This window comes from Triticum urartu, chromosome 2A (assembly GCF_056163025.1).
Source record: "Triticum urartu cultivar PI428250 chromosome 2A, HENAU_Tu73, whole genome shotgun sequence".
NCBI classification, from domain to species: domain Eukaryota; kingdom Viridiplantae; phylum Streptophyta; class Magnoliopsida; order Poales; family Poaceae; genus Triticum; species Triticum urartu.
The window spans coordinates 462,284,422-462,356,510 of record NC_141874.1 but is presented as its reverse complement, the minus strand read 5'-3'; the positions used below and the strand labels follow the sequence as shown (position 1 = coordinate 462,356,510).

The following is a 72,089-nucleotide window of genomic DNA, read 5'->3' as shown; positions in this document are numbered from 1 at the left end:
AGCTTCGGAACTCCTGCGAGGGCGTGCACGAGGTGCAGTCTATCGAGTACTTCACCGCCGGGTGCAGAGAAGGCACCCTCCTCAAGCACAAGCTCCTTTGCGACGAGCCAGAAACCCTCGACGAGCTGCTGATCATAGCAGACAAGTATTCCACGGCCGACTCCTCCATGAAGGCGGAGATTCAAGTTAGTGCGACTGGCAAAGTGGCCCCTCGGGCTCCTAGAACTCTGGCTGGAGATGCCAGTCAGCGACAGCAGCCAAGCGACCACAAGCGCAAGGCCCCGCAGCCGGCTTCTAGTAGCCGGCAGGTGGCGACAGTCAAAGACCAGCAGCCGGATGGGCAGCCTCCACCCAAGCGATAGAAAGGCGGCAAGCCCAACTGGTTGCCGGCTTTCTCATACGAGCAGACTCTGAATGGTCCTTGCAAGTTCCACAGCGGCGCGAAGCTGTCGAACCACATCACCCGGAAGTGCCACTGGCTCACCAAGATCGCCAAAGGAGACGTCCTCCTACCTCCCCCGCCTGCTGGGCAGCAGCCTCCGCCTTCGCCCCAGCAGTCGGCTGTCAGGCCAGTCAGCGCAGTACAAGACGAGTAGCCCGAAGAGCACGGAGCCTACGTGGTATTTACCAGCGTGGCTGATGATCGACGCGGCAGGCGACTGCAGCAGCAAGAGGTGAATGCAGTAGCATCAGACACACCAGAATTCATGCACTGGTCCGAGAATCCTATCAGCTGGAGCAGAGCTGATCACCCAGAGGTGATGCCGAGTCCGGACTCTTATGGCTTGGTCTTGGATGCCACCTTTGCCACGGATAGACGAGCTGCTCGTTTCTCAGGAGTTCTGATAGACGGGGGGCAACAGCATCAACATCGTGTACAAGGACACCATGGAGAAGTTGGGAATCAAGCAAAGACAGCTTCAAAACAGCCGGACTGTGTTCCACGGCATTGTTCCTGGCCTTTCCTGCTCACCAATCGGCAAGATCCTGATTGATGTCCTCTTTGGAGACAAAGATCACTTCCGCTAAGAGTCAGTTTGGTTTGAGGTGGTGGATCTTGAGAGCCCATACCATGCATTACTTGGCCGACCCGCCCTGGCCAAGTTCATGGCGGTCCCCCACTACGCCTACCTCAAGATGAAGATGCCTAGTTCCAAGGGGATTCTGACCATAGCCGGCAACTACCGGAAGTCGTCTGCCTGTGCGGCTGAAAGTAGTCGGTTGGCCGAGTCCCTGGTGATCGCGACCGAGAAGCGGCTCCTTGACCGGGTTGTGGCGATGGCCGGCAAGCAGCTAGAGGTGTCGCCTAACCCCAAGGAGTCGGAGGCTGAGGGTTCGTTCAAGCCGGCCAAAGAGACAAAGAAGATACCCTTGGATCCGGAGCACCCAGAGAGGTACGCTGTCGTAGGCGCAAACCTCGACAGCAAATAGGAAGGCAAGCTCGTCGATTTCCTCCATGAGAATCGGGACATCTTTGCATGGTCCCCCAAAGACATGCCAGGTGTACCGACGGAATTCGCCGAGCATAAGTTACATGTCCGATCTGATGCGAAGCCAGTCAGGTAGCCCTTGCGCCGCCTATCAGAAGAAAAGAGAAGAGTTGTCGGAGAAGAGATAGCCCGACTCCTAGTAGTCGGCTTCATTATGGAAGTATTCTTTCTAGAGTGGCTAGCCAACCCGGTCCTGGTATTGAAGAAGAACAAGCAGTGGCGAATGTGTATTGACTACACAAGCCTCAACAAGGCTTGCCCCAAGGACCCGTTTGCTTTGCCGAGAATTGTTCAGGTGATAGACTCCACAGCCGGATGCGAGCTGTTGAGCTTCTTGGATGCATATTCAGGATATCACCAGATCAAGCTGAACCCGGCTGACAGACTGAAGACCGCCTTCATCACACCGTTTGGAGCCTTCTGGTACCTAACCATGACGTTCGGCTTGAGGAATGCCGGCGCCACCTTTCAGTGTTGCATGCAGAAGTGCCTCCTCAAGAAACTCGGAAGAAACGCCCACGTTTACGTGGACGATGTAGTGGTGAAGACGGAGAAGCATGGAACACTGCTGGAAGACCTCAAGGAGACCTTTGAGAACCTGCGCCGATTCCAAATCAAGCTCAACCCTGAGAAGTGCGTCTTCGGAGTACCAGCCGGCCAACTCCTTGGCTTCCTGGTCTCTGAACGCGGCATAGAGTGCAACCCTGTAAAGATCAAGGCCATTGAGAGGATGGAGGTACCCAGCCGACTGCTGGATGTGCAAAAGTTCACTGGCTGCTTGGCGTCCATCAGCCGATTCATCAGTCGACTGGGCGAGAAAGCTCTCCCCTTATACCAGCTCATGAAGAAGACCACTTTTTCGAGTGGAACCACAAGGCGGACGAAGCCTTTCTCCAGTTGAAGAAGATGTTGACTACTCCACCCGTTCTGGAGGCTCCAACTCCTAAGGAGCCTATGCTCCTGTACATCGCCGCCACCAGCCGGGTAGTCAGCACAGTCATTGTAGTGGAACGCAAGGAGGAAGGCAAGGCACTACCTGTCCAGAGACCGGTATATTACCTGAGCGAAGTGCTGTCGACCTCCAATCAGAACTATCCCCACTACCAGAAGATGTGCTATGGTGTGCACTTTGCCGCCAAGAAATTGAAGCCTTACTTTCAAGAGCATCCAATCACTGTGGTCTGCACGGCCCCACTTGCCAAGATCATCGGAAGCCGAGATGCTTCTGGCCGAGTGGCCAAATGGGCCATAGAGTTGGCTCCCTACACCATCTACTACCAGCCCCGCACCGCCATCAAGTCACAAGCACTGGCCGACTTCCTCGTCGACCGGGCCGAGACCTAGTACCTACCACCAACGCCCGACTCCACCCATTGGCGGATGCATTTCGACGGCTCCAAGATGCGCACCGGCTTGGGAGCCGGCGTTGTCCTCACTTCTCCTAAAGGCGACAAGCTCAAATACGCACTGCAAATCCACTTCGCCGCCTCCAACAACGTCGCCAAATATGAGGCGCTCATTCACGGGCTCCGGCTTGCCAAAGAACTTGGCATTCATCGGATCCTGTGTTATGGCGACTCCGACTTAGTGGTCCAGCAGTCGTCTAGCGACTGGGACGCCAAAGATTCAAACATGGCGAGTTACCGTTTTCTTGTGCAGCAACTCAGTGGATATTTCGAGGGGTGCGAGTTCCTCCATGTGCCAAGAAACGACAACGACCAGGCAGATGCCCTGGCACGAATCGGCTCTACCCGCCAAGCAATACCATCCGGCGTCGCCCTTCAGCGCCTCCTCAAGCCGTCTGTCAAGCCTTCACCAGAATCAGACTCCATCTTTGTGCCGGCTCCTCCCGAAGAAGTCGGATCCGACTCCAGAGCTCCGGCAGACGGTACGAGGATTTTGGCAGATGGCTCCAAAGCCGCCACAGTCGAAGCCGGCCCAGGGACTGCAGAACCCGGCCCGGGGACTGCGGCAGCCAGTCCGAAGACTCCAGAACTCGGCCCGAGGGCTGCACCAGTCGGCCCGGGGACTTCATTAATCCAGCAAGCGGTTGCTGTCTCCAGCCCGCCGCCTCCCAGCCCAGCCGCCCTCGTCCAAGTCGCAGTTCTGGCAATCGAAGAAATAGCAGCACCCTCATGGGCCCAGCCCATCCTCAAATACCTGGTGAGTAAAGAGCTGCTGACTGATGAGATCTTAGCTCGGCAAGTACAACGCCAAGCGGCGGCCTACACCATAGTCAACAAAGAGCTGGTCAGGCGCAGGGTCACCGGTGTCTACCAGCGCTGCGTAGAGCCAGAGCAAGGCCAGGCAATTCTCAAAGACATCCATCAAGGCGAGTGTGGCCACCATGCGGCTTCAAGACCACTCTCGCCAAAGCCTTCCGACACGGTTTCTTCTGGCCAACGGCCTTAGAAGAGGCCAAGGAATTGGTTCAAAAATGCAAAGGGTGCCAGAAGTTCCGCTCCAAGCCGCATCAGCCGGCTTCTGCACTCAAGACCATCCCCATTGCCTGGCCCTTCACAGTTTGGGGCCTAGACATGGTGGGACCATTCAAGACGGCACGAGGTGGCCTAACTCACTTACTTGTCGCGGTGGACAAGTTCACCAAGTGGATAGAAGCGAAGCCAATCAAGAAGCTAAATGGTCCGACTGCCGTGACTTTCATCTCCGACATCACAATTTGGTACGGCGTACCACACAGCATCATCACCGACAACGGCACGAATTTTGCCAAAGGCGCCTTGGCCCGTTTCTACGCGACACAAGGCATCCGACTGGACCTAGCGTCCGTCGCCCATCCACAGTCAAACGGCCAGGTGGAGCGAGCAAACGGACTCATCCTGTCCGCGATCAAGCCCCGACTGGTCGAGCCTCTGAAGCGCTCGGCTGGCTGCTGGCTCGATGAGTTGCCAGCCGTCCTCTGGAGTCTGCACACGACTCCAAACAAGTCAACCGGCTGCACGCCTTTCTTCCTCATCTACGGTGCTGAAGTCGTCATCCCAACGGACATGGAGTTCGATTCCCCGCGAGTCACCATGTACACCAAGGAAGAAGCAGAAGAAGCACGTCAAGACGACATCGATCTACTGGAAGAGGGCCGGCTGTTGGCACTCAGCCGGTCCAGCATCTACTAGCAGAGCCTGCGCAGATACTACAACAGGAAGGTCAGGCCGAGATCTTTCCAAGAGGGCGACCTTTGTGCTCCGACTGATCCAGCGAACAGCCGGCCAGCACAAGCTGCCAGCGCCTTGGGAAGGCCCCTTCATCATCAGCAAAGTGCTGGGCAACGACTCCTACTACCTGATCGACACTCAGAAGCCCCGAGCATGCAAGAGGGACGACTCCGGCAAAGAGACAGAGCGGCCATGGAATGCAAATCTCCTCCGAAAATTTTACAGTTAAAAGCAGTATGTACCACGCTACCTTTTGTATTAAAAGTACCAAGACTTCGGGGCCCCCCGAGAAGAGCTCGGGAACTGCCCTCTTTTATCTATATGATAAGAATTATGTCTTCGAGTATATTACTCTTTGTTATGCCGCTTGGCACCGGGTTCGACTAGTCGGCCCGGGGACTTGCCGCCCTGCGCTATGAAATGCTTCCTGCAGCCGGACAAGTAGTGTGTGGCGCCTAAGCCATCTCCTGTCAGAAGTCGCAGCTCGCAGAGCGACTGTGTGGTGGGCAGGAGTAAGGAAGAATGGGCGTTCACATGAAAAATGGCTAAGGACTGAAAGCATAAATATAAATTAAAGCCGGCTTCTAGCCTTTTTTCGCAAACCGACTCTTGAACAGTTGGCTTGCCGCCTTCTATCCGACTTGCTAAACAACTCTAAAACGGCTAAGTACCTGCCTTCCCAAAGTGACCAAGAATTTGATCCAGCAGCAGTCCGTAGAGCGGCTGTCCGACTGACAAAGACGGCAACTGAGGGAAGGCAGCAAAGGAAAAAGCCAAAAGAGCAATGAGCAAGAAAAGATAGAAGTCGGATGAATATTTACATAACAAAGGCCCTTGGCCGAATCTTCGAGCAGAATTTCAAAATACACCCCGCGGGTGGAATTGTGCGAATTAACAAGTTCTTCAAAGACTACTAAAACAGGTAAAACAAAGATAAGGTGGCAGCCTAGGAGGCGGCAGACGGGTTCGGAGGATCGGAGGAGACGGCGGTGTTGGATGTTGGGGCGGCCGGTTGGGCGGTCTCGGCTTGATCACCTCCGGCGGTAGTCGGCTCGGGCGGGCACAGCTCGTTGCTGGAGGCGCGGTCGAGCTGAGGCTGGTCGTCCGCTCCGTCTTCCGGTGCCTCCGTCTCGCTTCCGTCCTCCGCCTCGTCTTCCTCCTCGACACTGGAGCCGATCACCTCAGCCGAGTCCTCGCCGTAGTCTGGGTTCATCCCAAACCACTTCGGCGGTACCTCCCCGCCGTCTTCAGCCCGCTCGGGGACAAAGATGTTGGTGTCGGTGTACTCGGCGATCGCCACCGCACGCTTGACAAGGGCGTCTTCCGCGGCTGCCAGCTCCGGCTGGGCCTCTGACCGGAGTGTGTCCAGTCGGTCTAGGTCCAGCCCCGGATACCACGCCTTGACGAATTCCAAGGCTCGGCGCGCTCCAGCCCGGGCCGAGGAACCCTTCCAGGCCTCAAGACGGCCAGCCGCGACCTCCAGCCAGTCCGCAGTCCAACTGGGGATGCGCGAAGCCTGCATGTCTGGCCACAAGGCAGCTATCGTTTGGGCGCCGACACGTTGAAACCCGCGCAGCATCCGATGGGCCGGCCGCAGACAAGCCCCAATGCTTAGAATATGCTCGTCAAGGGTTCGGGGGGCATCAGCGGCGATCTCCGCGCCATCCGCCATCCGCCCTTCGCTCCTTGCGATCAGCCTCGATAGCTTGAATGGCGGCCTGCGAGTGGCCGGGGAAGAAGTCTGCCAAGACGGAAAGAATGAAGAACAAGTCAAAAAACCAGGAGTCAGCTCGACCTATAGTCGGCGGCTCGAAGAAGAAAAGCAAAGAAGCTCACCGTCGACGAGGTCCTCGATCTCGTGGAAGCCGGAGGCCAGCATTGCCTCCTTGTCAGTCCAGGAGGAGCGCTCGCTCGCGAACTCAGCCAGGAGGGCGGCCTCCTCCTCTTCCGCCTCCTTCTGCGTCTTCTTAAGCAGCTCCTTCTGCTCTGCCAATTGTGCGGCCAGCAGATCGCGCTCAGCGGCGAGCTTGCTGCACGCCTCCCCCTTGGCGCGCAACGCGGTGTTGGCTTCGCTCAGCTGCTGTTGAAGAGTGGAGTTGGCATCTGAAGAGAAAGAAGAAGGAGGGCGTTAAGTCATCAAGAAAGAAGGTCGCCGGGGAGATCCGGCCCGAGTGCTCAGCAGTCGGCCCGAATCTCGGGGACTACAGCCCGCGGGTGCGCCAGCGCGCCCCCGCAAAGAAGAAAAAGGACTCACTCCGGCTCTCCGACAAGTCGGCGGTCCGCTTGCCCAGCTCTTCAACGTTGCAGTTGAAGGCGGTGACACGGAGGTTGTGATAGTCCTGCGACAAGTATTTCAAACAAAAGTTAGTACCCGGAACTCACCAATTGGAGTTCCGGGCCGCCTGCTCAGGAGCCGGCCCGAAACTCGGGGACTACACCCAGTGGGTGCGCTGGCGCGCCCCCATAGAGAGGAACAAGAAAACAAAGACAAAGGAGAAAGCATACCCGGATGGCTGCCCGCGACGCCAGGTGCGCCTTGGTGCAGTTTTGGATAGCGTCGCTCTCAGCTCGCGGCTTTGTTTGGACATCTAGAAGCGCCTGGTTCAGCGGGCCCGTGCCGCCTCCTCGCACCCACCCAATGGGCGCGACGCTCGTCACTTCGGCGTCTGGGATCGTCGAGCTAGCGGTGCCGGTCTCCAAGGGGCGTGGCGCCGAAGTCGCCTTCTCAAGACGGCGGCGCGTTGGCGAGCCGACTTGAAGGAGTAGCCTTGCCACGACCTTGTCTTCAGTCGGCGGCAAGGGCGAGTCCGCCGGCTATTTGCCTTGCACGCTCCTAGACAGCGGCGGGGGTGGCGGTGGCGGCACGACCGCGTCCGGCATGGAGGCGTCGCCGCCGCCCCTCTCCACGATCGGGAACTCACCGCCGGCTTCCCCTGACTGCCCCGTGAACTCCGAGGGCGGCGGCGCAGAGTTCAGAGGGGTGACGGACACCGCCGACCGCCGGTGCGCGACTTACTTAGCCTGCCGCCTTGCCGCGACGGCGGCCTCGGCCTCCTCCAGCTTTTTCAGGGTGGAGGCCTCCGCCTTCTCGGCCTCCGCTTTCTCCAGACGGGCAGCCTCTTCCTCCTCGCGCTTCTCCTACGCGTTCCGCTCCGTCGCCTCCTGGAGGTCGGCGGCGGGGTCAATCCGCCGAGTAGCGGCAGACGTCTCCGCCGACCCCATAACGGAGGCGGCGGCAACCCTCTCAAGAGTGAGGGGAGCTCTGAAGTGAGGGAAGCATATGAAAGACTCAGAAGAGATCAACAAAGAGAAAATAAAGATGAGGGACGGAGGCGCTTACGCAGAGACCAGCAGCGGCTTCTTCACTTCCTTGCGAAAGCGGTTGGCCTTCGCGGCCGCCTCTTCCCGCTTGGTCGCGGTGGCTGCTGCCTTAAATTTCTTCGACCGGCCACCAAGTGTACTCGGCCCGGCCCGGCGCTTCTTCGCGCCGCCTTGAGCGTCCAAGGCGGCGGAGGAACTCGCGCTTGGCTGGCCAACCTTTGGCTGATGACGCGGGGCGACTTCTCCCTCGGCATCGTCGTCAGGCCAGTCGGCGAAAGTGGTCGTAGGCCTGGAGCCGCCTGCTTCTCCTCCTCCTCCCTCGGCATCGGCCTCCATGGCCGCCGCCCCCAAGTCAGGATCGTCAATGTCGCTCTCCGCCCGATCGGGGACAAACTGAAGAGCCGGACCAGTGGTGCCGGCCGAAGGAGGGACAAGAGGGTTCTGATTCAAAACAAAAACGGTCAGACTGGACAAGTCGGACTCGGCAAAAAAAGAAACAGAAGAAGAAGGAAGACGACTTATAATAGGCGGGGGGTTGGCGCGTGAGTACAGCTCCTTGCCGAACCGCCAATCCACCGAGAGACCGCAGTTCGTGATGTAGTTCACCGTGTCCGCCACCTCCGCGTGAGGCATGTCCTTGGAGCATATCCGACTCGGGTCCCGATGACCGCTCATCTGGCAGATCAGGTGAGGTCGGCCTTGGAGTGGGAGGACTCGGCGCACCACGAAGGCAGCCAGCAAGTCGGCCCCGGATCAAGCCCTCCGACTGCGTCAGCACTCGGAGTTGCGCGACGGCGGTGGCACCAGCAGGAGACAACGTCCTGGCTCGGTGTGACCAGCTGGGGAGCCTTCCAGCCGGCGCGCCGGCTTCGTAAGCCGGCAGGTTGACCCAGTCGCCTTCTGGGGCGACGTTCTTCACATAAAAATAGGACCGCTGCCACATCTTCACCGACTTAATCAGTGCGATGGTGGGAAACGGATTGTCGGCCACTGATCTCCGCATCGCGATAAACGCACCGCACTGGGCCGGCATGCCGGCGACGTGTGTGCCGAGCTTGGACTGGAAGAACTCACTCCAGAGCTCGATGGTGGGGAGAACGCCGAGAAAGCCTTCGCATAGGGTGGCGAAGGCAGCCAGCAGCACCACCGTGTTCGGAGTAAGGTGGTGCGGCTGGAGCCCGTGGAACTCCAAGAAGGAGCGGAAGAAGCCGCTCGCCGGCAGTTCCAGGCCGCGCATAAGGTGCGAGCAGAATATGACCCGCTCGCCCTCCTCCGGCGCCGGCGATATTTCCCCCTCCGGCGCGAGGCAGACCCGCACTAAGCCCCTGTCGGGCAGCCTCCATGTCATGTCTTGCGAAGGATCTCGACGTCGTCATCATCGACCTCGGAGCCGTCCCACACTCCGGAGCGCACAACAGGAGGCACGGCGGCGGAGGAAGAGCTCATCGCTGCGGGCGCGGCGTGGTTCAGAGCAGCAGCGGCGAGAGGAAGAAGAAGCAAGAAGGAGCGAAAGGGAGTAGGGAAGATGGGCGCGCGTGCGTCGCCGCCCCCTCCTCCCACCTACTTGTAGGATCATGGGCTGAGAGGCCGAGGGGGCAGTCGTGGGATTAACTACGCCCAGGACCCCACGACCCCCACGATTTACCACACGAAGTTACTGCGTGCAATAACCGCGCGGGAACCCCAACCGTCCGCACGGCCACAACAGATCCGTTCACATGCCGAGGCGCGGTAGTGGCAGGCCCCGCCTGTAGGCCTATCCCGTCGCACGTGTGGGTGGGCAGACTAGCTCAGCCACGTGGCGCCTCGCGACGGGTCCACAACGGGCGGCAACCCGGAGGCTTATCAGGCACGCCGCCTGGACTCCGCCATGATGTTCAAACTTTTTTAGGGGCAAGTCGGCCTTAAGCAAGTCCGGCTCCAACTAGTCGGCTTGATGGAAGACGGCTAGCGAGGCCCAGATCCAACCGCCGGAAATAAGAAACTGTTGAGGCTCCTCGACATATCGCCCTCGGTGCCTCACTAGCTTCGGGGACTACTGTCGGAGTAATAGACCACAGGTAGGCTAACCCAGGCCCAGAACCTTTCAAGACATCGGGGCAGGCTGCACCCCTCAAGACCCCAGGACGAAGAGCCGCCTTCTGAGAGTCGGCTGCGAGGCATCCAACTGCCCACTTGCTGCCGAGTCACAAGGACGACATCAGGATGAGCCGACTCCTAACTGGCGACTTCCAGAGAAGCCGGCCATGGGGAGTCGGCCCGCGACGCCAACAACCCCCATGCCCTCATAAAGAGGGACGGGACGGGGAGTGGCCACAGTAAGGTCCACTCCCACCCTTTTCCAAGGGCAGGTGTGGCCACAATACGCCGTACCCGCGGAGATCTCCGCCCGGTGCGACACTGTTGCCATGCCGGCCCTGACGTCAGCCCCAGTGGGCGGAGTCCTGTGCCCACGACGGCTTGCCGGTACGGCCCAGGGACAACGGGTCCCACCAGTCGGCGGGCGTACGGAAGACGGCGAGAGCGCCACCAGTCGGCCCAGTTGGGAGTCGGCCCCCAGGAGTCGGCCGGCCCCTCCCACGGGCCCCACGCGCCATTAACCAGACGTGACAGGGAGTGGCCACAGTGATCGCCCGCCAGACGGCGGAGCTGTCGCCATGACCCCATGACCGAGCCCGCGTCATTAGAGGTACGACTACAGTAATCTACAGCCGGCAAGACCCGCCCGCGGCGGACGCGGCCTGTCGGCTCCGTACCGAGCTAGTCGGCGGGCCCCAGGAGTCGGCGGATTAGACGGCGGCTAGAGAGACTGACGGCTGGGCCCGCGTCCAACCGGATTACCATTGTACCCCTGGGGGTAGGCCTATATAAACCCTCAGGGCACCCATGCAAAGGGGTGGAATCCATTAGCACTAGACCAGATCATATAGGAAGGAGAGAACTAGCCTTGCCTTCTCCTACCTCCAGGAAACAGCTCAAGGAGCAACCGTGTACACACTTTGCCATAGTGATCATGCGGAGACCCCCGTAGAGCATCAGTAGGGGTATTATCTCCACGGAGAGCCTCGAAGCTGGGTAAGATTCGCCGGCGTGCATGCCTTCGCCTTATCCCGTTTCCAGGCACCGGCGACGTTCTACTCGCCCCCACCATGATAAGCCATCCTTTGGCATATGTCGCACCCAACCCCCGACATTGTTTGAGCATTGCACGTGGTTGATTGTGTTCCGTTTGCTTGTTGTTCTTGTTTGGGTAGAGCCGGAAGACGAGTTCGTGAACGAGGAGCCCGTTGAGTTCGCCTACGAGGATCAAGGCAACTCTGACAACTTTGCAGGCAAGATGACCATACCCTCGAAATCACTTCTATCTTTGCTTGCTAGATGCTCACTCTTTTGCTATGCCTATGCTACGATACCTACCACTTGCTTATCATGCCTCCCATATTTCCATGTCAAACCTCTAACCCACCATGTCCTAGCAAACCGTTGTTTGGCTATGTTACCGCTTTGCTCAGCCCCTCTTATAGCGTTGCTAGTTGCAGGTGAAGATCGGAGATCGTTCCTTGTTGGAACATTGTTTATTGTTGGGATATCACAATATTATCTTGTTTATCTTAACGCACCTATATACTTGGTAAAGGGTGGAAGGCTCGGCCTTATGCCTGGTGTTTTGTTCCACTCTTGCCGCCCTAGTTTCCGCCATATCGGTGTTATGTTCCCGGATTTTGCATTCCTTACACGGTTGGGTTATAATGGGAACCCCTTGACAGTTCGCCTAGAATAAAACTCCTCCAGCAATGCCCAACCTTGGTTTTACCATTTGCCACCTAGCCTCTTTTTCCCTTGGGTTTCCGGAGCCCAAGGGTCATCTTTATTTAAACCCCCCTGGGCCAGTGCTCCTCTGAGTGTTGGTCCGACTGAGCTGCCTGCGGGGCCACCTCGAGGAAACTTGAGGGTTGGTTTTACTCGTAGCTAGTCTCATCTGAGTGTGCCCTGAGAACGAGATATGTGCATCTCCTATCGGGATTTGTCGGCACATTCGGGCGGTGTTCCTGGACTTGTTTTACCATTATCAAGGATGTCTTGTAACCGGGATGCCGAGTCTAATCGGATTGTCTTGGGAGAAGGAATATCCTTCGTTGACCATGAGAGCTTGTGATGGGCTAAGTTGGGACTCCCCTGCAGGGATTTGAACTTTCGAAAGTCGTGCCCGCGGTTATGGGCGGATGGGAATTTGTTAATGTCCGGTTGTAGATAACATGAAACTTAACTTAATTAAAATGAATCAACCGTGTGTGTTACCGTGATGGTCTCTTCTCGGCGGAGTCCGGGAAGTGAACACGGTGTTGGAGTAATGCTTGACGTAGGTTGTTCTAGGATCACTTCTTGATCGTAGTTGTTCGTCTGTGCTTTGCCTCCTCTTCTCGCTCTCTTTTGCATATGTTAGCCACCATATATGCTAGTCGCTTGGTGCAGCTCCACATCATACCTTACTTTACCTATAAGCTTAAATAGTCTTGATCGTGAGGGTGTGAGATTGCTGAGTCCCCATGACTCATAGTTTACTTCCAAAACCAGATGCAGGGACCGATGATACCGCTCCAGACGATGCGCTTGAGTTCAAGTGGGAGTTCGATGAAGACTCTCGTCGTTACTACGTGTCTTTCCCAGATGATCAGTAGTGGTGCCCAGTTGGGGCGATCGGGGACTTTGTCGCATGTGGGGGTTGATCTTTATTTTGGTACCATAGTCGGACCATGAGTGCATTGGATGATTATAATGTTATTCATGTATTTGTGTGACGTGGCGAGTATAAGCCAACTATGTATCTTTTCCCCTTTTATTTATTTACATGGGTTGTTGTGAAGATTACCTTACTTGCGACATTGCTTTCAATGCGATTATGCCTCTAAGTCGTGCTTCAACACGTAGGAGATATAGTCGCATCGAGGGCGTACAAAGCCGCTTCTCTTCCAGGGGGATTGTCAGCGACTGTACAGCTACTACTTCGACAAGGCATGATTCGGTACAGGGCGAACCGGCAAGTAGCTACCAGGCCAGGCCCAAGGGGAGCAAGAAGCATCCGGCTCGGTCATTTGGGCCGGAATGGGTCCTAGACAGGTGTATAAGTAAACCCGTGTAACGTTGTAATAGTGGCTTGGACGAAATGGCTTCGGTCAATGGATAGGATAGCGAGTGGCTGGTGTGCGTCGTGTTCCTCTCGTTCTTCCGCTTCCTCATAAATTTGAATATGAATTCTGATCTGTAAGCCACTGAGATGTTATAGATCGAGAGAGATAAGCGGTGGTTACAGTCCCGCTGCTGCAGAGGGGTGCAGCCACATTGGTGAAGGAGAAGAGAGAGAGGCGGGGTCAATGGAACGAACGTCGGGGGCAGGGAGGGGACAGTGGTGCTTTGATTTAGATGTTTGGAGAAGGGAAGAGAGAGAGGAACGCGGCGCCATAGGCTAGAGCAAGAAGGGCACGTTGGGTGAGAAGAGGAAGGAGAGCAGCGCTGATGGGTGGGAGCAGAGAAAAGGAGGAAGGAAGGAAGGAGAGCAGCAGCAGAGGAATGGCGATGTCTACAGGGACTTTGGTGTGGATTTGCTTTTTTTTAATGACTGCACCGACCAGAAGCCGCTAGAGGTTGCCATGCGTGCTAGCACCCATATAATTACTTGCTATCCCATAAAACATAAGATATATTTATTTACTTTTGCAATCTAATGAAGAGCCGTATCGGTCCAAAAAACGGTTTGAACGTCTGTTTAAAGTGTAGACAAACGTGAGATATAATTACTTGTTGTTGTTTTGTTATTATGGCATCTTCAAGAAAGACCCGCAAAACACTAATATATGTTCGACTAAACATATTTATTTACTTTCGCAATTTAATGAGGACTCATTTCAGTCTGCGAAACCGGAGGTCTGATTTCCAGCAAAGTATAGAAAAACGTGGGGATATGTATCAAAGTCTGGATATACAGTTGACCAACCAAAACCTTCTGTGTGGTCCTCCTCTCTTTTCTCTCTCTTCACATGCATGATCTCCCTATCCAACTAGACACCATACAACAAATAGCCCATCACATGCATTTTCCCCACCTACTTTTTCTCCACCCAACTGGATACTTTGTGCTTAGCATTATATGTTTCTCCCGGCATTATGACCGCGCACCACGGCCGGACACAAAAACGGACATACACCGAAGATATTTGCGGGCCGATGTTGGAGATGCCCTTATTGTAAATAGTTTAATGTTCAAGCCTACCATATCTTATGAATACAATCATCAAATATAATAAGTAAAAGTGAGTGAAATAATAAATATTTCTTATGAAGAGTAGAGAGAATGTGACAACGGTGCATGTTAAAATTTACCCTTTTTAGACAATCCACTCGAGTTTTACTTGTGATGGGCAGCATAGAAAAACTTGCTTTTTTGGTGATGATGGCCAAGTTCAAATAGTGCAAAAGAAAAGGAACGGAATATAATCCTGCAAATCAAATAACCAACATTTTAAAAAAAAATCCACCGTCTTTCATCCAAAAAAATCATTTGTAAATCTTTTGAAAAATTTTAAGAAAAACTTTTGGATTAGTTATTAAACTCTCGAATAGTATATAACAATTTCACCGTTTGTACATCCTGCTAAAACCAGTTACGCCATTTCTCTTTCACCCGATGATAGTACTAAGCTCAAGGAGGCGCCATCAAAGGACATCCCTGCCACTTTCTCAACTTTATACTACATGGTATGGACACCAACAATTATATTTTTAATTGCAGACACAGAGTATGTGTGGGTTTTTTAAGATAAGGAGTGTTTCAAATTGTTCTTGCTTTAAAAAATTCATGCTTTTAAATATGTTTATGCTTTAAAAAAAGCTCAAAATTCCCAAAAAAATCCATCTTTTTAAAAAATTATTTAAAATTGATCAAAAAAATTTAAAATTCTCTTTCAGAAAAACATGTGTTCAAAAAATGTTCATTTTCAAAACATGTTTCAACTCTAATAAAGAACTTCAAAATTGTTTAATTATTTTAAAAGAATTTTTTTTGTTTTTTCAAAAATTGTAATACAAAACCGTTTACTAGACTGTTTCATGCACCACTACTCTTCCATCAGATGAAGGATGTTAGGGTGGCTTCTTTACATCCACACTTCATACTTTGAGAAGCGATAACAATATAAACTTTTTACTAATGTTTATCAGAACTGTATATCGGAAATGGCACGCACTATCATACAGAGCAGGTTTTACTATATTTTTCATCCGTTGCGACGTACGGACATTTATACTACTCCCTCCATTCCTAAATACTTGTTTTTTTGCATTTCAACAAGTGACTACATACGAGCAAAATAAGTGAATCTATACTCTAAAATATGTTTACATACATCCGTATGTAGTAGTCATTTGAAATGTCTACAAAGACATATATTTAGAAACGGAGGGAGTAGTCTTTTTTTAATACAAAATTTATGTTTAAACTTTCGCTCAAAATATAAGGGAGCCTGGTAAATGCGAACAGAGGAAGTAGTGGCGACTAGCGAGTGATTTCGATCGGCATTCACCTGTTAGTTACACCTGCTGCGTCGGCGTCGGTGCACGGTGCACCGGATATGTCCTCCACCGCTCATTCTTTTGTTTTTCGGCGGCCCGGACCCACGGGAGCTCCTTCTGGTTCCTTCCATCCACGCCCACGGCAACGCGACGCAACGCACGCAAAGGTTTCCTCGACTAGAACGGAACGTATCCTTTTCCCCACCCGATGCACAAGAGAGTACGCCTCTACCTAGCCAATGTCGTGTGGGCCCCAAGACGTTCAGGACAACCTTCGGCCCACATGTCACGGGCATATCAAGCGGCATCGGAAGCTGAGCTGGCGGCCACCCACTCCCCCCACTCTGCGAGCAAAGCTGGAGAGGCACACATTAATGCGTGACCTCCCCCGTCTCCGCCGCACTGCACACACACATCCCGGAGAGTTCCCAGAAAAAATTCCAGAGGCTCGCTCAAGATTTGGGGTTTTTAGACAGAACAGATCAGAGAGAGGAGAGGGGAGATGGCGGACTGGGGCCCGGTGATCGTCGCGACGGTGCTGTTCGTGCTGCTGACGCCGGGGCTGCTGTGCACGCTGCCGGGGCGCGGGCGGGTGGCGGAGTTCGGCAGCATGCACACCAGCGGCCTCTCCATCCTCATCCACGCCGTCCTCTACTTCGCGCTCGTCACCATCTTCCTCATCGCCGTCGGCGTCCACGTCTACACCGGCTAGCCGGGCGCGCCCGCCCGCCGCCAGCATCGATCGGTTCGAGCTCCTCCGCTGGATTTAGTTTAAGATCTGTCTGTCTGCAGAGCTATCAGCGATGGTTGTGGGGTCTTGTAATCCGATTTGGTGGTACGGTTTTAAACTTTGGTTTCATTGTAACCGGTGTTAAAGATCGATGCTGCGTACGGCGTGTTGCGTTATTATACTCGTATATATAGGCTCGATTGAAAATTCGAGTACGGTTCGATTGGTCGTTTGTTTTGCCTTCGAGTTGTTCAGGCGTTGGTTGAGGTTCCGATTACACTTCAAAGAAGAATATATAAAAAAATTGCCTCAGCGGTTAGTACCTCGTCTGGGTGGTGTAGTTGGTTATCACGTTAGTCTCACACACTAAAGGTCCCCAGTTCGAACCTGGGCTCAGACAATTTTTTTTTCCAATTTTAATTTTTGAAACAGGCCTTGCTTGATTTGCATAGGATTTTCTGTAGGATTTAGATCCTCTGGAAATTTTCCTGCGGTGTCTGTTTGATTTACAGGACGCAGGCATAAGTTCCTGTGGTTTTCCTATACTACAATCAAATAGCAGTTGTGTGAGAATTCCTCTGTTTTGCTATCCGTTGAATTTCGCTGGACAAGGCATTCTATTCCTCTAGTTTTCCTGTTCCTACACTTTACCTATCCTGTAAAACAAATGAGGCCTTAGTTTTTCTTTAAGAGAAAGCCTCTCGATATTTTATTTCTCAGCCAATAAAATTAAATGAGTCTCATAGGAGTAGCTTACCAAAGATCTCAATCTCTCCATTTCATTCATTGATTAGCTCATGAGAGTTGGACGTGATTGTTACACGAGTGCAACCCAACTTCTCGACGAGCTCCAGTCCTTAGCAAAGCAAACGCCTCCGCCGAGGTAGCGTTAAAGACAAAATTAAAGCGACATGCCATACGGATGAGGATTTGTGGTTCTCGGGTGCCACACACCCCTATATGGAAAATAGCACTAAAAATATATTAGAAAAATTCAAAATTTTCTGAAGGATATGAAACTTGGGTGACCCCCTATATGGAAAATAGCACTAAAATTATATTAGAAAAATTCAGAATTTTTCTGAAGGATATGAAACTTGGATGACCGTTGTACACATTATAAAACATCTCAAACATAATTAAAATTACATTGAAATTTTGCGACCACCGATCGACCACTATTGCAGCCAAAGCGTCATTGTCGCCGCTCCCTTACCGAAGCCAACTTGACTTTGTCGATTACAATCAAAAAGTCTTTATGCACATGCCCATGAGGACCGGCATCCTAGAGCCATAATTGTCGTCGTTGAACCCTTACATAGATTTGAAGCATTTGACATCAAATCTCGTCAAATAACGAGAAACATTTACCTTATCGCCTCAACGAGACGACAGGGATCTACGTTGGAGTTTCATCGACTACATCCAGACAGACGAGACAGATGAACTCGAAGAGGATCAGAGCCCGGAAGACAGGGGTGAAGCCAGGATTTGAGCATATAGGGGGCCTGGCCAGGTCCAGTGACGAAGATAGGATTTGGATATGGAGGCCAAACCAAGTTGGATTTTTTTATAATAATATGCCAATTAGACATTATATAAGTATGATTGTATTCAACTATATGATTGCCATTAAGATAAAAAATAACAACAATTTTAACAGAACATAACTTAGCTGTTAATTTGCCTTCAATGTAGATTAAGATACAATGCCAAAGCAAAGTGGTCCGCCATTAATCATTATGGTTTTTGGCGGGGGTTTTCTTTACATAATAGTTGAACGCAAGTTTTAGAATACACATCACATATCACACAATCAAAAGAGCTAAAATCTGATCTAAAATTTACAAGCTAAGAACTGAAAGAGATAATAATGTAATTGATAGTGCTATGGGAAACCTTGGTATTTCGTTGGCCAGATGAAGGATTGAGAAATGCAGCAAGGATAGACTATATAATTTCGACATCAGAAAAATTGCATCACCAATAGGAACTAGTGCAAGATAATTTGCATCACGATCATGATAATTTCTAGGACATGTACAGGACATAATAGGAATTTTATGTCACAAATCACACAACCAAAACAACAAAAATCCAATGTATCAATTATATAGGATATGTATTCAACCTCCTGTTTAGCAGCGGTGGAATATATGTGTACGTATTAGATGTTATTATTTCTTAATAATCAATTGGTGGTAACTCCATCTCCATTGTTTATTGCACACTAGGTGTCCAGGCTCGCTCAATCGTTGGGGGGGGGGGGGGGGGGGTGGCGCTGCTCACCCCCTTGTCTTTGTCACTGCCGAAAGACAAACTCGAAGAAGAAGCGTCGTTATCTGCCTCGAGCGCCGCACCTGCAAGGACTAAAAAACTCTAACCTCAACTGCTAACCAAAGCGGAGGGGAGCGGAAGGTTGAGGGGAGACGAATCCATGAGCTCGCTGATGAAGTCTAAGGAAAAGATTTGCCCTAACCGCCTTGGGTTATGGGAGGAAACCAATGAGGACATACATATTCTAGTGTAAGCATGATGGATGTTTGTGCCCAGGTGATATGTCGAAAACCGTCAAGTATAAAGCTTTGTTTTACCTTAAAAATGTATTTACGAGAAATATGTAAGAATTTATTTGAGTTTTTGGCTAGCTAGCCAAGCCAACGCTAAACCGCCAAGTTATGAAAGTTTTTCTTTACCTTAAGAAGATACTTACAAGAAATATGTAAGCATTTCTTCAAGTTTATGCCTTGCTGGCCAGGCCAACGCCGAGGGTGTCTGCAAATCCATGGTGGCTGGCGGGTGGGCCTTTGTGTTGTGTTATTATGGGCCTGCAGGTGCTGGCCTAGCTGTGGTAAGGGTTGCGGGTAGGGCCTATCCGTTAGGCACCATAGTCCTGTGCGTTTAGGTTGTCTGAATATCCTGAATTCTACAGTGTAAGATGGCTACTTCACTATTTTGTATCATTTGGCTATGTATTTTGGTGTGGTTTGTGCTTTATCTATAAGGCGGAGTTAGGATCTGTTTCGAGAGAGTATGTGTTAGGCACCACCACCTAGTTCACACTAGCCTAATACTCACAGCGCTTTATATAACTATCAAATTCTAACAAACAATTTTTCAGAAAAAATAGAAATAAGGAAAGAAAATACATACTGGATTTTTTTTCAAGTCCACATCAATTCGTCAGATGGTGGACGAAGAGCTTATGTTCCGGGTCAGCCCATCTCAACCATTATTTTACCTTCAGTTGCATTTTTTCCTGTTTTGTTTCTCTTGTTTGTCTCTTTGTCCAAGTTTTGATTTATTCCAGGTTTCCCTTTTGGGTAATAAATTTTATTTAAGTAAACTTTTTTTAATATACAGTGGAAATTTTTCTAGAACATGGTGAATGTTTTTTAATACACGATGAACATTTTCAGACTCACGATGAATAATTATGGTGAACACTTTTTAAACACACGTTGAACATTTTTAAAACAAAAAACACTTTTTAAATACACAACACACACTTTAGAATACATGCTGAATATTTTTTAAATAGCTGATGAACATTTTTTTAATATTGATAAACATTTCTTAAATATATGATGACCATATTTTGCAAATACACAATGAACATTTTTATATGTGCGTATATAATTTTTAATTTTTTAATAAGATGCTTTAACCTGTTAATCAAAATATTTGTCTTTCAAATAGAAAAAAATGAGGCGTTAATGGCCGTCCTGTCATGGGCATTTTCTTTCTTATCTGATGCGCTTGACGTAGGCCTCTTATACATATCCATTAGCCATACCATCTAGTGAAGCTAATCTACACGATAATAGTGAGAAAAAGAAAAGAAAATATGCACATGATAGACACACAATTAATCTTTTGTAAAAATATATGACTATTCTCGCGCATTAATGCAACCCGTCCAAGCCAATCTAATAGTTGTCGGAAACAACTATAACGGGCGCAACAGAGCGCGCCATACTATCTAGTGAAGCTAACCTACTAGGGCTTGTTGAAAGTCCTTGGCCTTCAAGCATGCAACCACAATTATGACATTTAGAAGGACTATAAAATGGCCAAAACCCTCATGAAGGACTCAAGAATTCTGAATTGTCATTCTCAAAACCATAGTTTGGTAGATCCGAGTTAGTCATGGTACTCCCTTCGAGTCATCTCCCCCTCTATTGTTATTCACAAGGCCCTACTCGATTGTAAGATTGATGTTGATCTAATTGGTCGACATGAATATATCATACATAAAAAACAGAAGACATACTCCCATTTATGTGATAATGTTAATATAAGTTTTTACCATGTTACAAGGAAAGATAGTGTAACACCCTCGATGCGACTATAGCTCCCACGTGTCGAGGCACGACTTAGAGACATAATCGCATTGAAGGCATATGTCGCAAGTTAGGCAATCTTCACAACATCTCAAGTAATATAAATAATAAAGGGGAGATAACATAGTTGGCTTACACTCGTCACGTCAATCAAGGTACATAAATAACATTACATCATCCAAACATTCATGGCCCGTCTACGGCGCCAAAATAAAAGATAACCCAACATGCGACACGGTCCCGATCACCCCCAACTGGACACCACTACTGATCATCAGGAAAGGAAACATAGTATAATTGAGAGTCCTCGTCGAACTCCCACTTGAGCTCAAGCGCGTCACCTGAAGCGGAATCATCAGGCCCTGCATCTGGTTTAATAGTAATATGTGAGCCACAGGGACTCAGCAATCTCGCACCCTCGCGATCAAGACTATTTAAGCTTATAGGTAAGGCAAGGTAAATATATGGGGCTGCAGCAAGCGACTAGCATATATGGTGGCTATCCTGTTCGCAAAAGAGAGCGAGAAGAGGAGGCAAAGCGCGAACGAATAACTAGAGAGCAACCTGCGCAAATATTACTCCAACACCGTGTCCACTTTCCGGACTCCGCCGAGAAGAGGCCATCACGGTAACTCACACTGTTGATTCATTTTAATTAAGTTAAGGTTCAAGTTATCTACAACCGGACATTAACAAATTCCCATCTGCCCATAACCGCGGGCACGGCTTTCAAAAATTCAAATCCCTGCAGGGGAGTCCCAACTTAGCCCATGACCAGCTCTCACGGTCAACGAAGGAATAGACCTCCTCCCGAGACGTTCCGATCAGACTCGGTATCTCGGTTCTTCAAGACACTTCGACAGGTTAAAACAAATCCAGCAACACCGCACGAATGTGCCGACAAATCCCGATAGGAGCTGCACATATCTTGTTCTCAGGGCACACTCAGATTGTCTAAACTTCCCGTAGGCCAGCCCAGAGTTGCCCCTGGTAACCACCGGCGGCTGACGGGTTGGACCAACACTCAGAGGAGCACTGGCCCAGGAGGGTTTAAAATAAGATGACCCTCGGGCTCCGGAAACCCAAGGGAAAAAGGAGGCTAGGTGGCAAATGGTAAAACCAAGGTTGGGCATTGCTGGAAAAGCTTTAATCAAGGCGAACTATCAAGGGGTTTCCATTATAACCCAACCGCATAAGGAACGCAAAATTCGGGAACATAACACCGATATGACGGAAACTAGGGCGGCAAGAGTGGAACAAAACACTAGGCGAGAGGCCGAGCCTTCCACCCTTTACCAAGTATATAGATGCATTAAGATAACATGGCAATATAATGATATCTCAACAAGTAAATAATGTTCCAACAAGGAACGGTCTCCAATCTTCACCCGCAACTAACAACGCTATAAGAGGGGCTGAGCAAAGTGGTAACATGGCCAATCAATGGTTTGCTAGGACATGGTGGGTTAGAGGTTTGACATGGAAATTTGGGAGGCTTGAAAGCAAGTGGTAGGCATCGTAGCATTGGCATAGTAAAAGAGCGAGCATCTAGCAAAGCAAAGATAGTAGTGATTTCGAGGGTATGATCATCTTGCCTGCAAAGTTGTCAGAGTTGACTGGATCCTCGAAAGCAAACTCAATGGGCTCCTCGTTAGCGAACTCGTCACCCGGCTCTATCCAAACAAGACAAACAAGCAAACGGAACACAATCAACCACGTGCAAAGTTCAAACAATATGATGCAAGAATGGTATGCTATGCGGGATGCGATGCGGGATGCATATGCAAGATTTGACAAGGAATGCATGAACCTGGCCTCAACATAGAAATCCAAGTGTGCCACTGGAACGATGAGATGAAATCGCTTGAAAACGATATAAAGAACGCCGGAATCAGAGTTATGGTTTGGAAATGGCAAGCGATTCAAATATGGCCACGTTCTGCGATTTACAGCAAGTAGCCATCTAAATGCAACAAGATAAACATGCTATAGCACCCAAACATGACAACCAAATACATGACAGGGATGCATTCAAGATGCTTAACAAAAGTCTAGCACTAAGCTATGGCCAATTCATCCATTAACAGGTTCAAACAAGCATGGCAAAAAAGCATTTGGTAAACAGATTTCAGACTTAGTGAAATTAACACTTGTCTGGAATTTCAGATCAGATAGCACTCCTCGGAGCATGAAAACTATATGCTACAGGACCTGAACATGGAAAGTAAAGCATGGCATGGAGCTACTCAAAGATCTTAACAAAAGTCCCTTAGTGACCTTGAGCCAAAAGGGATTAGAAAATACATTTGCAAGCATGTGAACATGGCAAAAACATAATCAGTTCTCAGACTTAGTGAAAACTGGAGCATGCTGAAAACAGATATCAAGTAGGCATGTTTACGAGCTCGATGCACTCACTACGGAGCAAGTCGTGAAAAGTTAAGCATACATCCATCAAGAATACACAAAATGCAAACTATACATGGCAAGAACAATAGCATAGCATCCACGGATCAACTACAACATCCTCGGCAAAATCGCTAACAAGTAGACAATCTTCCCAGATTCACGAAATAGTAAAAGTAAAGCTCGATTGACTCAAGCTAGGGTGCTCCATAATTGCAAACAAAGACATGGATGGATAGAGCACTACAAGATTAACAAAACATCCTTATTGATCATCCTCAAAAGAGGCACGGATCACTAGGAAACAACATGAACATATGGCCATATGAGATAAACAGCTCAAGGACTTAGTGGAAATGCTAAGTCCCTGAAATCAGCATTACCAAGTGCCTCACTTTGCAAGCTCGTGCTAGTCACCACACACATCACAAAAATACATGGGTTACACCTATGGAAAGATGGAAAAACCCTTAACAAAACATACGTAGAGCTCATGGGCATATCATGCACACAATAATCATGGCAAAAATGACAAATATCTAAATGGAGTAGCAGATCTGACAATTATCTCAAGTAGCACTCTTCTAACAGCATTTCGGACATCAAGATGAACTCAAATAAAAATGATGCAATGGAATGAAATGATGTGCTCTCTGAGGCGAACAATTTGATATGCTATATGCCCAAAACAGAGCTACAGATGCAAAGTTACGACGCGATGAACAAGGGCATATGAACTAGGGTTTCGGGAGAAAGTCAACCGAGTTTTGGATCTGGATCTGGATCTGGCCGGCGCGGATCCTGAGGTTCGTCGGAGTTACTGTTCACCGGAGGAGCTCGTGGCGGCCGGAGCTCGTGGACGTCGCCGGACTTGGCGGATCCGGCTAGAGGAGGACGGGGGTGGCACCGGCGAGGCGATGGCGGGCGGTGGCCGGACCGGGTGTGGCGGCGCGCGGGTGAGTCACCGGCGACGAGGCAATTCCCGCGCGAGGTGCCGCGGCGGCACCGACCGGCGAGGCGGCTCGGCCGCGGGGAAGAAGGCGGCGGGGCTCCCAGGCGCGGGCGCAGGGCGGCTCGGGCCGCGGGGGCCTGCCCCGGGCCGCGCGGGCCGGTGCGGTAGGAGACGGCGGCGGCGAACGGCGGCGTGCCACGTGGCGGCGGGGAGGCAGATCGGACGTGTCCGGCCGGCGGAATTTTTGTCCGGTCGCGAGGAGAGGGAGAGAGTTAGGGTTTCACCCGTGAATTTCGGAGGGGGTTCTATATATAGGCATAGAGGGAGCTAGGAGTGTCCAAATGAGGTGCGGTTTTCGGCCACGCGATCATGATCGAACGCACTATATGATGGAGAGGGTTTAGGTGGGTTTTTGGGCCAACTTGGAGGGGTGTTGGGCTGCAACACACACGAGGCCTTTTCGGTCGCTCGGTTAACTGTTGGAGCATCAAACGAAGTCCAAATGGTACGAAACTTGACAGGCAGTCTACCGGTAGTAAACCAAGACCGCTTGGCAAGTCTCGGTCCAATCCGGAAATGTTTAATCCCCACACACGAAAGAAAGGTAGAAATGGCCACCGGAGGAGAACGAAGCGCCGGAATGCAAAACGGATAACGGGGAAAATGCTCGAATGCATGAGATGAAAACGTATGCAAATGCAATGCACATGCTAACATGATATGAGATGCATGACAACGATAACAACACACGGAGGCAAAGACCCAAACCCGAGAAAATAAAATAACTTAACGCCGGAAACAGCAAGAGTTGGAATACATATTGAGAAAGTCATATCCGGGATGTTACAGATAGCTAAGTTTCTATTTTGTTTATTTGGGAATTTGATAAGATTATAATCTTGAATGCCAAATAGAATAACAAAATCTATCAATTTTGACACATTTTTCATTGCAAGGCGAAAAGACACAACTTTATTGAATGCATATCACTTATAGAATAATACCCCCTCCGTTTCAAAATATATGGTGTATTAGTTTTTTTTAAAAAGTCAAACATGTTCATGTTTGACCAAGTTTCTTGAAAAATATATCAATATCTACAAAACCAAATTTATATCGTTTGACCAGTCATGAAAAGTATTTTCATAACTTGCATGTAAATTTATACATATTATATTCTAGAATGGAGGGAGTATTACGGTAGACGAACGTTACTATGATTGGCCTATCTTATAGGCTCGACGCGCTGAATAACCATCCCAAAAGTAGCACCATATTTGTGAACCGAGTGTAGTTTAAATTGTATTGTTTCATGTGTTCCAATCACTAGACGATGACTCACGCAATTTTGCGGGAAACATGATAAACAGATGCATAATAGGTGCTAAAAACTAAAACTGCTCCAGAAAACAATTTAGAATTGCTGTCGGTTTATATTTAAAAAAATCATATGAAGCATTTGACAAAATGATCTATAAAAATATAAACTATTGAATTAAAGTAAACAGGGGCCTATTTAAACGAAAATGTGTACATGATCTACATATATTTGCTCTAAGCGTTCAATGTATATACCATTTATGCCCACACAAAAATTAGTAAAAAATGGGTAGATTAATGCATAAATTGTAACTTATGACCACATTCATGAATTGATGATGTGGCATGGTACCATGAAGAGGTGAAATGAGTACTTATGACTGTTTGACACGAAAAATAATAACAAACAACGATGGTTATCGTGTTATTATCTCTCTACGCGCCAGAGGAAATAAATATTGCGGGTGTGCCAGTGTACTAAGTACACAAATAAAATTAAGGAAACTTGTATTTTATTAATCTCTCATCGGAGAAACAAATTACATGATCCCTTTACATAAGCGCTCAATGGCCTGCTAGCTCGGCTAATATGACTTCCGCGATTGTGAGGTTCTAGTTCACGGGGCCTCGGGAGGCTCCCGATTAATTACGTCCGCGAGCCGGAGCCGCGAACCACCTCCGGTTAAGTTGTTGCAATGGTCGTCGTCTTCAAGTCTCGTCTTCTCCAAGTGCTTGGTGTAGACGATGGTGATGATGCGGTGGAATGGAAGAGTGGAGCGGTACGTCCGTCGCTCCGGCGATGCTTAGCCACATCCCACCGACTTGTTGATGTCCGATGATGAAGATGTCTGGCTTCGTCAGCTCAGACAGATGGGCGGCCTTCGCCTCGTCGGTGCCCGGCCTGGTGGTGTCCGCCTCGTCGGTGTCGGACATGGTATGTCTTGCCTTCGCCTCGTCGGTGCCCGGCAAGATATGGGTAGCTTCATCGGAAGAAGACATGTCGGTGAAGTGGCTTCGCCTCGTCGGAGCTTGGACGGGGTTTGGGGAGTGTGTTGATGTAGAAGTCGGAGTGGACTCAAGTGTCGCCACATGGCGGCGTTGCTTGAAGATGACGACAATGCGAGCTCGTCGATATAGACATCAGACCGTCACAGCTACAGGGGCGGCCTCCACTTGGTATAGAAGAATGACAATATGTCAGTGTAGACGGCGTCGTCGCTTAGACGCAAAGTCGAAGAAGATGGCCACGACATATGGATGACCGGTGGTGCTGATGTAGACGACATCCTCGTCAGATGTACAGCTGCTGAAGTTGGCGATGCCCTGTCGACGTAGCCGGGTGGCGTGTCGAGGCAGTCAGTGCCCTCGCCGGGAGAGAAGTTGATGAAGATGGCGAAGTCAGGTTGATGTAGAAGCCTTCCTCGTCGAGCCCGGGATTGGTGATGACAACATTGGCGAGGTTGATGAATATGAAGACGGTGAGCAGCTCCTCCTCCGTCTTCTTCGTTCGCACACAGGGCGCTGATTATCCATCCATCTCGATTGTGATTCGGATGCACTGAAATGAGAAAGATAGGAAAAGAGAAAGATAAAATGATGCGTGTACGCATGCCCTTTAAAGAAGATAGATGATGTGATTTTATTCTTCCCTCGCTAAGGTAGATGATGGTACCGCCTTGGACGACGACCTCCTCACTCCGGCTTGTACACCACTGCTGATGTTCGTCGTTGTCTTCGCGGTCTTCGTGGGCGCGTACCAGGTCGCCGCCGTCTTGAGCCTTGTTGTGGCGCGTACTACGTCGCTGCCGCGAGTGTCTCATCGACCATATGGAGATGGCATCCAAGCTTCTTCTTCCTGTCTACGTGAATATCACCGCCTAGTTCTTGGGTGCCATGTATCACTGCCCTTAACTTGGAATGGGGAAGACCGCGCCAGGCTATAGGTTGGCAGCTTCGATGTCGTGGTGGTGCCGTAGATGGTGTTGGACCAAACGCCGATAGGATGGAGATGGCACCGAGCCGGATACCGCCGGCCTCTCCGATGTCGCCGCCGAGGTGGAGTTGGCGCCATGCTACTCGCCGGCGGCCTTGCCGCCGTTGTGGTGGTGTAGATGGTGTTGGGCCGGATGCCGCCCACCTCTCCGATGTCGCCGCTGAGGTGGAGTTGCCGCCGTGATACTCTCCGGCAGCCTCGCGCGCTGTCATGGTGGTGTAGATCGCTCCGGGCCGCACGCCGGCATGGTGAAGATGGCACCGGGCTGTAAGCCAGCAGCTTCGATGTCATTGTGGTGGTATAGATGGCTCCGGGCCGCACGCCGGCATGGTGGAGGTGGCGCCGGGCTGTAAGCCCGCAGCTTCGTCGCTGTCGCGGTGTCGTAGATAGCGCCGGACCACGCGCCGGCGCGGTGGAGATGACTCCGGGCTGCAGGTCGGCAGCTCCGTCGTTGTTGTGGTGGTATAGATGGCTCCGGGCCGCACGCCGGCATGGTAAAGATGGCGCCGGGCATGCGGGTCGGCAGCTCCGACATTGTCGTGGTGGTGCAGATAGCGTCGGGCCGGATGTCGTCGCCGAGGTGGTGTTGGTGGCTCGCCGTGCTCGGCGTGGGCGCCGGTGCGTCGTCCCGTCCTTGACGCCGTCACCACGGGCGCGTATCCTCTTGGCTGGGTGGCCTCCCCTCTGAAATGAGAAATGCAAAGAGAAAAGGCATAGTGTGATGATTGCCATTGTTGAAGACGGATGTATTTGTTGTTGCAGCGTGTGGCAGCCCATATGAAGACTTCGTCGCACTCGCCGGCGGAGGTTCGTCGTCGTCGCGGACGCCGGCGCATCATCTGCGGCCTAGGAGTGCACCGAGACCGAGCGCATGGTCTGTTGGCACGGTACTAGCAGCCTCCGACGGCGCGTGTGGTCGCTGCCTCTCTGTCCGCCTCCCCCTGGACCTGGGATGAGAGATGAAATGGGAGACGAAACAATGAGAAGATTAAATACATAAGCATGCCGTTGACAAAGAAGGATGTCCGTGTTGATTGTTGATGTAGGGTGTGGTATTCCAAGGCTCCGTCGGGCTCGCCGGCAGACACAAGAAGACCGGTGCATCATCTGCGGCCTACGAGTATACCGAGGCGGCGCGCATGGTCCGTCGCCGGGGTGCCGCGGCCTCCGTCGGCGCGTGTAGTCGCTGCCACCAGATGGGCGCGTCTCCTCTGGGTTCCTCCCCCTCAAGCTGCGTACGCGCATGAGTATATATAGGCAAAGGTGTGGGAATGGATAACTATGACCTTGCGCGAGCTCTACGTAAACCAGCTGCATGCGCGGACGGTGCGGCCTCCTCGTTGCTGAGCGGGAGCTCCTGGTCTTGTGGAGAGATGAGCGGATAAGTACGCTTCCGTGAGATTAGCTTGTACTGGTGTGGAGGTCAAGCTCCCAACCGGGCTGGTGTGTTGGATCAGGTGCGTGTACATCATGCGCAAACAAGTCTTACGTTGCATGGGACGTAAACATGGTCCGGTTGATTCATCTGGCCTTTGTTTAATATATGCTCCATGCATGCATACGCACAGTGCAATACGGAGTCATGCATGCACATATAACTGTGATTAATTAACCAGACTGATTAGGCCACATGGATGCATGATACCCTCATCATGGCATGTGCGTAAGCTGTGTTCATGCATAGCTCTTGTATTCTCACGCACATCCATTTGCTTGTTAACTGAAGCTCACTAGACCACGTACGTGTAGGCATAATTAAATTATGCTCCACCGATCTCAATGAACCCTTTTAATGAGAAAATCAATATCTTGGTCATTGCTATACACATGTAGGTGCACACGTATTAATGTCATATTTCATAATTGACAATCCCGAAATGGCGACAAAATCGCGTCGAACAATGACTACATGCATGACCTTGACAATGTGGCATGGTTGCTTGAGGAGCAAAAATAGGTAGTGGGTTACAATTATTTAGAATAGAAAATTTCATCCAAGTTGAAGTCCTAAATTTAGCATGAGTGTTTGCATAATCCTGGATTTATTTCAGGATTCTCGACGACGTTCGCTCAGTGGAGACCTCGTTCCCTTTCACTACAAGTCGCTTTGTGGTAACTTTGTCAATCTTAAGATTTGTCTGCTTAGTCTTTCGAATATGTCATGATAATAGGATATGCGTATATGCATTCATAAAAATGAATGTTCATGTGTTTCCACGACCGTCTGCATTTGTACCATGTTTCTTAAAAGAAAATACTCCCTCCGTTCCATAATCATCGTCATGGTTTTAGTTTAAATGAAACAGAGAAAGTAACACATATTTCATGCAGCAAATTTATAATCTAACTGATTCTTAATGTACATCTCAACAAAAAGTTAAAGAGTAGACATATTTCCTTTTTGCGTATTCATGTTCGCCAAGAGACGATACGAAACAACTTCATTTGTAGACTAAAATGTGTAAGTCAATGACAACACAGATGCCAACTTTAGTGAAGCCAGATTTTCCGTCTTCAATTTTAGGTTTAGGTCAAAAGAAACTTTTCGACGATGTGTGTTCAGTGAAAAAAACATTTTCGTCGACTAGGAAGATGTTTGTGATGACTTTATCAATAATCCTACATTTGTGCGAAAAAATAAATAAGTATTTGCATCAGTACATACTATGTTAAAAGAAAATTGTTCGTGGGCTGCTCTAGTTGACCTTGTTGGAGGATTCAGGCCAACTCCACCGCGCGACCCCTTCCTGTCCGGCCCCATCCATTTGGGATAAATGGAACAAACCAGACGATCCAGCACGCGATGGCCTGGACCCATCTGATTCGTTTTGTGTCCGGACCGATCCATTTCGAGCGCAAATATGCGTCGGGTTTGGGTCGTGGTGGACAACAAACAGACGCGATGCTCGTCCGCGTTGGGGCCGCGTGGCAGGCGGCCACCTACCTCCCACCCGCCAATATCAATGCGCACGCATGGCCGGCCCCACCTGTCATCCGCCCAGGCGCACGGTCGCCGTCCTTCTTAAATGGGGAGGCCGTGGACCGGTCATCGTCCACACTTCCCACTCCAGCCCACTGCCTTCTCGAAACCCGACACCCCAAGCCCTAGCCTCTTCCCGTTCTCGAGCTCGCCGGCCGGCCGCCTCGCAGCCATGGGGTTCTGGAACCACGACCGCAATGGGAAGCACGACCGCAAGGCCGGCTCCTCCTCGGGACTCCGTCGCGGCTCCGTGAAAGAGGAGGCCGCTCCGCCGCCGCGTCGGGCCCTCGCGCCTGCCCCATTCACCGTCGCCCTTAGGGCCGCCGGCGAGCGCGACCGACAGTACCTGGCCGTGGACGTATGCTGGCGTTATTGGGAGATGCGGACGCCGGTCCCGTGGAGCGACGTCCACCTTCCCAACAACTGGCACCTCTCCGCCGACCGGGTCCCGATCCCGCTGGTCCTGTTGAGCGGCCGTGCGCGCCGCGATGAGATCGCGCGCCGACGCCGCCTCCTCCCCGACGATCTCTACTACCACGATAGGTACGCCTCCGACTCCGTACTCTAGGACACGTGGCTCCAGGATGAGCACGACGTGCGGCGCGCTTCCTACTTCGCCGGCACGACGTCGGGGCCGCGGCGGCCACATCAGGAGGTGCGTGGGCGTACGCGGGTGTGCGGCCTCACGCTCACGCCGTCGCCGTCCCCATCTTCGTCGCCACCTCCACCTCCTCGTATGACAGCGAAGGAGGAGGCCCGGCTCATGCAACGTGTCATGGAGGACTCCACGAACACGCACGATGAGCGCCAATGGCCGGGCCTCAAGGAGACGATGGCCCTCTTTGCGGCCGGCGACGTCGCCATCCTCGAGCTGGAGATGGCGAGGGCAGAGGAGATGGTGAAGGAGGAGCCGGTGGCCGCGTTCCACCCGACCCTGGTTGGGCAGCACTGGAGTTGGTCGTGCTCGGCTTCGGAGATGGCCGACGCCGTGGGGGTCGCGAACTGGTGCCCCATGCCACCGCGGTCACTGGAGCGGGACGCGTCGCCACAGAAGGAGGTGGTGAAGGCACCTCCCGCCTTCGAGCCCGCCCCGTCTACCACACACCGCCGGCTCACCTCTGGACGCCGCCGGACTACGTCGACCTCGCCAGCGACGAGACGACACCGCCGGCCACTGAAGTCGGCGACGGCGACGGCATCAACGAGCACGACAGGAGCGCGCGGGCGGCGGCCGTTTTTATTTTGTTTTTATGTTAATTATGGCAATGTGAACCGTGAAGCTGGACTGTTTTGTGGCCGTGAACCTAAACTCATGTTTTATGTTTTTTTATTTGCGTTTATTTATTTTTTAGGCATTTTATACAAGTTTTTCTGTTTTTTTAATCACGTTCATCCCTAACATGATTTAAGGTGCGGGCACATGTTAGATGTATCCACGACCCAACGGATAGAAATGAATATGGACGAACACATTGCCGCCTTAAATGAGGGAAATCCGGCTAAATCAAACGTCCAAACCGTTTGGGCGTGGTTCGGCTGACGGGGGCCGTGCACGTCGCGCGTGTCACCGGCCGTTCAGCTGATGGGGCACCTGGCGGCTGCTGCGGAAGCCTTTGAGACACGTGCCGGGGAAATGGACAGACACTCTCTCTCCCTGTCTCTCGTCCGGCCCCAATCCTCCTCGGCTCCCACGACGGACGGACACAAACGCGGGCGCCGCCCGACGCGCACAGGAGAGTGCCGGCGATCGGAGAAGGAGATCTGAATCAAGGTATGCGCAAGTTTCTTCTTTGCATCGTGCTGCTGCTATGCGTTACCGGTAGGTTTCAAATCTTGGTCCATACAAGCAAAAACCATGTTTACCATCGAAATAATGTGCAGAATACATTCAGGTGGTTCATTCAAGCAAACCTTGCACAAATTATTCATTACCCCTTCCTTAGCTGAACCAACTGTGCGCCTAACCCAATCCCCCTGCACTCTTGGCGTGTCTCCAGAAGCTGTTTCACCTCCTCGATCATTGGCCCCAGCATCGGCACGTCACGCTCCTTGTTCTGAAGCTTGCTGACGATATCTTTGCAATCCATCTCAATATGCAGTCTAGTAGCAGTCACTTCGTCAGCTATGATCTTTGCTGGCTCCATAGACTAAGGAAAGAAGAGGCATGCCCCTCCCAGGAAGGCACCCTCGTGATTTCTGAACACCACTCCCATGCCACCCTTCTTTCCCATCTTGGTCGTTGCTCCCATTTCTGCATTGGTACAGGCTTCACAATCTTGCTCTTGCGGCCAGGAACCGACTGTCATTCCTCCATCACCTTCACCACTGATCGAGCAGTATCTGACGCCTCTTCGATCCTCCTTCCATCCCGTGCGCTGTATCTTACCGACCATAGCCCCATAGAGGCCCTGAACCATGGTAGCTCGTTCGCCGTCAGAGGCATTCGCCAACCACGACAGCAGCCATCTAGAAAGATCACCCTGGGAGCTAACTGAAACCGGTGGAGAACTCCCAATTCCGAGCGCATTACCTTCCAGAATTTTGCTGAATGATGACAGTCCCAAAACCGATGATATTTTGTTTCTTCTCGACCACAAGCAACACAGAAGACTCCAGCCTTAATTCTTCGCCTGTGAACTTCTGAGCCGACCGCCAGCCCATTTCGGATCCATCTCAATGTGTGTGTTTTAACTTTTCCCGGAGCTACAGTGTCCCACAAACTCAGCCAGCCCTTGTGATTATTTCGGCAGATCCCTGCATTGTATGAATAAATAGAGGAGATGTTGACACTAAAAAAACATGTTTACCATCTATAATCCTCAATTTCTCCCTCACTCAGTAACCCCGTCATAAAAAATCTAGTGTTTTTTTTTGCAGGGATAGTGAAATACTCCCTCTGATTCTAAATATAAGTCTTTTTAGAGATTCCAATGTAGACTACATATGGAGCAAAATGAGTGAATCTACACTAAAACGCGTCTATATACATCCTATGTAGTCCGCATAGGAATTTCTAAAAAGACTTATATTTAGGAAAGGAGGGAGTATCTTCTTGACGCATAATAACTTGAGTTTACCAGAGTTGTGCACTATAACAAAGGGTACATTACTGCATTAGTAGAACACAAATCATGGATTCGTTTCAGTGAAGATACATATCATCATACTCATGGATGATAACTTGAATTTGGTGGAGCTAGGCACAAATGCACACTTTTTGTGAAGTTAGCTTATGCTAGTACAACCGAACCCAGGAAGAACACCAAATTCTTAATCAAGCCCTAAACGCAATGGGGTGAAAAACTGTGCACCTGTGTAGCAATTATGATAGCCAACTCAACATGTTTGCGGCAAATTCTGGAGAATCTGTTGGTGGTTCACATGCAACGTCATTCCAACTATGAAACTCATGAGCCGGCCGAAAATGTCCCTGTCACGGCATGTTGAGGTCAATTGGCGTTTGGTGCCTGCGCGGGCAACCAACGTTGCAGCCAATGCCGATGCCGAGGCTGAGCGTCAAATCCACCTCCCTGCTGCTTTGCTGGCTTCTAGTTACATACCTTCCTCCCTCCTGCTTCTGTTTACATGCAAGGGATCAACTCGGCGGTGAAACTGAGTGTTATGATTAATTGCAATGGATCAATCCACTTGCCTGCTCCTGCCTCGAGACCATCTCCATCAAATCCCTCTCCTCAACCGTTGCTTTCCCCTGCAAGCATGCATCAGGAACGTCATGAGCGAGCCTGACAGCAAGATGGACTTTACAGAGTCAGTGTTTCTTTTTTGCAGGAAGGTACAGAGTTAGTTGTTCCATCTTTGTGTGTGTGTGTGGCTTTGGCAGACCAATAGAACAGCAGATCCGGTGCCTCCGGTCTTTTTTCGTTTTTCTTTGGGCTTGTTGAGCTGTGCCCTCGGCAAAACCTTGTACTTCTTGCTTCTTGGTTGTGTGTGTGTGTGTGGCGGACTCGTGTGTGGTACTCGTTGCTTGTGGCGGTTTGCTTTATTTATAAAGCGGGGCGAAAGCCTTTTTCGGTAATAGAACAGCAGGCCCTGAACACATCTCGCATGAATATAAGGCGCGCATGCAGAAATATCTTGATGTCGCATACACTGGATAAATGCATCTCCCTGATTCAGTTTTATCCATTACGCACAGCTGAAATCTGGTACTCCCTTCCCCGCAAAAATAAAAATGAAAATCTGGTACTCCCTTCCCCACAAAAATAAAAATGAAAATCTGGTACTCCCTCCGATCCATATTAGTTGTACTAAAGCAGTGACAATTAATATGGATCGGAGGGAGTAGATACTAGCCAATGTGGCTGTTGGTTTATACAGTGTGAATTGGATGATTTTTTTTAAAAGGAGGCAAAAGGCTTGCCTCTGGATGATTCTTTCATAGAGCTGGATGGAGACATGTGCTGGATGTGGTAAACCTCGTAAGTACTAAAATTTAAAAAAAAATCATATTGGTATATTGAGACTCACCTTCTCCTGTAGTGTGGCGATCCTATACGCTTCCAACTGATTCCACGCAGGTGAAAGTATGTTGAATTTAAAAATGAATCCAGGGGCATATCAGACTGAAATATCTTTAAACGCCAAAATATATAAACCATATAAATCAAAATTACTAGTGATGCAACAAGTTGAGTTATACATTGGCACCGTAAGGCAAAGCACTAGTCATCTACCTGCCATGATTAGGAATTCAGATGGTGGAACCAATCTTCATCCTAATATACATCACAGATACACATCTGTGCCATCTGTTAACATGTATAGTTCTAGGACTCTCTAGGAAGTCTTGTTAGCACCGGACCTCTATTCTTTTTCTAGTACGTTGTAACGATTCCTCTCTGAATCGAACTCCTCTTTGTATGCGCTGTCGATGGGAGGTGCGCCCCAATATATAACATGTATCCGTCGGCCTCAAAGGGCAAGACGTTCCACCAAAACTTATACCATCAACCAACAGTAGAAACTTAGTTTGGCACTACTCCTTCCATTTCACCATACGACGGGTAAATTGGAAAAAAAAACTATCATTCCTTATTTATATCAAGGATTTTCCCCAAAACGTTGAGAGATCGCTCGAACTGTTTGACCAATACCTTATTAGGTGCTCTGAAGAGCATGCCCTCTTGTGAAAAATCAGTTGTTTTAATCTTCTAGACTGTCTAATATTTGTAGTAAAGCAAGATTAGGGCGTGAGTATTGTTAAACTTTCATACCAACAAGTGATTTTTATGTTGTACTAATGGGCCGATTCCCTCTCTGATGTCAGATCTGCAAATACCATGTGTTGTGCTAGGTAGACTGGTTACCAAATTCGATAGTCATTCATGGAACATAAATATCAGTGCAACTGATAAATTGTAGACTCAGATACTAAAATAAATGCTTTGGGTTTCTGTCTGAGCATGAGAAGCCTGGCACAAGTGTTACAGTAGAAATGCCCCACAAAAAAGTGTTACAGTATTAATAGGCAAGAAAGAATGTAAACTATATAAACATCTCTATGGAGTGTGATTCTCAGTTTCACATTTTATTATGTGGAGCGTGATTCCCATTTTCACTTCTTCCTTTTGATCAAAGATAGGTTAAATTTACATGGTGACAACAAAAAAACCAAAATTTCAAACTTGCATAGACATCCCAGTTCTTTTCCAGTAAAGAACCTTACTGTGTTACTTCCGCAGACCCTGAGGTACCTTGATACTTTACATGAAAAAGTCTTGAATTGGAATCTAAACGAAAATTCTGCGACGAAGATTTCCAAAATATATTTGTACTAGGAAGCTAATAAATGATATACACACCAAACACGCCTTACTGAAACATACCTTCCTGGTCTTTGCACTCCTTAGTGCATACTCTAATGTCCTTTCAATTTGGCTAAGCTGCTCGATGGTCAACTGGGATATGCTTGATTCATCAATTGACCTGCTGATAATATATATATTAATAACAGTTTGGAACTATTTGTAGTTGCAATTGCTACTTGCAGAAGCAATTTCGAGATGTTACATGTCATGAATGTTTGGCCTTCTATCTGTTGTTACTATGGGAACTTGAAAATCCTTGCTTGTTCTCTGGGAAAATGAAATGGTCATTAGCAGTACCGAGAATATTCTCAAAGCAAATGGGCATAATGTCTCATTTACTCCCTCCGTTCCAAATTACTTGTCGCAGAAATGGATGTATCTAGAACTAAAATACATCTAGATACATCCATACCTGCGACAAGTAATTCGGAACGGAGGGAGTATTTAACATCACATCACTTCAAATCACAACAATTCATTTTTATATTTTCCAGTTTTGTGAACTCATATTTTGTAACATTTCCATAGCATGATTTATGCTCTTTATTATCAGAAATAAAAAATAGTTACTGCTGTTGGAAGAGTACATGGATCTGCTCATAGAAAGGTATCTGCAGAAGAGCATCAAAACTGATTTTTGATATCCGATAACAAGTAAAGATAGACACTCTTGATAGTGTTTTAATGATGTTGATTCTGTTCTTTGTCACCTCTTTAAAAATGCTCCTTTCTTGTGCTCTTTTTTGTGCTTCTGGGAAATTCTGATAACGTTTGATGATATTCTCCATACTGCAGTGCAACAAAGGTTTGTGAATGCATAATTCTTTTGCGGGACACAGTATATCAATTTGATATTCAAGAGAAATGAGCATCAGACATAATGATGCAAAAAGTAACAAGTATGCTACAATAGTTCAGAGAACTACTTGGGCAAAAATAATCTCCACTGAGTTTTCTGGAAACAAGCTACTGATGGTATGCCTGTGCATTTTGTCGATTCGTCATGTTTCCTAGACCATCGACAGTTGCGTGCTTGTATGCTTTATGCCGGAGATATTACTTTTAAGCGTCAGGAGGGAAAAGGGGTATGAGACCATACATACAATACGTGAACTCTCTACCTATCTTGCTTTTCTTCGATCCCAATTGCTGCATATCCTGTATCAGTATCAATCTCGCGCCCAAATCCCTTGGGACTAAGGGACATTACACTTGGTATCAAAGGTCCAGATTGATCGTGGAATTGTTTGACCCTTGGCCGTAAAATATCGGTAGAAGGTAGCGAATTCGGTCTTTCAATTGTAGGAACGTTACACTTGGTATCAGAGATCCAGATCGATTGTGGAATTGTTTGACCCGTGGACGTAAAATATCGGTAGAAGGTAGGGAATTCGGTCTTTCAATTATAGGACTAAGGGATGTTACACATGGTATCAGACATCCAGATCGACCAAGATCGATCATGGAAATGTGACCCTTGGCCATAAAATTCTAGTAGAAGGTAGATAATCCGGTGTTTTGATTAGTTGATTCCTCCCTGAACACATGTAAATCTGGACGAGGTTAGTCAGATTCCCCAAGCGATTGTGATGGTGCCTCCTAACCCTCACAACACACATGTTCGTTCTCTTAGTGAGTCCTTGGGCCAATTTGTAGTGGCTCTAGCCACCCTGGCGATTCCCGATATCACGCATCAATAGATGACAGCGTGATTCAATCTAGTTCGCCGAGTAGCAATGGATCACCAATGATTTACGGCATGGAGTGCCATGGAGTGGTGGCACGGCGCGTCGGCTCAGCAGATGATGGCGCTCAGTCAAGCGATTGAGTGCATGGTGGCTATTCGGCTGATGACCCATGAAAAGGATGATGTTAATCCTCTTACGGGTCTTTTGCTTGGTAAAGGGTTGTACAAGTCTTCTCAAGCGTGCGGTGGCGGTAGATCCCGACGCCAATGGCATGAAGGATCAACGTTCACTGCTGAAGACATCCTTTTCGTAGTTCAGCGGCATGATCCGCTCATTTGGCAAGACGAATGTTTCAATTGTTCAAGTTATATATCCAAGACTTAATGTGGATCGCAGTGTCGGTGATGCACATAGAAGGCAATGTCGCGCTTTGATTCCGGGCATAGAAACTTAGCCATGATGTGTATTTGGCCCCACGTTCATGACTACAGTGTAGGCAAAGTTCAGTGCCATAGACCATCACCAATTCATGTCTTCGTTGTTATTTGTGCAACAAACGAGTATCAAGCACGATTTTAAGGAACTCTTGTAAAATATCCCAAGCCATAGCTTGCATTATGAGAAACATTGTCCAAACAGTTCATGAAAAGACTTGTAATGAGAAATCAGAGGGGATGTCACCTACTTTACCTAAAACTGTGGATAGAGCGATACTGATAGCCACTCTAAAATTGTGGACAGGGGATATTGATAGCCACTCTTCAGCAGGATGTGGCCAGATAGGTGAAACATTGGAGTCCTTACTATGATACAACCAGTAGAACCAATAGATGGAGAATGTTAGGCAATTCACTTTAAAAACATTCTCATGTCTGGCTCGATAAGGCCTAAACATGGGCATGAAGAGGCAAACAAGCTGTGAAAGGAGAGCCCATGATCTCTTAGTTTTGATACCACATTAAATTTTATGCACCAACCATCAGGACCAAAAATTGGAAGAGGTGGAGAAGATTTGGAAATCCACATATACATGGACATAAATCAACCTAGGCATGGGTAGCCCGGCCCGACGGCCCAAACCCGAAGCCCCATGGTCAAGCCGGGCTCATGTTCAAGATTGGCCCAAATCAAAAGAATGAAAAAGGCTTGACAAACCTTAGAAATAGGGTTTTATAGAAATATAGGTATATTATTGTATTTATGCAGCCCCAAATAATTAAAATAATATCATAAATACAAAAGGTGCATCTTTTAGTTGAAGGCCTGACCCGAGAAATGCCCAGGTGACAGAAAATGGACAAGCAATTTTCTTATTGAAATTGCACTTGTTACGTCTTAAACTCAAGACTTTTTGGCTTTGATACCATAATAACTCTAAACTCATGAAAAAGGTTCGACAATCCACATGTACTTCAACACCCCCTGACTTCATAAGGTCTAAAGGTAGATAGAACAAGAACAATTAATTATTTTATTTAAATTGTGAAAGCAAAGTCTTGGAGCCAGGACCTTTTGGTTCTGATACCATATTAAGATTTATGCATCAACTAGTAGAACATGAACTAATGCAGAAGGTTGGGCATTTGCATTTACTTCAACACCTCCTCTCACATCTGGATCGAGCCTAAATGGACAAGAGAGAGCAATAATCTTTTATTTTAATTATGGAATCCAATACTTGAACCAAAGATCTCTTGGCTCTAATACCCTATTAAGCTTCATTCACCAATCAATAGAACCGGAGGTTTGAACTGCTGGAGAAGGTTGGGTAATCCACAAATACTTCAACATCCCGCTTAAGTATGGCTCAATAGTGTCTCAATGTGGATAAAAGGAGAGCAAGAAACTTTTTATTTACATTGTGGGTCAACTCTTGAATCCAAGAGCTCTTAGCTTTGATATTATATAAAGTTTGATGCACCAACCAGTAGAAACCTAAGTCCAAAATAATGGAGAAGGTTGGTCAATCCACAAATTCTTTAGTAGAGGACACTGGTGTTCTGAACCACGGATTAGTTGAAATAGAGGTGAGTAGCATTTTGTAATTGGATAGATTTAGGGGTGTATCTATCATGAAAGATCCGTCAACTCAATTTTGTACATCATAGTCCTATTTTATTGCAGCAAAAGACAAGTGATTGTATTTATACTTGCCTTACAAATGAACTTTCAACGTTGCAATGAGCCAAAACATGTACATGCGTGATGAACAAATAACACCATATATTATACAAATAACCCAGTTCTACCTAGCAATATGCATTAGCGTAGTCGCCCATGTAAAATGGTTGAAACCCCGGTCACTAGCTAGTTGGAGATGATTGCCCACCTGAATCGATCGATCTAAGGACAAGTCAAAGCACATCAACAACTCAAAAACACCCCGAACACACAGATGAATCCCTCGTGTGGCATGAGGCAGAGCAAGAAGCCAAGAACAATGAGGCGCGAAGCAAAGGCATGATGGGTCTGATGAACCCCAATGACTTAGCACAAAACACAACAAGGAATAACCGTGCTTGGGTCTCAAGGTTCTCGATTGATTGAAGCCCTAAGCCTCAGGGGCCTAGTGATAAGTCTTGGAAATGCTGGGACAAAAGCAACACGAAGGCTAGCTTGACGCATGTCGAGGCCCATGGCAGTACAATATCTCTAGGGGCGTATGACTGAATAACAAGGAATATGCTGCTAGCGATAGGATGCGACGCATGCCCCTAAATTATCTGTTGTAGTGTAAGCCCAATATCAAGGAATACCAAGAAATATGGTAATAGGCATAGGAAGTAAATGACTGAATTGCCCTTTGTTGAATAATGTGACCAATCAAGACCTAAATTATCTATAGGACTATAATATTTGGTCTTGGTCTCTCCTCGCTGGTAGAGAAAAAGTGCCGCCTCCTTCAAGACATGTAATGTAGGCTACTCACACGAACCCTCAAACTTACTAAATGTCAAATAACCCTCAAGCGCACCAAACTTTATCCACGATGCATATCTAGGCAATGTAGAACTGAACCTGGGGTGCCATATATAACTCGCGAATGTAGCAAGAATGATTCATATCAAAATCCAGTAACTTATCACAGACTATACTACCACTACTACCACTCATCGCTACCTTATAGCGCAAAGTGAACCATTCCTCCCACGATGGCTCGATAAGGTCTAGACATGGACAGAAAGAGGGCAATCAAATTTTAACATAAATTGTGAAAGTCGAGACTTCAACCCAATATTGTTGGCCTTGCTACCATATTAAGTTTTAGTTAGCTGGAAAGCTCATTGTTGACCCCAAAAAAAGTTTGAAAGGACACACCAAGTTTAAGGATAATTTTCTAAGATTTGTAATGGAGGAAATCCACATTGAGCCCTAGAAACACCCATACTATCAAGAGGGGTGCTTGCCCTTGAACGATGGCTCAACACATTGCCAAAATACATCGGCGCCAAGCAGTATCCTTGATTTTTTCTTTCCCCTCTCGGAAGGCGTAGGGAAACCTTCCTTCCCTCGATCTTCGCCGGCGAGCCCATGGATTTGCCTCCCCTCCGCTTGCCGTTCTGGCGGCCGGTGGCGGCGAGGGGATTTCTGGTGGCTCATCTCCGGCTAGTAGATAGATAAGGTTTTAGTTCTCGCAGGGGCCTCGTTTGGATGGACGAGACGCTTCTTCTTTGAGTCAGTCTTACGGGCTCTGACCCTCGTCAAGTTTGTCTGCTGCGATGGATTAGACGGAGCTCCGACGTAGTTTCCTGCCAGCTTCTCAGGGCGGCGAGGTTAGGGTTTCTCTCCGTGTGTACGCAACAGCGATATTTGGTGTCAAATTCTTCAGATCGATTCAAGGATTCAACGACGACGACTATGGATCCGAGACGCTAGTCCTTAGGGGCACGTGCACGAAGACTTCCTAGCTGTCAACGACAAGGTCAGGCCGACTCCGGTATGGGAGCGACCACAGCGGCGCATCGACGACTAGCTCTGGCAGCGGCAATGGTCGTTCGGTGGTCCATGGACCTCAATGTAATCTTTATTATGTTTGAGGTGTTTTGTACTTCCAGTGAATCTTTATAATAGATCCGATCTTTTCGCAAAAAAATCACATTGCCGAAATAATCAAATATTTCCACTAAAAATATCTCATTTCACAAGTTTCAACATGCCCAGAACTATCGGACCAGTCGACCAACACCTCCAAACTGTTTGTGTGACGTGAGAGTTGGTTAAAATTCTCTTAGTTGTGGATCTAAAATTGTCGAGTTGGTTCCTGGAACCAATGGATTTAGTGATGAAATTAGAGGGTTCTTTGTTAGATTCAGAACCTCCGAGTGGAGCATGTTCGGTACTTCCGAGTCTATTAGCGTTTCTCAGCAAGAGTAGTTTCTTTATAGGTTAGGAACTTCTGAGTGGAGTTGGTCTGGAACATCTGAACTGGAGACTTAGCCATTTCTGTTAAGTCCATTTTCTGATGGACCTCAAGTAGGTTGAGTGGAGTTGGTCCATAATTTTCAATGGCTGTATCTCAACAATGGACAATATGTGCAATTGTCCAAGACCCCCGAGCATTCATGCTCGACACCTTCAAAGTGGTCATAGTTTCTAAGGTGTTTATGGATGAACCAAGTACCTCAGAGTGAATGTGCCAACCTCCGGGAACGTGGGTTTCCTATCCGCTTCAATTCTCACTCCCCTAGGCCAAATTTCTGTAAGAAATTTCAATCCCTCTAGTACATATACTTGGTATTTCACTCATAGCAATAGATTAAATGACCAACCATAACACCGAGGAGATTTAGAAGTCCAATGATCACGATTTTAAGTGTGTAAATAGTAGAAGACGACTCGATAAAACAAGTATCAACCAATAGAGAACGTTAGTAGTGTATGTAGTGAAACTGGGTAGATCTTGGTGGGATATATGAAGGAGCCTTTGGAGTCGGTGTATTAGCGGGGGTCCCAGGAGAAACTAGAATCGGTGAATGACAAGTATTTGGAGGTGGTGTGACAATAGAGTGAAGAATCAAGAATATCTTAGGATAGTGGAAGCAACAAGAGAATGTTGTGGTAGTGAAGTTATGACAAGTTTAGAAGTATGCGACTAATTGTAGGTAAGATCACAAGGATTTTGATCCTACAAACAAAAGGACATCAATAAAAATATCTCGTGTACTTTCTATTGTGTGTTAGATAAACTAGCTCGACCGTTAAAGTAGTCAACTCTATGTGCACACTAGGAAAATGAGATCATACCGAGCATATTAAAAAAACTAATCAACTTCACTAAAGATTTTGATCAATAATATGCTTGATCAAGTGTCGCATTCCATTTCCCAAGACTCCAAAAGGTCAAATTTTGATTAAATATGCACAACTAGGATGTAAGATTAAAGAGCAATGAAGAAGTGTAACATAGTTCAAGGCTTCTCCTAGGCTTCTCATATTTTATCCTATCATAAAAACAAGAACTTATAGGATGGGAGTTCAATGAAGTAGTCTAATATCCCTATTATATAAGTTCTTGGTTTTCATATTTTATCATATGCATGCATGTATACATACCGACCTTTCACCACATGAAAATACAACTTGCTATTTCTCTAACATGGTATCAGAGCATGGGTTTCCATTTTCACACAAAGTTATGCTATGATCAACTATGATTTTTGTCCAAGGACCAATCTTGATGTTTCTTCATTGTCTTGCCTCTAATTTATTCCACCATGCTACTCCTTTGACAATCCCGTCTTTAGATACCGTTGCCGCCTTTTCATACCAACATTGACAGAAGCCCCTGCAATCCCATCTATTCTAGGCGCTCCGATCCATATCGAGCTTCTGTGTCAGCACCTTGATCAGGCCGGCCTGGGGCACATCTCATGCGCCAACACCTCGATCGGGCTAAGCTAGAGCATGGGGCGCCACCCCTTGGATCGGGTCGAATTATGTTGTGATGGCACCTATCGTATCACACGTGGCCAACCACATCGCTTGCACTTAACTCATGCACCTCTTCTATGCGTGCACGTTGCTGATGATTGACCCTATTTTGATCAATCTATAGCGTTCAGTCCATTGCCGATTCCACTTGGTAGATTGATCGAGCCTGATTCCATCTTGTAAAAAAGCAAAATCGGCACAATGTCTTCATCATTATGTTTTGTTCCCATCCATCGTTGCCCAATATTTTTTACGACATTAGTACCAACAACTTTGTCGCCTACATGTGTGGTCTTCGTCTCTAGGAATTTCTCTGGCGAGGTCTCGTGCTCGGTGTGCCATGTTGCCCTTGTGGAGCCCTCACCAATGGTACTGCCAACTCCTATCCTGTCTGCTAATCATGTTGTGGTTGAAGCTGCCAAGATTGTTGATGATGTTGTTATTGGAGCCTACGGTTAGAAGGTCCCTGGTGGATATATACTCTTATTATGATGAGTTGATTGCTTATACTCAAGTGGCTTGATGATCATGCAAGTTCTATGGCTATCCTCTGTGCCAGTATCTTGTCTCATTTTTCTTTCGAGGTTGCGTGTTTCTCCACAAACTTCCAGATGTGGGCTCACCTTCGTCATCATTATCTGCCCATCCAATGATGCTTCGTACTTGTATGTGCTAAGTCGAGAGCATGACTTCAGTAGTGTGATCCACTCTCAGGGAGTTCTATGCTCAGAGTACTACCATCAAACCTCAACTGGATCCTATTCGAACCGCTAGGTGTGACTCTGCCTATCTAACTAGGCTAATCGTGATGACATCAATGTGCTTACGAGTCCTTGAAGCAGCATCGTAAGGAGTTTGAGCCATGACATGCCCAACTCTTTATGCATGTGCCTTGTGTCTCTCTTCTCGAGGCACACACTGAGAATGTGTCCTGGAGACTCGTCTGGGTGGTGATACTATCATGAACCTTCCCTCTATGCTTGCTGCACCTTTGCCTACTACACCAATTGTTGCCTTGGCTTATAATCCACTTTGAAGCCCCAACTCTTCTACCAGTTCCCATGGGAGGTGGATACCATCCTTCTCCTGATGGTGGTCGTCCTCACTGCACCTACTGCAGCAAGGATGGTAACACTGGGTCAACCTGCTTCAAGCAAAAGAGACACCTTTCACCTGGCTCTTCCACATGGGTTGGTGCTTCTACCTCGACCTCTTTAGTTGTGTCCCTGACTAACCAAGATATTGCACAACTAGCTTAAGTGTGTTCTGGTTCTTCATCAGCAAATTCCGCCACACACCGTTTAGGCACTTGGGGACCACCTTCTACACAAATAGGTATGTCTACATGGATTCTTTATTCTAGAGCATCTTTCCATATAACTTCCGATCGTCTGTTCTATCATTTATTATATCCCTAGATTCTCCTATTTATACTTTTGCCACCGGTGGTACTTCTCTTCCCATTGTTAGTCATAGCACCCTTAACACTTCATCTTTTCATGTTTATCATTGTTCATATTCTAGGCTTGCCATGCAACTCTCTTCCAGCTAGCTAGATTATTGACTCTTTCTCACATCATTCTTGATGTTGGTTTTTATTGTGTTCAGGATCGTCACACAAGAGCTCTAGTTGGGGTTGGACCCCGGTGCTATGCCTCACAGTTCCTTTGGGAGCTTAACAGGTTCATGTTTCTACCATTGCCACTGCCGCCGGTTTCTTTGCCCTGTTGCCTTGTTTACCACCTCTTTTTATAAGAGGCATCATCTTATTGGTCATTTATTGACTTAAGTTTCATCGTGGTCTTCTGGGGTCTGTCTCAGGAGGTGTATTTTTAGATTATCAGAGTTGTAAACTTGGTAAATGTAAGTGCATCTATTGACCCTTCCAGGTTTTGGAGTTTTAGCGACAAAAGTGTTTAAGAGACTAATTTGTTTGTGAGTATACATAGGTGAAAATTTCTGAATATTTGGTTCAAAGGAAACATGAAGACATTGGTGCGCTCTTCTAAAGAATTGGTGTTGGGTAACGTAGTAATTTCAAAAAAATTCCTACGCACACGCAAGATCATGGTGATGCATAGCAACGAGAGGGGAGAGTGTGATCTACGTACCCTTGTAGATCGACAACGGAAGCGTTAGCACAACGTGGTTGATGTAGTCGTACGTCTTCACGGCCCGATCGATCAAGCACCGAAACTACGGCACCTCCGAGTTCTAGCACACGTTTAGCTCGATGACGATCCCCGGACTCCGATCCAGTAAAGTGTCGGGGAAGAGTTCCGTCAGCACGACGGCGTGGTGACGTTCTTGATGTACTACCGTCGCAGGGCTTCGCCTAAGCACCGCTACAATATTATCGAGGACTATAGTGGAAGGGGGCACCGCACACGGCTAAGAATATGATCACGTGGATCAACTTGTGTCTCTAGGGGTGCTCCCTGCCTCCGTATATAAAGGATCAAAGGGGGGGTGCGGCCGGCCAGGATAGGGCGCGCCAGGAGGAGTCCTACTCCCTCCGAGAGTAGGATTCCCCCCTTTCCTATTTGGAATAGGATTCGGGAGGGGGGAAAGAGGAGAGAGAGAAGGAAGGGGGGCGCCGGCCCCCTCTCCTTGTCCTATTCGGACTAGGGGGGGGGGAGGGGCGCACGGCCCAGCACTGGCCACCTCTCCTCTCTTCCACTAAGGCCCACTAAGGCCCATATACCTCCCGGGGGGTTCCGGTAACCTCCCGGTACTCCGGTAAAATCCCGATTTCACCCGGAACACTTCCGATATCCAAATATAGGCTTCCAATATATTAATCTTTATGTCTCGGCCATTTCGAGACTCCTCGTCATGTCCGTGATCACATCCGGGACTCCGAACAAACTTCGGTACATCAAAATGCATAAACTCATAATATAACTGTCATCAAAACCTTAAGCGTGCGGACCCTACGGGTTCGAGAACAATGTAGACATGATCGAGACACGTCTCCGGTCAATAACCAATAGCGGAACCTGGATGCTCATATTGGCTCCTACATATTCTACGAAGATCTTTTATCGGTCAGGCCGCATAACAACATACGTTGTTCCCTTTGTCATCGGTATGTTACTTGCCCGAGATTCGATCGTCGGTATCTCAATACCTAGTTCAATCTCGTTACCGGCAAGTCTCTTTACTCGTTCCGTAATACATCATCTCACAACTAACTCATTAGTTGCAATGCTTGCAAGGCTTATGTGATGTGCATTACCGAGAGGGCCCAGAGATACCTCTCCGACAATCGGAGTGACAAATCCTAATCTCGAAATACGCCAACCCAACATGTACCTTTGGAGACACCTGTAGAGCACCTTTATAATCACCCAGTTACGTTGTGACGTTTGGTAGCACACAAAGTGTTCCTCCGGCAAACGGGAGTTGCATAATCTCATAGTCATAGGAACATGTATAAGTCATGAAGAAAGCAATAGCAACATACTAAACGATCGGGTGCTAAGCTAACAGAATGGGTCATGTCAATCAGATCATTCACCTAATGATGTGATCCCGTTAATCAAATAACAACTCTTTGTTCATGGTTAGGAAACATAACCATCTTTGATTAACGAGCTAGTCCAGTAGAGGCATACTAGTGACACTCTGTTTGTCTATGTATTCACACATGTATTATGTTTCCGGTTAATACAATTCTAGCATGAATAATAAACATTTATCATGATATAAGGAAATAAATAATAACTTTATTATTGCCTCTAGGGCATATTTCCTTCAATTGGAACGTGAATAATTAGTGTTTGCGGGTGATCCACTGTCGAGGAAACCTTGTGAGCGCCTTTGCGATCTTTCTCCTGGCTACTATGTGCTTCGTCTGTTTGGTTGTGTTTGCCATGTTCTTCTAACACCTTGTGAATGCATCAAACTATCTGCTCATTCTATTGAGTGTGTCTTCTTAGGATACATTGGGGAACAGAGGCAATCAATGTTAGGTTCCTGTAGATTTCCATATCTCATGATGTCACTTTTGTTGAGTCTCACCCTTTCTATCTACGTGCATCTTCTTCTTCGACCACCTCTAATGAGGCTATTTATTTATCAACTTAACCTAACACACCTATGACTATTGTATTGTCCCTTTCCACCCATCCCACTAGGTTCGCACATGCTCCCATTGTGGACCGCACGCAACCGTCCACCTCATTTGTCACTTGGGCACCCTTGTGTGGTTCCTCGTCCTGCTCTTCCTCCTTACCTTTCTGCTGCAGTTGTCATCCATGTGTTTTGGATTCTTCTGTCGTGCCTTCTTTTGACGGGCCAACATCTCATGATGCACCATCTTCTCTTGGCATGTCCCCTTCCGTCCCTTCTTTGGATGGTGATTCCTGGCTTCCTACTTATGGCTTTCACATCCATCCACTTTCGGCTACTGACTGCTATGGTTTTGCTAGCGCTGCTCTTCTCAAGTTGACTACTCACCCCCTGAAACCCTAGGCGTCTCATGGGTCACTCCTGCGACTCACAAGACAATTCCCACTCCACCTCAAGCAACCCCTCCTTCACCTTGCTTTCCCTTGCTGTTGCCAATGATGCTCCTTGATCAGGCAACAATGGTGTGAGGTGCCCCTGCCACCTCCTTCTCCTTCCCCCGCTTTCTCACTCACACGTGCTCTTCCCAACCATGGTTGCGTAGTCCTGTGCCACATCAATGGGCTATGGCCTATGGCAAGCCCCATCCCTGTCGGTCATGCCCACTGCTTGGGTGGCCACTTGTCTTTGTTGGAGGCAACACGATCCAGTTTGTGTGTGCTAAGCCTTGGGACGCGTCGACGTACCTTCATTGCAGCGGTGTGATATGCTCAAACGTATCTATAATTTTTATATGATTCATACTGCATTGATATCAATTCCATATACTTTGAGCATACTATTTACTACTTTTTATTGGACTAACATATTAATCCAATGCCCAGTGCCAATTCCTGGTTTTGGAATTTTAGAAAATTACTACAAAAAATCCAAGAAAAAATATAATAAAAGAGGTTGAGAAGTTTCGTGTGGGAAGAGGACCAGGGGCCAAGACCCAACCTCTAGTGGGGCCCACAAGGCCTAGGCGCCCCAAGGAGGCACCCACCTTATAGGGGCGCCTACGGCCCCTGGGGCACCCCCTAGGTGGCTCCGGTGCCCGATGGTCTATATACATCCTAAAAATTCTACCTTAATTATCTATCATTTTTCACCATCGCTACATCGCTTTTTTGAGACGAACTTTGTTTTCAGCCATGATCATGTACTCTACCGGAGGGGGAAGTCATCCCCATCATCATCAACCTCGATCCTTGGACTACGGGTTCATGACAGTAGCCAAGTTTTAATCTCTCCCCTTGATGTGTTTAGATGATTAATACAATAGCCATATGAGCTAATCTACATGATTATTAATCTGATGTACTCATAGCGGTGATGTAGATCATGTGATGAATTATTCTTCCATGTTTAGATTTATTAATGCCATCTTGTTTGATCTACTAATGGACTGCATGAGGCAAGAATGATGTAGCATAAGGCCACACACTAACGTGTTGCAGCCTACTGAAAGACAAGATCAAGCACATACATGTTGAGGCCGTCCTAGCCTGAGGATGAGCTTGCCCAGCTAAATATAAGTTGTCATTTAAAAAAAGAATGAATTAGACTAACTCCACAAGGTCACAGTAGTATCTTTGGCATAGGGGGCTAAACCTGAATTTTTTTTTGTGAGCTTTTGACGCCCGACAAAACCACAGTTGTTGAAATTCTAATGCAAGGCCTGCTTCCTGCTGCGCTGGGGATTTTTCTATGTCCATGTTGAGTTGTTGGTTGAACTAAGAATGTTAACGAAAAAAACAAATATCATATATGACTTTGTTTTTAACAAGAACCGTGGTGAGCCCCAAACACTATTTTAGTACAATATTTTTAAAATCTAGAAACTATCCAAATATCCCCACTCGAACAAGCCCAAAAATATAATAGTTGTTGCGAAGGTATGCTATCTCTCTCCGAATTTTGTGACCGGTATTGGCTAAACTTTACCGAGTTCCTAATTTCTTTTAAGGAGAAGTTCGTAATTTTATTTTGTTTCATGGAGGAAAGTATGTTGATGTAGGTAAAGAAATATTCTATAAGATTAGCATGTCCTATTTCGATAATTTTGGATCTTAAAAAAATGTGACTAAAATTTGCATGAACAACGAATGTATTTTTGCACATATTATTATAAATAAACTTGAATATAAACTGATTTTTCCCGTTGCAACGCACGGGCATTTGTGCTAGTATTAATCCAATGCCTAGTGCCAATTCCTGTTTTTGGAATTTTAGAAAATTACTACAAAAAATCCAAGAAAAAAATATAATAAAAGAGGTTGAGAAGTTTCGTGTGGGAAGAGGACCAGGGGCCAAGACCCAACCTCTAGTGGGGCCCACAAGGCCTAGGCGCCCCAAGGAGGCACCCACCTTATAGGGGCGCCTACGGCCCCTGGGGCACCCCCTAGGTGGCTTCGGTGCCCGATGGTCTATATACATTCTAAAAATTCTACCTTAATTATCTATCATTTTTCACCATCGCTACATCGCTTTTTTGAGACGAACTTTGTTTTCAGCCATGATCATGTACTCTACCGGAGGGGGAAGTCATCCCCATCATCATCAACCTCGATCCTTGGACTACGGGTTCATGACAGTAGCCAAGTTTTAATCTCTCCCCTTGATGTGTTTAGATGATCAATACAATAGCCATATGAGCTAATCTACATGATTATTAATCTGATGTACTCATAGCGGTGATGCAGATCATGTGATGAATTATTCTTTCATGTTTAGATTTATTAATGCCATCTTGTTTGATCTACTGATGTATATTTCTCTTCGATTACTTGTTTACTCTTGGCTAGTTTATATTGGTAATCAGTAGTGGGAGAGGTGTGCACTAGTTGGGTTCAATATTGCAAATAATCTACCATAGTGACAAAAGGTGGATAAGGCGTGTATAGAATTCTTGCCACTAAGGGTTAGGGTTTATTAGAGGGTCCATTGGAATCTCATAAATAACAGTATGTCATCTTGCTCAAAGCAATTACATGTGTTCACACTTAATGCCCAGATGGTATGATCTATGGACGGGCTATTTAGCTATAAGATGAGTATCTCAGTCTAACAGTATTATGAACGTACTATTTGTGTAGAATCAACACATTCATATGTTTGACATGAGCATGAAATATTTCATTGTGTACATTTGCACTTGTTTATGTCACTTACCACACTTTTATCTATTGGAAAGTTACACTTGGTGAACTTATGAACCTTGGTCTAGTTTTTAGCATAAGAATCACCTTTGAACAACTTTTATACGCACTTTTATACTTTTATACGGACTTTTATTTTTGTTTTATTCCGAAAATACAAAAAATATTATCTATCACTTTATCCTTTTACAATCTTGATAGCAAGATTAGCAAGGTCGACACCCTTGTTAGCACTATTGGGGACACAAATGAAATTTTATTTGTGTTGCACAGTCTTCAACTTTTGCAGGATACTGGTACTTCCATGGATTGATACCGCTATGTTCTAGGTGTTGTATACATCGCTCCTTGGCCACCTCACCTTCATATCGATAGCTTTGTGGGAGGCATTGTGGTGAGTGGTAGGGGGGAGGGGGTCATTTCTTGAGTGAAAGCTCTGTCCGATGGTGCTGGTGTCGGTGACGACAACACTCTTGAGTGACATTCCCTTCCTTGGAGGTGTCATTGTGGGGTGTCCTCCTTTGCCTTGGGATCTGGGAGAAAACCCTTTGTCCGGCTTTCCAGACCAGATGGTGGTGACGTTGTGGTGTCGTTCCCTTCTTGGAAACTCCCTCTCATGAGCAAGGTCCATTCCTGGTGGTTTTTGGGCGTGTGGTTCACAGACAACAACTTCTTCTCTTCATGCAGACGGTTTCATGGTCTCAGTGTTGGTGCTATCATGGGGAGCTAGGCTTAGTGAGATGGTTCCTGTCGTCATTGCCCATACTAGCTATAGGGTGAGCATCCCCATCGTTTGACCGTTCCGCAACCTTCAAGCCAGGGCAAGGTAGCGAGGGGCTCCTTTCGGCGATGTGGTCGGATGTGAGTTGATGGAGATATCATGGCCTCCATTAATGGCTAGTCTCCTCACATAGCCTCTTTCTTTGCTTGGGTCCTTCGATCGCATCTCAGGGCTCCGACTCTTGGGCTTTATTGTTGCTCTTGCGAACTCTTGTATCTTATTATTGTTTTTTTGTGGCATGTGTCGTGTTATGTTTTTCTGTTTGACAGTAAGAGCTTCATTAATTTAAAGTTGGTTGGTCGCCTTTTTCCTAAAAATGTTGTGTTCATGGAGAATGGCTTCCTCCTGATGTTTGTCCCCTCACTTGTAAGTGGGTCTGCAAGGTTAAGACTCGCTTTGATGTTCCAAGGCTCGTCTTGTGGCCCTTGTCTTTTAGTAGAAGCACGGCCATGGCTATGCTAAGATATTTGATGTTGTGCCCCCCATAACCAATGTCCGCACCCTTCTTGTTGTGGCTTTTATTCGCCACTCATCTCTCTCTCAAATTGTCATACAAAATTCCTTTCTTTATGGCAAGCTGCATGAGGAGGTCTGTATATATGCAACCACAACCTAGGTATTCTATTCTGGATTGCTTGGGGTGTTGTCTTCGTTGCTCTTCATATGGCCTTAATAAAAGCCCCATGTATCTAGTTTGAGCACTTCACCTCATTGGTCACTGATGTTGGTTTCTCGACAAGTATGATCAAGATCACATGCCCTTTGTCCAACTTTCGTCATGTAGTCAGGCTCTTCTTTTACATGTTCATGACAAGAACATCACTAGTGATGACACTATTTACATTGCCTTTATGGATGCTCGTCTTAACGAGTAGTTTCTTATGTATGATGTTGGTCCACTTTGCTACTTCGGATTGAGGTTTCTTCTAGCTCAGATGGCTTCTTTATATCCCAAAGTGCATTCGAGATCTTCTCTTATCGATGAGCGCACTAGTGTTGTCGCCATCTTGCTAGGAGTCTTGCCTATATCTACTTGTGTCTCATCCAGATATCTTTTATCTTGTTCACGTTGTGGGTTAGTTCATCTTTGCTCCCACTTTAGTTCACTATAGTCACCTACTTTAAGTACTATGATATCTCCATGGGACCTCTTCACACCGTCTTCTCTTTCTAGGTTCCATTTCATTATAGCTCCAGGCCTATTCGAATGGCAATCGGCTAGCGAGCCCTAAGATTGCCACATGTTTTCCGCTTACCTCTTGGTGTGGGTTCTCTCACTGCCTAGAAAACGAAGATACATATTGTAGTTTCCCATTCATGTGCAGAGCCTGAGTTGTAGGCTATGACTCTTTTGCAACAAGGATAACTTTTCTATTGTGGATCCTTGAGGATTTGGGTGATTCTATGACTACATCAAATCCTTTTTCATCCAACAATATACGTGTTATCAATATAGTGTGTGATCATATGAAGCATCAACTCACCAAAGATATTGGTGTCGATTCTTCTTTCATGTGGTCCCATGTGCATGATTAGGTGATTGCTCCACAATATGTGCCTTCCGGCTACAATTAATAGATTACTTCATGAAAGCTCAAACTAGAGCACATCACAACTTTTATCTCTTAAAACTCAGTGTGTTGATCCACCACGAGTCTGCTGAGTGCTAGAGTTGTACATAATATCTGTGTAATATTTCCACGGTATAAAGCAGTTTCCGCATATTTTATCGTGCCTATATGTGTATATAAACTGGCCTATGGCCTGACAGGAATACATGTCACTATTTTCGCAACACCTATAACCTCTGAAGATAAAATAGAGTATTAAAACACATTCCTAACCATTCTTCAGGCATATAGAGTGACCAAATGTAAAAAGGGTGCCTCATAGTTAGGCGTTTCATCTTCCCCGGGAGTTCAAATAGGTATGTCCATGTGAACTTCCATGGAGTTTCTTGATGTGAACCCTAAAAGGTTATGGAGATTATGTGTCCAATTATCAAGAGTACTAGGAGAGAAAAGAGTACCACAAGTAAAGCACTTGCTTTGATGTGAGTTTATAGGTATAACTTTTTTGTAAATCAATTAGTACCATGTGAGTCAAGACAAAATTTTGTGTACATGTTAAAACATGCATAGGCCCACAAGTTTTAATGTCCTGCTTTTCTCAGGACTCTCCCAATACATGTTTCTTAGCATGATTTCTTAGGTATTTTGCTAATGTGGCATATGTTATACAAAAGCTAGGTTATGGGCTCATGGTGTCAAATGATTATCGATATTTACATGCTATTTGTAGCTCCCTCACTCCCCGCTGAATCTAATACGGAAGCTAGTATTAGAAACAACCAAGGTAGTGTACAATTGTATCCTTACACCAGGTATCATTGTGATCTGGATCGCCATGCACCTTACACTATGATATCTATGTCGCATTGAGATTTCTCACCGAACCACTCTACCATCAAACTTTCCCTTGCCTTGGCCTCACGAGTTTGATTCCATAAAGTGAGTTAGATCTTATACCATGGTAATGGGGGATCAAAAGCAAGTGACCTTGAGGTAAACAAAACTGAACAAGATGGAAAAAGTGAGTAGGGTCCTTAAGAGTCTAATAATTGGTGTATGAATGGTGAGGAGGTTAGTGAGAGAAGTATGATCAAGAAGATCATGTATATACTTCTCTTAGGATAAGAAGGGGCCAAGAAAATAGAACATAAAAACAACATTGACCCCAAGAGTTGCTCACTAAGACTACGACCATTTACAAAGGCAATGTATTATGAACATAAATATGAGAAAAAGAGTTCAACCACAAGATTGAGCCCAGGTAAAAGGCAAAGGATTAGGCCTTCTTTACAATATAAGCCTTCCAAACCTTAGTTGACATACTTCTTCATGAAGGCACCGACTTGAGCTCTCCAAACCTACTGTTATTGATCCACCATGAGTATGGGGTGGGGAGGGGAGGTGTTAGACATATATTAGTGCAATATATGTATCAATATACAAAAATCAATGTTATATATTGGCTAAAGCCCCACACAATTCATGAGTTTCTATCCCCCATAATACTTATCTCTAAAAATGATCAAGCTATGACGGAAAATGCTTTCTGACTCAAGGAAAATGGTCAAGGCATGGATGGGTTCAGACTCACTTGAACCAGGAGATGACAAGGCATTAGTTTGCTGGATTTTTCATCAGCAAACACATGGCACAAATTCTTTGTTGTGTATATGCGGATGACATGTTGCAATGGTTATGCTTGTGCTTTGTAAAGGGTCTAGTTCTTGCAAATGTATTTCCCTTTTTGTATGCATTATCCTTTATGTCGCATATGTTGCGAAGTTTCCAATGGTGTTTTTTGTATGTAACTCTTACATTGAATGCATTGTTTGAAATGTTGTGATATTAATGAACTTTCTTTAGATTGTGGAGAGAAATTTTGCAACAATATTGCCTGTGCACAACAAAATTGTTGCATGAGGAAATATTTTATTGTAGAAATCAATTACTATAAGGTAATTACTTGATTCAAACTAGACGGAGTGGGAGGTGGCTGATTATTATTTCCATTAGCCTAACCGACACCTAGCTTTTCACTTACTATATTATCTACACAAGCTCTACTGGTCAGGTATAGCTCATGTTGTATCCAAGTTTGAAAAATAATTTATGGTGCAACATGCAAACATATATTGCCAAGCTCAAGACATACATTACATATGTGATAACAAAGTACAAATCTCAAGATGAACTCTAAAAAGCAAATTCTCCATTAAATGCACATGAAATCATAGGGATATTCACTTCACTAGATAATCCTTTATGATCTAGCATTATTTGTCGGCTTGCAGATCTTACTCCGACTATAATAACTGCCAATATATCATTACATATACACCCAAATTTCTCCATAGTTTAACACTCTTAATCCCTCTCCCTCTCCCTCTGTGTGTGTGTGTGTGTGTGTCTGTGTGTGTGTGTGATATGCTTAATGTATGAAAACATATTAGTAGGTGCAGATATAGACCAACCTAAGGCGCGCTCATAGTACATAGTATAGTATCATGCATTGTTTTGCATGGCACTGATACTAGCATCTTCTCTTCCTCAATTAATACTATGTCATGTCACCAATATGCTTAGTTGGCATTACATGTGTCTGCATGATATTATCTATGATATTCCCATTGTGAGGTAGTTAGGCGCGCGAGAGAGCCTAGATGATGAATATAAGAAACTTAATATCATATCTCTCAGAAGAAGATTTTTTTTTAACTAATTATCACACATATTAGTGTTGACTTGGTTATAAATTGCGGTTTCGTCAATATGATAACTTAGATAGTTTGCGGGCATTTATATCAAATTAATTTCGCAATGCAACGTCATACATATTTGCCCCTTGATGGAGTACACAAGTAGAGAGAAATGCAAATGAGTGAGAATTGGTTCAATCACTATCAGTTTACCATTAGAGTTTGTTTTTGTAAACCACAATCTTGGTTGAAATAACTACAAATAAATAGTGTCCCATATTAATTTAGTATAGTCTGTTGGAGTTACATGATACACCACTTAACTCATAATACCAAAATGTTATAATTGAATCACTCAACTCTAATGTCTCTATCCTCACATGGACACATACAGTCATACACATGTTATATTTGTACTCGTTTATACTTGAGGACTACATCTTGTCACAAGCTTAGCATTTTATTGATAGATATGTCCTTTTATAGAACTTTATAAACCGGCCTTCTTAAGTTACTGACATAGTGAAATTATCTAGCCCGACACATGTACTATAACAACTAAGTTAATTTTAGATTTGCTTTGCTTGCTATTACCAAGTGCACACAACTAGTCTAGCATGGATTCTTCATGAACTAGAAACGTAATGCACCTATCAAAGCTCTTACTAGCGACATATAGGTGCATAGATATTTTGTTTTGGATGCCATGCAAGATACAAAGCTTATGCATGCATTATCTCCTCCCTGTTGACATGCATGATGCATGCACTTATGTTGCCTGTGGTTAAGCATTATGGATATGACGATGACAAGATTATTGCTAATAGAGTCTTCATATTGTTGTGATAATAATATTTAAGCAACAAGGATTTAGGCACCTAGCCACTATTATATTGCACATTGATCATATACGTATTCCAACTATAGGTTTCATAATTATAATCTCGGTTTTCTTACATCCTACCTCTACTTAGAAACAAGAACTATTTTGATGGCAAAACATAGTTTTGTAAATTGGTACACATTTTCTGCTTAGAAATTAACCAGGGATTTCAAATAATTTGGTTAGCAGTCAACAAGAAATAAGCTAACTTTAACAGGTTTTGAATGCCTTTCAGAAGCAACAAAACGAAAGGACCGACGCCTGATCCTGGCACCATATATACTACTTCCGGCTACAGTCGGTTATCTCTAGTACAAGAAGAAAAAGAAGCAGACCGCTGCCATAAACTCTTAAAGACTGCGATCCTAGGTACTAAACCCACCAGCAGCTCTTACGTAATTCTAGTTCCATTCATATCAGCTGTAGTTCACGGAAGCATAAAATACTGTAGTGTGCACTGTGCTACTGTAGTGTAGTACTAGTTACAGTTGGAACGCCGGCAGAAAAATAAAGTAGAGATGACCCGAATCTCAGACAGTTAAGTAAATAAATTCGCCGTAGTGTAGTGTACTGTGCAGTAGAGCAGTACTGTGCATCGTGATCTCGCCTACTACGTGCGCAAGAAAAATATAGCTAACGAGCGGGGCATGAGATGCGCCGTGGAGTCGCGTATTCACACGGGAAAAATACCATTCGAAACATTGGCCTAATTGGATTGTAATCGAGAGAGCAAATAGCCGGAAGAAAAGACAGGGATCGGAGGAACAGGCACATACGTCGCGGGCGCGGCGAAGCGTTGGAAGGTGCCGTCGAAGGGGCTGATGACGAGGAGGCCGACGTCGGCGTCGCAGAGCATGGCGAGCTCCTCCGCCTTCTTAACCAGCCCCGCCCGCCGCTTCCTAAAGCAGATCCCCCGCCGCCTCCGATCCTCGATCCGCCGCAGCACCACGCGCCCCCGCTGCCGCGCCATCCTCCTTCTCCCCGACAGAACGAAACGGAGCTGCGCGGCTTATGTAGCCGCAGGCAGCAGCGCTTCATGGCTCCTCCACCCCTGCTCCCCTCGCCGTCGCTTTGCCGGATTCGCTCCCCACCGGCCGGGCTAGGGAATCTAGGCTGGGATCGATCGGGCCGAAATTTGGTTGCTCTCTGCCTCTGTCTGTTGGGTTAGTCGAACGCGCTTAAATCAAGGATCCAAATTTGGCTCCGGATTGGGTCGGCGGCGAGATCTGGGCCCACGGGATATAGGGCACGCGACGCGAATGCCAACGTCAGGTACAATCGCGTTGTCGGACCACGAGTGGTTTCCAGGCCGAGCCCCTCGACCCCACCGCGCAGACAGAGATCAAAGCGCTCGCACGCACGCTGCGTAGAGTGTGTTGCGACTGACACGAGTGCTGTAACATTGGACTTGTACGGTCGGTCAGCCCAGCTAAGGAAGAGACCCCCGATGCACTGCATTTGGCTTATCCGTGGTGTGCACGCGCGAGGCAGCGAGAACGTTCCGGAGCAGTGCAGTTTCCCTTTTATTAAAAATTATTTTTAACACATTACATATCGCACACACGGGATGATACCAGCCCTCACATGCTCCCCTTGATACCAATTTAAAATTTTCAAATTTAAACGTTTTAAAAAATTCTGAAAAAAAATCATGGACGTTCACATTACAACTACCCCTAAAAATTCAGATCTAAATTTGAAATACACATGGAGAAACAAAAATGACAAATTCACACATGGATAGTGTCATTTTTACTTTTGTCTTCTTTTGACACTATTCATGAAAGATTTGTCTTTTTTGTTTCTCGGTGTATATTTCAAATTTGGATCTGATTTTTTTAGGGGATGTCTACATATATGTCATCACATAATATTTACCCATACGCACACAATCATATATATGCATATACACTTGCCCACACGCACACTCTATCCTTATGAGCACCTTCGAGAGATTGAGCCGCCACATCGTATTAAGACTCATGAAGTCATCACAGACGCTTTCATAGTCAACGGGACATCTCCTCTCACTAAACGAACATCGCCGGAAGGCTTGAAATAAATCCAGAAAAATGCGCCCATCGGTGTTAAGTCAAGTCAGAGGATGAAAATACCACTATTTTTTTAACCATCCAAATTCAGGTTGGTTCGTCTTAAAAAATATATTAGAAACACACTATACATGGACACACTCCTCTCCATAAATACATGCACGATATACGTTACCTATGAGCACTTAGTCGGCTGATATAGAGATTAACGAAGTTGACCCGAATCCTATATATACATAAGAGTGTGATTTCGTAACGTATGTATCTTAACATGCAACTATGCTACTTCATCAATTATGGATGGAATAAAGCCCACTTCAACATGAGAAAAATGCATGAGAAAAGACCCACCACCACATGCCATGCATGGGAAAATATATTTTATTTTATTATTCTACTTATAATCAATAAACATTTTAGAACTATACATAATCAAATATAATAAGTTGTATGTATTTTAATTTTAATTTAGTGTTATTAATCTAAATATTTATATTTCACACAATCAAATCTCATTAAAATATATTGCAACCAATTCCTGCAGCAACGCGCGGGGTATCACCTAATATCTCATAGTTGCTGAATATGTCATACCACTAAAAAGAATAGCACCGAAAAGTCAAGAATAAATTTTAAAAATGTGTTCACCTATATCAAGTGCTAGTTGCAACAAGTCATGAGTGTACCTTGTGGTTGAAAGTATTTTTGAACTTTGGGAATAATTAATTAAGAAAATAAAAATGCAGGTAGAAGAAAATTTTGAGGTTGTTCTTATGAGGAAAATATAACCGAGATTCATAGGTTCACTGGTAGCATCTCTCCAAGTGTTAACGGTGCAGAACACGACTACTTGTGAGCTGCGTTGGGATTTTTCCCGAAGAGGAGAGGAGATGCAGCACAATAGAGATAAGTATTTCCCTTAATGAGAACCAATGTATCAATCCAGTAGGAGAATCACACAAAGCCTCATGAACAACACCTATACACACATAAGCATATACTTGCACCCAACGCGGGTAAGAGGGTTGTCAATCCCCTTGAACTCCTTACTTGCAAGGATTAATTCTGATAGTAGTAGATAAAAAAGTAAATTGCAAAACAAAATAAAAGTAAATAAAATTGCAGCAAGGTATTTTGGATTTTATATATGATAAAAGTAGACCCCGGGGGGGGGGGGGGCATAGTTTCACTAGAGGTTTCTCTTTCGAGCACATAGCATGTGGTGGGCGAACAAATTACGGTTGGGAAATTTCTACAAAAGCACATAGTTATGATGATATTCAAGGTAATGATCATGTATATAGGCATCACGTCCATCACAAGTAGACCGACTCCTGCATGCATCTACTACTATTGGTCCATCAATCGACCACTATCCAGCATGCATCTATGGTATTAAGTTCATGAAAAATAGAGTAACACCTTAAGCACAATGACATGATGTAGACGAAGTAAACCTAATCAATATGAATAAACCCCGTCATTTTATCCTTAAAGGCAACAATACAAATATGTGTCTTGTCCCCTTATGTCACTGGGATATAGAGCACCGCAAGATTGAACCCATTACAAAACACCTCTCCCACTGAAGATAAATCAATCTAGTTGGCCAAACCAAATGGATAGATTGGAGCGAAATACAAAACTATAAAATCATGCATAATAAAGTTCAGAAAAGACTCCATTACTTATCATAAATATTTAGATCATAAACCCACAATTCATTGGATCCCAACAAACACACCGCAAAAGAAGATTACATGGGATAGAACTTTGTGAACATCGAGGAGAACACTGTATTGAAGATCAAAGAGAGAGAAGAAGCCATCTAACTACTAGCTATGGACCCGTAGGTCTGTGGTGAACTACTCACGCTTCATTGGAAGGCGGCAAGGATGATGTAGAAGCCCTCCGTGATTGATTCCCCCTCCGGCAGAGTACCGGAAAAGGCATCCAGATGGGATCACGGAACACTACACCACAGTAGGGTTTAAGTGACACACTTCTGTGGGGAAAGGCCCACTAATCTCTGCAAGAGATCAGTCGGCATAGCTCCGAAGCTTGGCCCTCAAATCATGTGTCGGCAAGTGTGCACAATGGTTGACCAATTATGTGTCAGCAATGACTTAGCGACCACGTATCTGTCGGTAACCACATAGCGACTTATCATGTGTCAGCAGATGTCTAGGCCTAGCAGATTTGCAGTCAGCATAGGTAGGCGTATGGACACAAATTAAGTGTCGGCGTAGATAGGGTGTATGTTCTCATATTAAGTGTGGGCGTATGTGTACACCTGTCAAGCAGTGAAGCCACGGAACAATTGAGGCTGACTTAGGCGCGCGAGTGTTCTGAAAACAGGACTTGGCGCGCGGTCGGGCAAATTATTGGGCTGCGCGGCGGCCCAATTTGAGTCAACCCTAGAAATCAAGTACCCAACCCAAATACATCCCCGTTCCATCCCCACTCCCCTGCCGCCGCCGTCCATCCCCACCTCCCTGCTGTCGCTCCACCACCTATGCCCCCGCCGCCGTGCCATCGCTGCCCTCGTGCTCCAGCGTCACCCTCGTCCTCGCTGCCCTCGTCCTCACGCTTCCCCCACCCCACCGACACATGTTCCCTACCATCGCCGGGGTCGCAGCCGCCGATAGACCGACCCCGAGATCCGTCCGTCCACCGTCCCCAACCCCATTCCACGTCCCCGAGCCCTCGACCCCATCCCCTCCTTCCTTCCTTGCAGTCACAGCCGCCGAGAGCTCCGTCCGCTGCCGCGTTCACCGACCAGCCCCCTCCCCCACCCCCAAGATGAAGTGAATGCTGCTTAGGGATTCTAGCGCCACCGCCAACCACCATCGGAGACTGCCATCCGCAAGCGCCAGCATCGCCATAACTACCGAATCACCTCGGGCTGGTGGGAGTGGGCGTTGCTAGGTAAGCACCGATGGTGGGATCCCCAATTTGTTTTCTTTGTTCTTGTTCTTCCAACCGTGACTAGCACCCTGTGTCTCTAGTAGATCGAACTACAAGTTTGCTGCAACTTTGGAGTTGTATTGTTGGTAGTTGCTGTGGAGTAGTTTGGACATGTTGTTGATCTGAAGCATAACCTGATCCCTTCTCACTTAATCAGCCCCTTTTTGTTTAAGAAGAGCGTGTAGTATTACAAAGGTTACTACTTCGATCTGTATACCACTGAGAAGCAAAGCAATCATACCTTGTTTTATTTTCTAATTGTTTTGCCCGATCGACGGCTAGCGGGACATGGTACTTTAGTTCTTGAATTCTAGGCTTGCAAGTGTCTGAATTCTAGGTCTGCATCAGCATCATATGTTAATCAGATATATGTGTAACCAGCTATACTGATGATATTTCTATAATAAATAGTAATTCTGGAGTACCACTTCTTTTTGTAGCTAGCATGTAGGCTATAAGCTCTCGTTGATGCTATAGATGGTCAGGTCGGTTTCAATTTTTTCCGGACAAAATTAGATTCCAACCTAGTTTGTAGGAGGTTTGGTAGATATACAAGTCACTATAAAAAAGTCAGTTGCACAGTCAAATGACTGAAGTGAAATATTCTCATTGGAGAAATTTGCAACTGTTACCAAATTGCAAATGCAGAATGAGATAATTGTAAGCTTAACACTGCAGAATCAACGTTTTATAAATATTGTTGGATTATCAAGTATGCAGTAGGGGATAAATTTTTAACGGCTGCCTATAATGTCAACATTGTCTAGGCAAATAACATGTTCTTTTCCGTTATTTTTTTCCTTGAGATGGTAATACATTTTAATACGTCGCCTCAAAATCTGGAAGACGAAAGTCATTCATTGATACAAGTTTGTTTGCTGTGTTCCCTCCCTGTCATTTAAACCCGCCATTCGCTGAGTAATTATGGATAAAATTGTTGATCTTCTCTTGTACAGTTTGGTTCAAGCACTTGTGTTTATGGAGAAAATTTACACTAGCTTGCACCCGTGGTCAAACATTTAGGTCAAAAATGCACCTGCTGCATGGCCTATTCCTTCAATTTGTGCAGTAAGATAATGTGATGAATCATTCATTCATATATTCATATATGTGTTCAGATGCTTCTTTCCAAACATATAAAATGTGTTCAGATGCATGTCTTCGTTCATGTTTTTCATTTTTTCTTGGGACAGAAAAGTAGTATGTAATGCACGTATCTCCAGATGAGATAGGAGATAGATATATTTATGTGTCAGATACTACTGTCTGACTATTCGTGGTAATAAATATTGGTGTTAAGTAGAATCTCCATTTTTGTTCCCATCATAGGACCATTAAACAGTCCGATGCGAGCCATATATTTGATATTAAGCAAGTTGTCTGTGGATGTTCAATACCCACCTAATTTGAGCTCCCCGTTTCCTTATGCAGGTAAATCCTAGAATTTTCATCACTTTTTAGTTCTAATTTTACCACTCTGCTTGATGCTTGCTTAAATTGGGTGCCTTCTCATAATACCTTTCTTGCTTTGAAGAATATATCATTTAGCATGCTTTTCTAAAAACAAGTCACAACACCATTTAGAATGCGACAACTGAGAATGTTGGGATATATTGACATGTGCAGCTAGACATTCCCTTGGCATTCATGATATTTATAGATGGATTCACCCTTCAGATATGGCAGCATTATTTTCTCTTACTCATTTCATTCACTTCAAAATATCCAGGCCTTAGTTTCCTTAGTTACCCTCTTGCTGCTTCTGTTGGGTCTATGATTCCACAGGTGCCATATAATAATGTTTGTGAACTATGGACCTATTGGGTATGCTGGTGGTGGTGGTGGCAGGTACCAAAACAACAAGGTTCTTTCCTGATGTCCTGCTTATTGGAGGGGGGGGATGATGTAGCATCGATCACTAGTAGGCCAAGGTATTAATGCTGACATGTCTGTTTAAAATGGAAAATATAGCTAGTTTGCGGTGTGAGCAGATTTATAACTAATTGTAGCCTGTCAACCCCATTCTGACTGTAAGCAATTGGAAGATAAGAACTTCAATCATGATAATAATGATCTAGTTCAAGAGTAAGGCAGTACTTAAATCTTAATAGCGTCCATACATGGTGCTTTTATGATATGTTCGTGTTTATTCTGGTGATGGCCTAATATTACCTGAACATCATTTGTGCATTTGAAAAAGTTCATCCATTATACTTACCAAGGACATAACTTCCAGTCCCTTGTCCTACTTTCTAATCTAATTTATGGTCAGCCAAGTTATCTATATTATTAAATGTAGTTTTCGTTTTCACAGGGTGGTTGATACATGTCTTCACATTTTTCAGAGCAACATGCAGTGGAAGAAGCAGCCTATGAACTGAAATAGTTTGCATAAGAAATAGGCGATGTGAGTATGTTATCATTTGATTTACACATAATATGTACAACCGATGAAGCTTTTTCCATAGTTCTCTTGTGGAACCCTGTTCATTTTTGATGAAAATAAAAATGCCCCAAGACTGATTTTTCTGTCATTTAGCTAGTGTATTGATCAGATGATATTGAACTAAGAGCGCCAGTACATGGACTAGCGATCACACGTTAGAGTAAACCAAATGGCAAGCGAGGAAAATGTGTCACACGTAACACTTCAGTGTATCTGAAATTGTAGAACCTCTTTGTGAAATTATAGCATCACTATATAACTTTTCATGTCTTGTATATAAAATTGAACTCCACATACTGCAGTTTTAAAATTAAAAATATGAAATCACATGATGTAATCTGATGCTCATATACATTGGTTAGTAGTTAGCATAAATATATCAGTTTGGTGTTAACACTTTGATGGTCACAATCTAAAGATCACATGGCATATACAGAACTTCACATACTGCAGTTTTTTGGGTCTGAAGCTGTACATTTTAATTCTAGTTCATCAGATAACATACAACCACAATTGTTTTTGACATTTATTCTCGAACTTTGAAGTGCACAAAAACGTTGGGGTGAACATATGAGAATTTGACCATTTATTTTCACCCAGTACCATTCAGTTTAAACATATGAGAATTTGGCCCAAAGCCTCAGGATACCTATGACAATTTCCTCCATATTATTAATAACTTTTATGAATCCACTTTGGAATAAAACATTTGATACATGGATGTCTTAATTAGGTGTCAATACAAAAATTTGCACTTATGTTAGATATAACTGAGTATATTTTAATTGGTCTCTTATCATCAAGATCGTGTCGAATATTTTCAGGTACTCAGCCACCTACTACACATGGATGTGATGCCTTCAGAGTGTTCTGCAGCATTTGGCTGTTTGCAGTATTTTGGACCAGCCAACTTGTGGTCATGAATCTTATGTCTGTTTTGGACCATTTGGTGCTTCAAGTGTTTTGGAGTATATATCTTGTGCTCATGGGTGTGATATAAGTGTTTTGGTTCATTTAATGTTAGAACTCTTTTAGAACAGCAAATAGTGGTCCCTTTATGTGGCTTGTGTTTTCTCGATGGTGGTCAAAATGGCCAAACTTTGCTATGTAAGGACTGTCTTGTTTTTGAACTTCTGATCAATATATATATATGTATGTTTGTGAACATATTATCAATGCTTGTGCAATATGTGTTCATCTTGATCCCGTTTGTGTATAACATTTGAGCATTGCATAATATTTAAGCCAGAGTAGTATCCAATTGTTATTTTGGCTGTACAACATCTTATCAACAATTTATCTGTCGGGAAAACATTCCAACAGAGAAACTGTCGACAAAGGTACACCTCTAGCCATGCAGAGAAAGTGTTGGCAGAAGTATACCCATAGCTCGACAAACCATGTGTCGGCAAAGCTAAAGACCTTGCTAGACAAACCAAGTGTTGGCATAGGTAGGGTGTATGTTGACTTACCATCTGTCGGTATAGGTAGGGTGTACATAGACAGACCATGTGTCGGCGTATGTAGGGTGTATAGAGACACACCATGCGTCGGCGTAGGTAGGGTGTATACCAACTAAAAAAGTGTCAGCAAGTGAACTTCTGTCGACAATACCTTTGCCCACAGCAAGTCCTCCGACTCTTTTATCTTCTGTCAGCATATGTGTTAGCTATAAGTTATGTGTCGGCAAAGGTACCATATGCCAACAGATTGATGTGTCGCCAAAACTTGACCGTGGTGTAGTGGAAGAACAGAAACTTGCGGCGGCAGAAAAAGTGTTTTGGGTGGCTCTCTATTGATTTTCCAATATTAGAGAATTTATATATGTGTAATTAGCTCAGACGAAGCGACAAGGGGTCCGCAAGGCAACATGGCGCGCCATATTGCCTTGCCGTCTCCTCGCTTGTAGTCTGTTCTCCTCTTGAAGCATCTAGGGTCTGTTTTGTCCAGAAAAATATCGTCAAAAAGTTTTGTCGCGTTTGGACTCTGTTTTGTACTGATTTTCTAGAAAACCAAAAACAAGCAGAAAACAACAACTGACACTAGGCAATGGGTGAATAGGTTAGTCCCAAAAATGATATAAAATAGCACAAAAATCATATAAAATATCCAAGATTGATACTATAATAGCATGGAACAATTAAAAATTGTAGATACGTTGGAGACATATCAAACACTACTGCGGGATACTCCAAATGCGACACATGGATCGAAGACCAATCGACAAAACTGTGTGTGATGCGTGAATCACAAAAGGCATGGTAATAAAACTGTCATCAATGAGACGAACTCTGTGCGATGGCGGAGCCGTCAAATACGATCCAGAAAAGAGTTGTGTGTGTGTGATATGTGGCATACATTTGATACATAGGAACTATTTGCAATGATAAAAAACAATAGAAACGATAAGGTAGATCAAGGTGTGTGCGATAGAAGGATACAGGTCACTCAAATGAACTGTTTGCGATGATCCAGAAGAACAGAAATGATTCGGCTTAACAAGATATGTGTGATACCCGACAAATAGGTGAGTAACAAGAATTGTGTGGGAAAACCGATAATAACACAAACAATTCTTCCTAATAAGCTGTGTGTGTTGTGGACAAAAGGTTGCTGGTAAAAAATTGTCAGCGATTGAAGAAATCATCACCAACGGGTTCCACAGTTTAATCCGTATGCAATGTGATTTGCATAGTCTGCACAACATCTATGCTCTGCCTACAGAAAAACAACATTTATACTTATAACAACAAGATAGCATAACCAAATTAAACACCCAATTACATAAGTGACTACACACATAACAACATTCTTATTTCACGGTTTAGGGTTTGGATGCTCTTATCGAAATCCATTGGTTATTTTTCCGTGTGTGCTCTCATTGTAGCGGACTATGAGAGCATGAACGGGAAAATATGATCACATAGAAATATATTACATTATGTACGAGTTAATCTAAAATGTCTTTAAGCCAATAGGTGGTCAACAAGAAAGTGCATTTCGTACCAACGAATAACTTTGCCTTTTGGATCATCTCAATCCCATGTCATGCGGACACCGTCCGCATGCATCTGTAGTCGGATAGTACTCCACATGTATAACAACATGGCATTTCAAAGAACAAAGAACACAATGCCATTTCAAACATTGTATCACAAATACCAGAAATATTGCAAGGTTCAAATTTCAGCATTACAAGGCCCAAATTCAAATATTACAAGGTTCAAACTATTATTACAAATCAGATTCATCTTCTTCAGAATCTAAGTCATGCATTATTTCTGCGAAAGGATCAGCCACAAGTCATATATCAGCTTGATACAGTAACTTCCGAATAATCTGTCAATTGAAGTTACAAACTGAAATTCAGTTTCTGGAGAACCTTTTCCATTCAGCTGTAGATGCATGCGCTGATTAGCAAACCATTCACCTATGCACACTAAATATAGGGCAAACCTCATTACCTTGAGCACACTTGCTTTCTGAATAAAGAACCTGGCGAATTTAATCTTTGGTGTGGTGCCTCGGTACTCGTTCAAAGTAATTTCTATGAGATGAAGATCAAGGCATTCAATGGGATTTTTATATTGCGCCAAAATTTCCACTTTTGGGCCTCTTTGTATCTGCAAACGAAGACGACATATTAGTGCCTAGCTATAGTTTTGAACACTTCGGGCCTCTTTGATTTGCATGATTTCTAAAATACACGAATAGAATGACATGCCATCTTCAATCGTTCATGATTAACATCTCAAAAAATATATATGTTGAAATCCTCCAAATTTCCTTTATAAACCATACTACATTTGTCATTGTAATCATGGTAGAAGTAACAACAAATTGACTTCACTATGTAGAGATGGGGGCAAGCTTGTGGAAATCATTTTCTGGATGATAGCCGAACATAGATCAACAAAAATTAGATAAAACACGATGTCCAATAAGAAGAAGGAGAAGAAGATTGTTGTACCTGAACGGGTAATGATCCAATAACAAGTTCGGAGAATTCAGCACATGAATAGCCCAACACTGTCAATTTCGGTGCGTCAATGCCCCTCATTGTTGTTGTACCTTCTTTATCAAGTACAAACAATCTCTCAAGGAAAGGCGCATTCTCAATGATCATATCGTGAAACACCTCAACTGACAGCCTATTCCGGCACTAGTAATGAACATAAATCGTACGGACATTCGTCGAGGCGATGTGGAGGCTACTGAACCCATCCATCACCAGAAGACGAAGGTACTCGAGCGTGGACAACCCCAAAGCTGGTTCTCCAAATCCTCCTTCGAGATGAGAACGTCCATGAGCTCGAGGTACTTCAGTTTAGGGAGATGAGGAGCAAGCGCGACATCAATCTGGGGGAAAAGTGTTGGGGATATACCCCGCAGTGTAACTCGGCCGGATGTTTGACCCGGCCGGACTTGGTGTTTCATTGGTAAACCGCCGGGGGATTGGCGACTCACTGGTCTGATGACTCACAAGCCTGAAGACTCATTACACTACAAGAAATATGTCAACTAGTGACCTTCTGCCAGTGACCCTAGAAGAATTGGTCATAGATCTATGACCATTTGAGACCAATTGGTCAAAAGCTGTTCGGGGGGCTCCAAACCCTAAACCATTGCGACCATTTTGGTCAGGAAGGTCGTAATTTCCTTACACTAAATGGTCATAAAGCAAACAGCGCTAGTCCGCTGCCTTATATCTAGTTGTTAACGACCAATATAGATGGTCATAGCGTTGTAAATTGTGGTGGGTTGCGATGACTAGGCGCCATCTCATCAGTTTTGCCCATGTGTCATGTCCATGTGGCAATTTTTGCCCCAGGTTGTGAAGCAACCTATATTTCTGTCATTCCCAAAATTCTCAAAAAATCTCATAAATTCTTTGGGTCATATCTTCATCAAATATGTAAAAAACCTTCCTTGCCTAGTTCAAAAATAATTTAACAATATTCATTTTCCTATTCTGTTCAAAACAACACTTTGTGGAGGAAGTACAACTTTGGCATGTCCAAATAGTATCCATTTTCTACGATGCTTTCCTATGCCCAAATAACCACCCGCCACCAAATGCCAGCTCAATCCATTCATTATTTTGAGCCCAGCTTCAACATTCGTATTTATGTCCAGTGTGGTACTTTGCAAAGCAAGTACCACATAGGCTCCTCCTTTTGAGCTGAAAATTTATGAAGACGGTCTTCTTAGTAACTGATCATCCTCAGCCAGAACTCACGCCCGTTAGCCATGTACATTTCCCGTACCACTAATCAAACACTTGGCTGCTAATTCATGTTTGAGCATCGATCGGTCTCCTCATGAGAATATTATGTTGTAATTTTCTTCCTAGCACCTACCTGGGGAGTGCCCAACCCACTAGACATGCCTAGGCCTCCCAGAACACATGGCAACGTCACGGTCACGCGGTGACCACGCGGCGGGCATGCGAGTTTACGCGCTCTAGAGTTGGGGCCCTCGGCCACTGCCCAAACCTCGATGTATCGCCACCAAACCATGTATTTATGATTAAATAGGTCCTTATGTAACTAGAAATGATTTTTGGAAAAAATAAATAGCAAACTATGAGGCAGCTGCTGTTCAAATTTGACCCGCTTCTAGCTGAATCAGCGGAAATTTGTCTTTTTCATGAGAGGTGGATCAAAAAATTTTACAACCAAACATTTTGTCAATTGTGCATTAAATATGTCCTAGTATTTTATAAAATTGATTTGGTCCAATTTTGCAACAATTATTTGGTAGTTCCTTCACAATAAAACCTCATTTCGGGCACTCGAAAAATGGAAAATGGTTTTTTTGTCCAAAGAAAATGAAAACTTCCTTAGGCAAGATTGTTTTACATTCCAATATGCACCCTTGTGCACAATATGAGATCATTTGAACAAACTATGCCATGAATGTGGCCATAAGATTGATCATTTGGCTTGAAAGCCATTGATATCCACACGTGATAGCTTGTTTCTGAGAACACTTTTTTATAATAATTGCCGTATTACAAGTTTGTTATTTTTCCTGGTAACTTGGCCACATATGATGACACAATGCGAAGGTTTCCCAATTTTTTGATTTTTTTGAATTTTTTATGCCCGTTTCAAAATGCGGTCAAAATGGCGGGAATGACCGCTCGTAGGTACTGGTTGAATCTTGGATTTTATTGGTGTTTCTCTGATTAAATAGATACTTATGTACCTAGAAATGATTTTTTGAAAAAATAAAGAGCAAGCTATGAGGCAACTACAGTTTAAATTTGACCCGCTTCCAACTGAATCGACGAAAATTTGTCTTTTTCATGAGAGGTGGATCAAAACTTTTTACACCCAAACATTTGGTCAATTATGCATTAAATATTCCCTAGTATTTTAGAAAAATGATTTGGTCCAATTTTACAACAATTATTTGGAAGGTCCTTCACAAAAAACCTCCTTTTGGGCACTCGAAAAATGGAAAATGGTTTTTTTGTCCAAAGAAAATGAAAACTTCCTTGGGCAACATTGTTTGCCATTCCAATATGCACCCTTGTGTATAATATGAGATCATTTGAACAAACTATGCCATGAATGTGGCCATAAGATTGATCATTTGGCTTGAAAGCCATTGATCTCCACACGTGATAGCTCGTTTCTGAGAACACTTTTTTTTTATAATAATTGCCGTATTACAAGTTTGTTATTTTTCCTGAGAACTTGGCCACATATGATGACACAATGCGAAGGTTTCCCAATTTTTTGTTTTTTTTGAATTTTTTATGCCCGTTTCAAAATGCGGTCAAAACGGCGGGAATGACCGTTCCTATCTAGTGGTTGAATCTTGGAATTTTATTGGTGTTTCTCTGATTAAATAGCTACTTATGTACCTAGAAATGATTTTTGGAAAAAATAAAGAGCAAACTACAAGGCAGCTACAGTTCAAATTTGACCCGCTTCCTACTGAATCGACGGAAATTTGTCTTTTTCACGACAGGTGGATCAAAGCTTCTCACACCCAACCATTTGGTCAATTGTGCATTAAATATGTCCTAGTATTTTAGAAAATTGATTTGGTACAATTTTGCAACAAATATTTGGTAGGTCCTTCACAAAAAAGCTCATTTCGAACACTCAAAAAAAATGAAAAAATGATTTAAAAGAACTCATTTCTCATAACTCTTTAAAAAAATATTTATCTTATTTCAATTTATGATTATTCCTGAAAACAATAGTCAAATTTGCCGACACAATAAGAAGTTTTTTTTTTTCAAATTTTCAGGTCATAATAAAATAGCTAACATGATTTAGCACATTACTTTTAGTCGATTATGACCAATTTAAATGGTCAAAATATCATACTTGTATACTGCATTCTGATTGGTCCAGGGGCCTCTCACGCGGATCATGGACAAATCACCGTCGGATCCCCTGGATCCAACGGCCCGCACCAAACATGGATGTGTCCCCGAAACCCTAGCTCTGTCCTTTGGTCATTTTCCATCCACCCCCCCGCCTCCTTTCTTTCCCTCGCTCTCTGCTCCTCCTCCTCCCTTCCAGATCCGGCGGAGCTCCTCTCGATCCCCTCCCCTTCCTCCCCGCCAGCCGCTGCACCCATTCTCTCCAAATCCAATCCAAGCCCCCTCGTCCACCGTCCCCTTCCTCCGCCGTCGACGTTCGCGCTCAAGGCCTCCGCCTCACCCGCCCTCGCCATTTCC

General features: G+C 45.7%; 3 protein-coding genes, 1 long non-coding RNA gene and 1 other non-coding gene across 10 annotated transcripts; 4 read left to right on the top strand and 1 right to left on the bottom strand.

Moving 5' to 3' along the window:
* The first annotated feature begins 15,877 nt into the window (after positions 1–15,877).
* Positions 15,878–16,459, top strand: LOC125537895 (uncharacterized). The gene has a single exon (XM_048701222.2). It carries the CDS (start codon positions 16,053–16,055, stop codon positions 16,260–16,262), a length of 210 nt encoding a protein of 69 aa, XP_048557179.1. The 5' UTR covers positions 15,878–16,052; the 3' UTR covers positions 16,263–16,459.
* Positions 16,460–16,606: 147 nt separating this feature from the next.
* TRNAV-CAC (transfer RNA valine (anticodon CAC)) lies at positions 16,607–16,680 on the top strand. The gene has a single exon. It is a non-coding gene; the product is annotated as a tRNA-Val (tRNA).
* Positions 16,681–30,446: 13,766 nt separating this feature from the next.
* On the top strand, positions 30,447–30,842 carry LOC147985474 (uncharacterized). Its single transcript, XM_087541593.1, has one exon. The coding sequence runs from the start codon at positions 30,447–30,449 to the stop codon at positions 30,840–30,842; it is 396 nt and encodes a 131-aa protein (XP_087397719.1).
* A 2,049-nt stretch (positions 30,843–32,891) lies between these two features.
* LOC125537910 (MADS-box transcription factor 51-like) lies at positions 32,892–58,234 on the bottom strand. Of its 4 annotated transcripts, none has more exons than XM_087544098.1 (8): positions 57,700–58,234; positions 36,813–36,891; positions 36,305–36,369; positions 36,121–36,223; positions 34,763–34,798; positions 33,927–33,983; positions 33,586–33,851; positions 32,892–33,028 (listed from the first exon to the last, which is right to left on the bottom strand). In XM_087544098.1, exons 1-7 carry the CDS (start codon positions 57,891–57,893, stop codon positions 33,708–33,710), a joined length of 678 nt encoding a protein of 225 aa, XP_087400224.1. In that variant the 5' UTR covers positions 57,894–58,234; the 3' UTR covers positions 32,892–33,028; positions 33,586–33,707. The 4 variants fall into 4 exon arrangements, with proteins under 4 accessions (XP_087400224.1, XP_087400226.1, XP_087400223.1 ...); XM_087544100.1 differs by having other exon boundaries at positions 36,121–36,220; positions 57,700–58,232; XM_087544097.1 differs by lacking the exon at positions 32,892–33,028 and adding an exon at positions 54,654–54,705 and having other exon boundaries at positions 33,851–33,983.
* Positions 58,235–61,411: 3,177 nt separating this feature from the next.
* Positions 61,412–65,459, top strand: LOC125537897 (uncharacterized). 3 transcript variants are annotated; one of them, XR_015616714.1, is made up of 4 exons: positions 61,412–61,902; positions 63,271–63,872; positions 64,256–64,348; positions 65,212–65,459. It is a non-coding gene; the product is annotated as an uncharacterized LOC125537897 (long non-coding RNA). The 3 variants fall into 3 exon arrangements; XR_015616715.1 differs by having other exon boundaries at positions 61,412–63,872; positions 64,287–64,348; XR_015616713.1 differs by having other exon boundaries at positions 61,412–63,872.
* The last annotated feature ends 6,630 nt before the right edge of the window (positions 65,460–72,089 follow it).

Excerpts from the sequence above, each read along its gene's own strand:
- LOC125537895 (XM_048701222.2), top strand. The coding sequence starts at position 16,053 with ATGGCGGACTGGGGCCCGGTGATCGTCGCGACGGTGCTGTTCGTGCTG.
- LOC147985474 (XM_087541593.1), top strand. The coding sequence starts at position 30,447 with ATGGGGTTCTGGAACCACGACCGCAATGGGAAGCACGACCGCAAGGCC.
- LOC125537910 (XM_087544097.1), bottom strand. The coding sequence starts at position 57,961 with ATGAAGCGCTGCTGCCTGCGGCTACATAAGCCGCGCAGCTCCGTTTCG. Across the intron at positions 54,706-57,699 it reads CGCTTCGCCGCGCCCGCGAC|TAGGTTTGGAGAGCTCAAGT; the intron begins GTATGTGCCTGT and ends GATCAATAACAG. Across the intron at positions 33,984-34,762 it reads TCGCCACACTACAGGAGAAG|GGGAAAGCAACGGTTGAGGA; the intron begins GTGAGTCTCAAT and ends GCATGCTTGCAG.